The 70863-nt window shown below is 48.2% G+C and overlaps 2 protein-coding genes across 4 annotated transcripts; both read left to right on the plus strand.

Moving 5' to 3' along the window:
• Positions 1-18329: 18329 nt before the first annotated feature.
• Bag3 (BAG cochaperone 3) lies at positions 18330-42864 on the plus strand. 2 transcript variants are annotated; one of them, XM_051145398.1, is made up of 4 exons: positions 18330-18809; positions 35755-36084; positions 37664-38065; positions 41963-42864. In XM_051145398.1, exons 1-4 carry the CDS (start codon positions 18624-18626, stop codon positions 42779-42781), a joined length of 1737 nt encoding a protein of 578 aa, XP_051001355.1. In that variant the 5' UTR covers positions 18330-18623; the 3' UTR covers positions 42782-42864. The 2 variants fall into 2 exon arrangements, with proteins under 2 accessions (XP_051001355.1, XP_051001354.1); XM_051145397.1 differs by having other exon boundaries at positions 18332-18809; positions 41960-42864.
• A 9364-nt stretch (positions 42865-52228) lies between these two features.
• On the plus strand, positions 52229-52567 carry LOC127189943 (60S acidic ribosomal protein P1-like). 2 transcript variants are annotated; one of them, XM_051147002.1, is made up of 2 exons: positions 52229-52288; positions 52370-52567. In XM_051147002.1, exons 1-2 carry the CDS (start codon positions 52229-52231, stop codon positions 52565-52567), a joined length of 258 nt encoding a protein of 85 aa, XP_051002959.1. The 2 variants fall into 2 exon arrangements, with proteins under 2 accessions (XP_051002959.1, XP_051002957.1); XM_051147000.1 differs by having other exon boundaries at positions 52229-52567.
• The last annotated feature ends 18296 nt before the right edge of the window (positions 52568-70863 follow it).

A 70863-nucleotide genomic window follows, 5' to 3' on the forward strand; every position in this document is an offset into this window, starting at 1 on the left:
ACAACGTCCCCAGCCCCTCAGATAGTTGTAGGCGGCTCTCCTGCCCTATTCCGTTTGCAATTGAAAAGCCAAGACTCAGTAACTGAGAGCACTTGTTGATCTTCCAGGGGACCCAGGTTGGAGTCCCAGCACCCACCTGTAACTACAGACCCTGTTTTAGTCTCTTAGGGCACTACATGTGTGTGGTGCACAGACTGTGCATGCAGACAGACCACCCATACATATAAAATAAAAATAAGGGTTAAAAAGATATTTTTAAAAAGAAGAAAAAAAACCACCAAGACTCAAAGAGTAACTTGTCTGAGGCAGCAGGCCCCCTATATGCTTGGCAAACATTTTTACAACCCTAAACATTTTTTAAAAAGTAACTAATTAGCTAATTTTATATGTATGAGCATTCGTCTTTATGTATGTATGTACAACACATGTGAGCCTGGTGTGGAGGCAGAAAGGATGTCTGTTCCTTTGGTACAAGAGTTATTGATGGCTGTGAGCTGCCGCGTGAGTGTTGAGAACAGAATCTGTGTCTTTTGCAGGAGCTGCAAATGCTCTAAGCTGCTGAGCCACCTCTCCAGCCACCACCACCCTAGGACACTTTTAAAAATCCCAGCATGCTGGCTGAGCAATCAGCCTGGTGCGTGGGGGTGGTCATTCTAATCCTGTGTATGGAGAGTTATTGCCTCCCCAGCAGATGCTCCCCAGGCAGCTGGGTACCGGCCCCTTCTGTTCCTAGTGTTTCTTCAGTGCATCACTCAGCTCCTCCCACGACAACAAAAATAAGAGATTCAAGCTAAAGGAATGACCAGCCCCCTGCTCCCCCTGTCTAGGCTCTCTCTGGGATTCTGTATCAACCTACAAATGCAGAGAGCCACTGGGAAAGAAGGATGTTTGGTGCCGAGTGATCAGTGCATGGAAGTATTTCTGGGCTCCCTGTAGCACCCCTCCCTGCGTGCTACAAACAGCAAGAGTCTTTCTGTCAATCAAGACTGTCACCAGATGGTGTCTGAAGCCAGAGCACCGCACACCCCTCTTGGCCCCTGCGCTCCGCTCTGTAAAACACCCCCCAAAGCCCTGCCTTCCGTTTGGATATGGTTGTGTGCTCTGTGATGGGTTAAAGAACTGTCTGAATGGTAACTTGGTTCTCACTCAACCCCCATCTTTAAGGTGTAATGGTATTGTAGGTTATTTTTAAACCACTATTGTATCCAAATAGAGTTTGCATCAGCAGAGACCACAGTTGTAGTCATCCTACTATCCCTGGTGGCTCCAAGTTGTGCTAAAAACTGCCTGGTGAGTCCTACCAGGAAGCAGCCAGACTATCTCGACCATCCCAGGGGCTTCTCAGCCAGAAGCCACTATCCCTCTATAACAGAAAGTAATAAATACAGTTTATAGTCTGGATCGTGTTGTTCGTGCTTGAGAACAAATTGTTTTCAAGAGCTCTGACTGTCATCTTTGGATGAGAACAAACTCTCCCATATCTTTACAAGAAAGCGCTGACATGCTCTCAGCCTTGACTTCTTCCACCACCTTTTTTGGAGACACTAGAGAGTTACGGTTAGAAATATGAGCATGGGGTCCTGGAGCATAGCTCAGCGGTAGAGCTAGTCTAGTCTGTACAGAGCTCTGGTTTCCAGCCCCAGCCCCCCTCCCTTTCCTGCCCCCAACACAAAGGCCCCACCAGGGCTTAATGAACATTTCAAGCTTCTATTACTTTCATGTCTTCATCACATGGAGATCGTCACTGTTCTTAGTTTCTTTTCTTTCCTTCTTCTTCTTCTTCTTCTTCTTCTTCTTCTTCTTCTTCTTCTTCTTCTTCTTCTTCTCCTTCTTTTTGTTTTTGTTTTTCAAGACAGGGTTTCTTTGTGTAGCCCTGGCTATCCTGGAACTCCCTGTGTAGACCAGGCTAGCCACAAACTCACAGAGATCCTCCTGCCTCTGCTTCCTGAGTGCTGGTGCTATCCTTCATCTATGAACCAACTGTCTCTTCAGCTCCACCTTTTCCATTTTATACAGCCCAGAATGCCGTGCTCAGGGAATAGTCTCATACTACACTAAGGTGAGTCTTCCCACATCAGTTCACATAACCAGAGTAATCTCTCATGGGCATGTCCAGAGGCCGTTTCCCAAGTGATTGCAGACTCTGTGGACAGGTGATGTAAGAGGCACAGTCACTGACATAAGCTGACGCACCTTAGTGTTGACCAGGAGTCCATCCTTGTTCCAAGTGTGGTTCACAAACCTCTCATGACAGCTCCATGGTAACTCCCGAAGTGATACCGTTTGGTGTTTTAACCAGACACTATCACAATCTACACTTTTAATATCCTGAAACTGAGTCATGTAGACACCCAGTTACTTTGACACTCACTTAGAGTGAGTGAAAGAGTCGGGATCCAAATCCAGGAGACTGACTTTTAGGGCCTGAACACCAAGCATCCTGGTTTTCCTCCTAAGGTTGTTATAAGAACACAGTAAGACTCATTAATAAATATTTACCCAAGGCCAAATGTCACAAATTGTGCTAAGCACAGCTCTGGGCAGATACTGCATGCTAGCTGGGAGGGTTATCCCCTTAGACTTTTAGTACAAGTCTCAAGACAAGGCCTCTGTCCTGATGGGGAGCTTTGGACTTTTCTGCGTAGTAGTCTAGGTGTGTGTGTGCAAGTTTGAACGCTCCCACAAGATTATCAGTTTCCTGAAGGCAAGATTAATCTCTGTTCCCATTTTATGTCTTCTAACTCCTGACACACAGTAGAAATTGAATTAATACTAATTGAATAAATGAAGTTTTTGTTGTTATAGATAAGTGCTTGCACTGCAAAATGTGCTTTAGCCATTGTGCTGGTTTGAAAGAAAATGGCTTCCAAAGACACATAGGCGGTGGCACTATTAGGAGGTGTGGTCTTGTTGGAGGGACCGTGCCATGGGGAGGACAGACTGAGATTCTACTGCCAATAATAATTGGCTGAGAATCATTTTGCTCTATTTGGATGGCAATGGCACACAGGGACCTTTATGTAAACAAGCAACAACCAAATGGTTGCTATCTACTCCCACATTGACTCGATCGCCCTGCCTGCCATTTAAAGCAAATAGTTAGTTGCCACTCACTAGCAAGTGACCAGGAGCATGCATAGACTTGCCCTTGGGGGCCAGAAAGCCTCTTTTAGAGGGCATAATTGTCACATGGGTTACAGACAAGGCAGATAGCCTTCCTCTAATGTGAGTAGGGCTTGGCATCCTACAACCTAAAATCAAGACAAGACCGTGGATAGGAAATGTGAGGGTCTTGAATATAATTAGTCAGAAAACTTAAGGAAATCCTAGCGGGTTTTCCTTGGTGGAGGGTAAACTCCAGGCATGAACACAACAGATTAATTCTACAGAATTCCAAGAAATGCACTGGGGTGTGGAGTTTGGTCCCAGAGCACTGCCCCGGCACACCCAAAGCCCTGGATTTCAACCCCAGCACCCAATAAACAAACAAACAAACAAAAGGGAAGAAACTTATTGGATGAAGGTGGACACGGCGGCATATGCCTGTAATCCTGGCACTGAAGGAGCTGCATCAAGAAGAGGGAGTTCAAGGCCATCTTATGCTATTTGTCAAGTTCTAGACAAGTCTTGGACTACACATTGAAACCCAGTACCAAAAAACAAAAGCAAACGTTCAGATGTGGGCTGTGAGATGGCTTGGTGGGTAAAGGTGTTTGCTATCAAACCTGACCACCCACCTTCCACCGCCCTGATCCACACAGCGGAGAGAGCTGGTTCATGCAGAGTTGTCCCCATGTCAGCCACACTTATGCATATCACATAAAGCATAATAAAAGTTTAAACTCTAAAATGAGAGAGAGAGAGAGACGCACCTGAAGTGGTTTCTTCATACAGTTGTTCAAATTTTAAAATGTATTTTCAAATAATGAGAGCTTATCTGCACTGTTTCTGCTCTCAGGATTATTAACATAAAACATTAAGAGAGGAAGTAGTGCACAGTACTGTGGTTCCTTCTTACTTGCTGAAAACAACACTGCTTTTTAATCACTGAAAGGAGAGCACACTAAACCAGTTTGGCCTGTCACGGTGAATAGCTGCTCCCCAGCAGAAGAATGTGATCTTGAGAAACAAACAACAAACAAAAACCCCTCATTAAGGGAAGCTCGGATTTTTTGACAGACCTAAATAAAGCCACGAAAACAAACTCTCCAGAGGCCACGTCCTTGAAAACAGGGAATGGCTTTGGAGAAATGTTCTGAGACATTTTTGTTTGTTTGTTTGATTGTTTGCTTTTGACACAATTTGGGGGAAGAAACTGTGTTTTTAGGCTTAACACAAGAGTATGTGTCCAACAGGCAAGAGATGGCTCAGGAAGAGCAGAGCCCTTAAAAGCTTAGATACTAGAAAATTCTTCCATTCCTGGGGACACCTCAGAGGGCAGTCCTACCCTATGCTGTCTGCCTGTTTGTGTTTAGACTGTCCACACTGACTAATGCACATGGCTGCTTAGTGGATGAGAGGATGCTGGTTCAGGAGCAAGGAAGATGATCATAATAACCAGACGGCGATCAAGGACCCCACTTTACAGCCGGAAGAGATTTACTCTTGTTTCCTTCACCTCTCGTCTCTGGAGAATGCAACCACCAGCGTCTGTTTTGTAGTCTTATGTAATGTCTGTCTGGATTGTTTACAAGTGTGTATTTTGGAATATAACGTTCTCAGGACAAATCGGTACTCACGGCCATCATTGCCAGAGCCCTGACACTTGTGGAACAGAGTAAGCGACTGATCCTGCTTCCCTGGTTGGAAGGTCTCTTCTATTGGCATCCTTCATCCGGACACTGTCAGATACTGCCTTGAAACAGGCACCCACAAACTGTTTTTGAAAGGTATTGATTCCTCACTCCGGCCTGCAACACAACTAAATGCAAGATTAAAAAAAAAAAAAAAAAAAAAAAAAGTGGTATTTTGAGGGCTGGGAGGGGGCTCAGTGGTTAAGAGCAGTGACTGGTCTTGCAGAGGAACCAGGTTCAACTCCCAGCATCCACACAGATGCTCATAAACGTCTATAGCTCCAGGCCTGGGGAATCCCATGCCCTCCCCTGGCTTCCCTAGGCATCAGGCATTCACATACACAAAACAAAAATAGTTAAAAACAATCAAAAAAAAAAAAGAAAAAAAAAGCTTGGTGTCTGTGTACCCCCTGCTCCTCCCTGTAGACCAGCATTTTAATCACTCAAGGAGAGCCTGTCTAACTCGTTTCATTTTTCTTCAAGGCTGAAGGTACAAGATAATTCATTATCCTGAAGCCTCAGCCCCCTAGGTTCCAGAAAGAACAAATTCCACAGGCCAGAGCCTCTCTTCCCCTAGACGAGGGAGGGTATAGATCTACAATGGTGAGGCTGCACCGTGGAGCAGACTGAGCACTACTGAGAAGCACACTGCCCCTCAAGTCCTTCAAGGCGTGACACGATGCTCAACCAGGATCGCCTCCCACTCCCACTTCCACCCACTCTTCCTCTATTTAAGCCCAAACTTATTGTCGATACCCAGAAGATGAATTCCAGATCACTGGGCCCTGGTCAGGCGCTCCTCCTCCCGACACCGTCACTCTAAATCCGTCTCCTTTCTCTGCTTTTCACGATTACGTGTGTCCAAAACTGATGTGTTGGGCGGGGCAGCAGATCCCAGCTCTTTGTTTATTTGTTTGTTTGTTTGTTTTCTTCTTCTGTATAGCCTTGGCTATCCTGGACTCATGTTGTAGACCAGAACCGCCTGGAACTCACAGAGGTCTGCCTACCTCTGCCATCCTGAGTGCGGGATTAGAGGCGTGCACCACTGCGCCTGGCAAGATCCTAGCTCTTTTGGAGCTGTGCGGGTCCACGCTTTTCCCCTAAAAAATCCAGTTACAACCTCCGATGATCACACAAGTCGTTTCTAAGTAGTCAGGGTTTCCTAGGAAAGGGGGAGGGAGAGGGGGCGGGAGAGAGAGATTTTTATGGAATTCGAAGTGTAGGCCAGTGGGCTGAAGAACCAGGGAAGCATCCCAAGACCATGTGCTGGCCAGGTCCTTCCTGCTCAGGGAGGCCAGCCTGTATTCTCTTTAATGTGTTCAGGGAACTGAGCGGCACATACCTGCTCTGCTCTTTATCTGTGGACTTAGGTTCTGCGAAGGATTGAACCCCAAGCCTTGTCCATGCTGGGCGAGTATCACTGAGCTACATCATCAGCCCTAAGGCCTATGGGTTTAAATGATAACACCCTTCAAACTCCAACTGAGCAAGACATCTTCATGGAAACATCCAGAATGACATTTGCCCAAATACCTGAGCACTGGTGATACAACCAAGTTGAGATATAAAATTAACCAGCAATAAATAAATAAAAATAAAAATAAAATGAGCCAGCTAGAGTATATCATCTTGAAAGGCACAGAACAGCTTTTGTGTGTCCTGGTGTAGCTCAGGGATTACTGAAGTATTGGGTAAACCCTTGGAGAATAGAAAACCAGAACACTGAGGAATCAACTGTACCCACCTTCTGCAAACAACAGAAGAGGAGGAGGCACCTAGACCTGTTTGAATCCCACTTTGCTCAACAGAGAGGCCAACAGCACAACCCTGATGCTTTTCCCATCCTGAAAACAACCTAAGGACAGACTCAGACAGAAAATGTCTGTCCCTGTGGGTTTAAACTTGGCCCATTCCTAAGTAGGGGAGCAAAGAGGAAAGAAAAACACAGAGGAAGGCTGTGGCCCAGGGAGACACCCTTGGCTCTGGTCTCTGACCTGCCCCTTATGACCCATGTGCCTCTTTTTGTCTTCAGCTTTCTCCCAAGCCCCTGTATAACACATCTGACCACCCTCCCTTCTCTCTCCCGCCAGGGTGACATCAGCCCTCCGGAGATAAACCAGGCTGGGAGAAGACGCTGGTTTCTCAGACAATTCAATTCCAAGCTTGAATTTGCAATTCTAAAGGCAGAATTTAATTTCCAGGCTTTTCCCCTGGTTCTAGAGCTGGCTGCTGATTGGGCAGGAGGGGGAAAGAAAGCCCAGGCAACTGGACCAGGGGTGGACCGCCCTGGGCTGTTTTCACCGACAGGATGTCCCCAATTCGCGTGCTCCATAGCTGTCTGGTGGCTTTACTCTCTTCCCTATCTTGCATCTGTATCCTGCATCTGTAGGCATCCCTTTCATTCCTCCTCAAGCCTAAAATAAAAACAGGCAAAGACTAGGGACAGATTGTTCACAGTAGAGGAATCCAAATGTGCAAACCGCGCCCCCTCCCCCGCCCCCAATCCCAATAGCACTCGGCAGAGCGTCAATGCAAATGAAGGCTCAGCCAAGATCAGACCCTCAGCTAGCAGTGTCCAGCAAAACCCTGAGACACAGGGACTCAGCTCTGTCCACACAAGGCTGGCCTTCCCCGGCCTCCCTAAGAGGAATTTAGCAAAATATCTAAAATGTTAAAATGCACTGGCCAGATAGCAAAGCGCTTGCACTTGCAGGTATTGGTTGATCTGGTCTGCACATCCATGCAAAAAATGCCATTCATAGGACTATGCATTGCAGATGACTTGAAGTGTCTCTGTCAAATGACAGGTTCATAAACAGAGCGTACTCTGCGAGCACCTTAGCAAGTGAGGAAGGTATGTGCGGCAAATGTAGACCGGTTCACAGGGAAAAATTAAGCAGAGGCCAGGGCAATTGGCTGCACAGGCGTGAGAGGCAATCCCAGGCCTGCTGTAAAAGGCCCAGAGTGCCAGCGTGGTGCCTGTAATCTCAGTGCTGAGGGCATGGAGACAGGAGGAGCTCTGGTACCTGCTGGGCAGTCAGTCCAGCCAATAGGGAGAGAGGCCTTGTCTCAAAAATGAGGTGAAGGTCAAGACTCCTGATGACAACCTCTGGCCTGCACATGCATATACAAACATGTAAACATGTGCGTGTGTGTGTACGTGTGTGCATGTGTGTGTGTGTGTGCATGTGTGTGTGTGTGTGTGTGTGTGTGTGTGTGTTTGATGCCAGAGTACATGGCATGTTTTCATTTAAGTAGAAAGAACAAGCACATGGATGTTGGTAAGAGTGCCCTAAGGCGCTGACACATTAGGAAACATCAAACGAAGGAAGGTTTACCCTTCCCTGAGTGCCTGTTATGGGCAAGCCATCTTCCAAATTCATATGTTGAACTCCTAACCTCCATCCCTTTCAGTGTGCCCGTACTTGGACATCAGGTTATTGTAGACAGAATTAATGGAAAGACATACTGGTGAAGGTTGGTTCTATGCCCACCCCAGCTCCCGAATAATGACACAGAAACTTATTATTGCTTATTAAGAGCTTCAAGCGCTATATCTAGGCAGATAATCAGTTACTTTAACACAACACTTCCGGCCTGGCCTACTTCGCAGCCAGGTGGCCCATTACCTACCATCTTAGTCTTGCCCTGGCACCTCTGTCTACATCAGTGTCTCAACAGAGACTCCCTCTCCTCAGGTCCCCACCTGAGACCCTCTTACTGGAATTGGAACTTCCGCCTTAATTCTCCAGCCCAGCTATTGGCTGTTCCTCTTTGTTCTCCATCGCCTTCTTATTGGTCAAATAATGCTTACAGCATACCAGGACAGGAGATCCTTCATAGAAACGACAATTCCAAAGTCCAGATTGCAACCAGATCTCTGGGTACAGAAATCAGCACTTGAATACAATCTCCAACACTATGGAAAGAGACTCAGACTCAGAAGGGAGAAGAGCAAGGCAATGGTGGCACAGGCACGCCTTTAATCCCAGCACTTGGGAGACACCTAAACAAGCCCAAAACAAGACGCGGGCTTTTTTGGTCTTGGCTGTTTATCACCCCAATTCAAGATGCTCCTAGAGAGAACTGCTCCAGCGAACGCTTCGAGGCTCTGGGTTCTAGCTGCTGCTCCAGGCTCCAGCGGTTGTGGTTACAGTCACCTTCTCTGAATTGCTGGTTTGCTGTTGAACTAGTCTATTGGAATCCTGCTGACTACGCCAGTGGAATCACTCGAAGGAACTAAGTCTAAAAAAAAGTCTGCTTCTGTTCCTACTAATCTCTTTTCTCTCCTATCTAGGGTAAGTGGGTTGGAAGGGAGTTATAAGCATTAAAGAACCCCATGTCTTACTCACTGTTGTATTGTTGTGAAGAGACACCATGACCAAGGCAGAGTCCATACTAGGATGTTTATAAGCTGGCAAGAAACCATGCCCCCACAAGAGGGGCCCCTCTTCCAGTGGACAAACATCACCTGTTCTCTCACAAGTCTGTTTTCAGCAGGAGAAACACCACACACCCTTACACAAGTCTGTTTCACGTCCCACACTTGGGATCAGAACAAAAACATGTTCACATCCACTACAGCAGTTCCTTGATGCGACCAACCTGCCTGAACTTTGACCCGCCCCCCCTCCCAACCAGGGTCTCACTATGTAGCTAGTTATCTTAAAATCCACTACATAGACCAGACTGGCCTCAAACTCACAGAAACCCACCTGCTTGTACCTTCTGAGTGCTGGGATTAAAGGCATGTGCAACCACTCCCAATTTGAATTTTTTAAACTGTGGAAAAATGAATTATTCTTTTAAAATCAGTTAATGCAGTGAAATATCCCTGCAACAGTCTCCTTAATCAGGTAGTTTTTCAAAGACTGACACAGAGAAACTGATTTATTATTAAGCTGTAAGCACCATGCTGGGCAGATTCTGAGCTGCTCTAATCCTAGTTTCTCTAAACCCCACATAAAAGCCAATCACTTGCCAATCTGATGACTCCCAGGCAACTTCTTTTCCATCAGTCTGTCCTCACAGCCACATACCCACAGTCCATCTTGCCTCATGGAGACTCTTTTCCCTTCCTTTCTTCCTCCTACCTCTTCTGTTCCTCTCTCTTCTCCTTCCTCTCCTGACTCCGAGCCCAGGCACCTAAAACTCCACCTCCCTCTCTTTCACATGGTTGCTGGAGATAGTTCACCATTCATAACAATACCCATGACAGGGCAGTAACTAGATCTCAAACAAGGCATTGAAATCAGCATTTGAAAACACAGTTGGACCTTCCTCCAACAACAAAAAATCCTTTAAAAAATTATTTATTTTTATGCATACAAATTTTTGCCTGCACATACATATGTGCACCGTGTGCATGCATGGTGCTCACAAAGTTCAGAAGAAGGCATCAGATTGCCTGGAGCTGGAATTACAGATGGTTGTGAGTCCACGTGTGTGTGCTGGAAATCCAAGCCCAGTCCTCTGCAAGAGTAGTCAGTGCTCTTAATTTCTGAGCCATCCCTGGAGCCCACTACTTTGAATTTCTTGGTCTTTGTCTTTTGTCCCCCAGAGCTGTGGGGACAGTGCATGTCTCTGGTTCGTAGCTGTCAGCTTGTGATGTTCCGTTCGTTATAGCAGACTTTGAAAGTGAGCACAGGTCCGGGTCTGATTCACAGTCCAGTCATCTTTAGAGTCACAAAGGCAGGCCTCCAAAGCCTGCTGAGTGGCTGTACTCTTTCCACTCACCTTCTATGGAGTGATAGCCCTCTCACTAATGACTGGGCTTTGGGGAGAAGGGGTGAACATGTCAATTCATTTATGTTTAGGTAGGGCTTATAACACTTGAAAACTGACCTAAGGTTTGAGTCCCTTAAGAGGTGGGAGAAAACAAACCATTCTCAATTACATTAAAGTGTTGCTTTTCTGAAGAGATACCTCAAAAGAGGCTCAGGAGAGCTGGTCTTCAGTCTACTTTTGCCTGGGAGATAAGGAATGAAGATACATATGGCCAAGGCAACACATTCCACAGGCGTACTGTTAAGTGACAAGATGTGACACAGTGGAGGCAGGGAGAAGGCTCAGTGGGTGAGGGACTTGTGCACGCATAGGGACCTGGCTTTGCATTCCCAGAAGCCTCATAAAAAACCAGGAGTGTCGGTGGGGTGCCTGCAGCCTCAGTGCTGGGCACAATCATCCTGGAAGGAGTTCCATGCCTGATAAAGAACAGTGTGTGGCTGTGCTTAAAATGGACTCCTCTGAAACTGGGCATGGTAGCGCATGCTTGTAATGCCAGCACTTGGGAGGCATGAGGCAAGTGGATCTCTGTGAGTTCAAAGCCAGCCTGGTTTACAAAGCGAGCCCAGGACAGCCAAGATAACACACAAAGAAACTCTGTCTCGAAAAACTAAAAAAAACAAAAAACAAACAACAACAACAACAAACCAATGGACTCCTCTTGATGACAGAAGTGACAGTGCTTAGTGTCACTCTGAAGTCGGGCAATAAAGATTCATGGTGTGGTTGCTGTCTGCTGTCTTTGATTTCTAGGGTCACCCTAATGAATGAATGACAAGTCGACCTCACAGTGCAGGGGGGCCAGAAATCTAAAAGTGATGAGTCAGCAAGGCTGTGCTCGCTAGCTCCCCCCACCCCCCACCCTCAACCACATCCCCTACTCTCCTGCTTGCTTCCTGTGTCACTGATGGTTGCTGGCTGTTCTTGGAGCACCCGACTTGTCAGTGCACCATCATTCTGGTAATCTGGTATGATGTGGTGCTCTTCCCATGGGTCTCTCTGTCTCTGTGTCCACATTTCTTTCTTTTTATAAGGATGCCAGGCACTGGATTAGGGTTCACTCTAACTCGGCGTGTCCTCATCTTCACATGGTCACATTTACAGGTGGGCATGAATTTGGGTGGGGAGATACAACCCAAGCCAGTAAGGCTTAGGAAGGAGAAGCAAAGCCATGGGTGCTGTACATGGACCGGCCATGGAATCAGACAGATCTGCTTTCAAATTCTGACCCTTCATGCATGTACGCCTGAGTGAGTTACTCGGTGGCTCCCTCAGTAGTTCTACAACCGCTCCTCCTTCCTCCAATGGGCAGTCACGTGTCCTCGAGCTGCTGGGCAGATAAAGGCGTTGGGCCCAAGCAATCTTAGCATAGTGTCTGAAAGGGTGAATGGTCCACTGGATGCAGAGTCACCGTTCAAGCACACCTCTGGGTATGTCTATGAGGGTGTCTCCAGAGAGGATTGACTGAGAAAGAAAGGCCCACTCTGTGCATACGCAGCACCATGGGCAGGGTCCTGGACTGAACAGAAAACAAACAAACAAACAAACAAAAAAACCGAACAAGTACTAGCAGTCTTCCTCTGCTCCTGGCTAAGGATGCAGTGACGTGCTGCCTCACACTCTGGCTGACATGCCTTCCTCATTCTGATAGACTGTGTTACCTCAAACTGCAATCCAGATAAAGCGTCCTTAGGTTTAAGCTGATTTTGTAAGGCATTCAAATCACAGCAATGAGAAAAGTAACTAACACAATGTTTAGTATGTTTCCTCCAAAAAAAAATTTTTTTTTTTGCTTCTTTTATTTTTTGAGACAGGGCTTTTTGTTTTGGTTGGTTAGTTGGTTGGTTGTGTGTGTGTGTGTGTGTGTGTGTGTGTGTGTGTGTGTGTGTGTGTAGCCTTGGCTGTCCTGGAATTCTCTCTGTAGACCAGGCTGGTCTCAAACTCTCAGATCTGCCTCCCTCTGTCTCCCAAGTGCTGGGATAAAAGGTATCTGACACCATCACCCAGCTTCCTCAAAATTTTTAAAGTTGGGAAATGGGAGTGAGAGGAACAGGTTGGGCTGTGTTGTGTGGAAGGCCCCAGGTGGAGGAGATATTTGTTCTTGCTTTTTTGTTTTGTTTTGTTTCTTTCTTTCTTTTCTTTTCTTTTCTTTTTTTTTTTTTTTTTATGCAGAGGTTGTATTTTGAAGTCAGGGTCTTTCTGGTTGCCTAGGATGGACATGAACTCTCTGTGCACGAGCACATCTGTGGAGGCTAGAAAAAGAGTATTGGAACCCTAGAGCTGAGGTCAACAGGAGATTGTGAGACCTCAGCGTTGGTGCTGAGAACCAAATTCAGGTCGTCTGGAAGAGCAGTCATCACTTTTCACCACCAACCCGTTTTCCAGCTCCACCAGCAGATTATTATTATTATTATTATTTTCCTTTTTGGTTTTTCCAGACAGACAGGGTTTCTCTGTGTAGCCTTGGCTGTCCTGGACTTGCTTTGTAGACCAGGCTAGCCTCGAACTCACAAAGATCAGCTTGCCTCTGCCTCCCAAGTGCTGGGATTAAAGACGAGCGCCACCACGCCCGGCTTCTTCCATCAGCAAACTTTAGGCATACAGCATTGCACTCAGCATTGTTGTGTTTTCTGCTAAAGCCAACTGGCCAGTCTTCCTCCTGCCCCGGAGCACCTGACCACACTTAAGATAAGCCTTAACCTCCCTGCCAACGCCAGTCACTCCACCATCCTGCTCCCACAGGCTTGGTCACTCCTCTTCTGCCAGCCCCAGCTTTGCCCAGATTTCATCCCGACGCCATGTGCCACCATGTGACTCCCGACCTTGTCCCCTCTAAACTCCGAGAGCTGCCCTTTTCCGGGGAGTGCCCTTATACCAGGACTGCTCACTACCTTCTTCCTTGTTCCCTTTTCAAAAAACAAACAGTGAGAAAGATGATTCTGTGGTTAAGAGTGATTTTTCAGAGGACCCAAATTCAGTTCCTGGCACCCACACCTTTTGGCTCCCAGCTGCCGTAGCTTCAGCTCCAGGGGTGTCTTTTCCTGGCCTCCATCATGATATATACACACGTTCACATAAAATAAAAATACATTTGTAGTCCCGCGTGATGGTGACCGGCTTTATTCTCAACACTCAGGAGGCCACGATGGCAAGTGGATCTCGGTAAGTGTAAGGCTAAGTCTGGTCTACATAGAGAGCTCCAGGCTAGCCAAGGCTACAAAGTGAGACCCGGTCTCAAACAAAACAAAATCCATACAAATAAACAAAACCAAAAAGGAAACGCATTGTTTACAGTCACAGCACCTAGTTCTCTGGTTCCTGACATTTTTTATTTTGTTTTATTTTATTTTATTTTTTTCCATTTTGGAAGAACGCAGAGAGTGAGACTAGTACAACGAAACCCTCTGCGATTAAAGGCCAGATTTTTGTTACAGAATATACCTGACACAGCGGGTCAGGCTTCAGCTTTTAATGACAAACAGACGCAACCTTAGAGCCTTAGAGCCGATAAGTCTAAGATGCTGCAGCTAACCGGATCGATTTTCACCCCTCCCCCTCCATCGGGTGCAGTTACAGGACTTATCATGGGTCTCCATAGCATAATCAGACCAGACAGCTCCACTTCCCCCTTCTTAACTCACAGCTCCTGCCAATATCACTGCTCTCCCAAGCCGTGTCTCCCACCTTCAGATGCCCCCTGCCTTCCTCCCATAAACTGCCCACAGCGGGGTGGGGTGGGGTGGGTGGAGGGGGAAAGGGCACCGGGGAGGGAGTGGCTGGAGAAGGTGTGCCTGGCTTGCACGCACTCACTCATCTCTGACAGCATCTCAAAGGCAAACAGATATGATTTGCGATGATCAATGTTCTGCCTAGATCTGAGAGAACCGGCTGTTCTCAGTGCCAGCTCATGTTCCGTTAGGAATGTATTCAATCATCCAGGCACTGAAATCTTTTGGGTGACATTTTCATTTAAAAAAACCATAGCTGGGCTTGAGCCCAGCTTGTCTGTGACCTGAAGTATGAATCAGGCCAGCAGGGACCCATGACTGAGAGGCTGAGTTAGACTCTTCCATGGAGCTGCCTACTGTTCGTGGTCTTGGCATTGAGAAAAATTGTGTACACAAAGCCATGCTTCTTGACTATAGCTTTTTACATTTTTCCCCCCTAGGTGACTAGTGGGACTGTGCCATGGACTCATTACCTTATGTAGTGTGGCCTCAAGGTAACGGCTGAAATTCAGACCCCACCTCCACCAGGCAAAGCTCCACACACACACATCTCTAAAGGGAAATTGAGCGCTCCCTCGCCTTGGAGCTACTGGGAATGCTGTCGAGTTTGTGTCCCTCTGTAACCCTGGTTGGCCCTGAGCTTTTTGATCCTCCTGTCTTAGCCTCCTACGTATCTGGGGTCGAGGGTCTCCGGTGCCAGGTCGGGCCTGACTTGGGCTCCTTCAGAAGGGCTCTGTGGTCGGTCAAGAACCATCGTAAGAGCATCACAGAGACAGGCTGAGCTGTGGTGCAGTTCTGAAGGAAACAGCAGCCAGATCTAGAAGGTGGAGGAGCTGGGATGGTCCTGGGGTTACATCCAGGGGCTGGACAGACAGAATGGCCCTCGGTGGATCAGTTCATTGGCTGTGCAGGCTGTCTCAGGTGAAAGGTTGGCATCGGGCAAGGCGGGTTTCCTCACTTCGGCTACTCCCCAAAGACAAGGTCGGTCTACAGAATGGTAAACACATTTCTAAACATTTCAACGCCTATTTCCTCATTCACATGGGTTTTAATAAAAGTTCCTCTCTTACTGGGCCTGGTGGTGTACGCCTTTAATCCTGTCACTCTGTAGGCAGGGGCAGTCTTACCTCAGCAGGTTTGAGGCCAGCCTGGTTCCAGGATAGACAGGGCTACATAGAGAGACCCTATCTCAAAGCAAGCAAACAAACAAACAAGCTTGTGGTCTTTTGGCGCTGTTGGCGGAGAAATGGGACAGGCCTTGAGCTTTTCTTACAGCATATCATAGCTTCCACCACAAAGATCAAATGTGATAGTCCATGTATAGTCATGAACATGGGACCTGACCTGCAGTGATTGCCCAGTAAGTGGTAGCCATTATAACTGCTGTTGCTTTAATAATTATTATTTACCACACACTGTGCCTGAGGATGGGAACACAGTGGTGATCAGGACCTTGCTCCTGCTCGCAAAAAATTCAGCCCATTAAGTAAATCAAACAAACAAGCATTTTCGATGTAAAGCAATTGGTAGGGTGGGACAGGTGGAAGGTGATAGGTCTGAGGTGTGTGGGGGTGGGGGGTGGGGGGTGGGGTGAAGGAGAGTGGTGCCAAAGGCAATATTGGGAAAAACCAAGTCAGGCAAGTGACTGGAGGGGACGATGGTGTGGATTGTAAGGGCTACCCTGGTGGAGAAAAGCAGTGCTCAGCAGGGTCAGCTGCAGTATGCACCAGGAAAGTGAGGAAGACACCCTTGTGCACCAGACCAAAGAGATGGGCTTTGTGGTTCCGTGAAAAGGCCTCTTTGGTTGCTATATGGGCAAAAGGCTTAGAGACAAGATCAGAGGCTGGAGAGCCCATTAGGAAACTGTGCGAGGATGCAGATGAGAGGGTGAGATGGCCTGGAGAGGCTGGTGGGACCAAAGAAAGACACGAGTCACAGAGCCGAGAAGCATTTAGGAGGTTACGTTTGGATGGTAGGAATGAAAGGGCAGTTCAAGGACAAAGTGTGTGTGGGGGGAGCGGGTGTTCAAGAGATGACTGACTAGGAAAAGCACAAGTGCTGCTCTTATAGAGGACCAGGTTCGGTTCCCATAAAGAAATTCGAAAAACATCTGGAACTATAGTTTCAGGGGGGACCCAATACTTTCTTCGGGTCTCCGCAGGTACTGCACACACATAATGTACATACATGCAAGCAGGCTCATACATGTAGAATAATTAAATAATTCTTTAGAAAAAAGAATATAGGTAGGCATGGTGGTGCACACCTTTCATCTCAGCACATGGGAAGCAGAAGCAGGTAGATCTCTGTGAGCCTGAGGCCAGTTTGGTCTGATACTGAGTTAAATGGCAGCCAAGGCTACATAGATAGACCATGTCTTTATAAAAGAAAGAAAGAAAGAAAGAAAGAAAGAAAGAAAGAAAGAGAAAAGAAAATCACATCTGGAGGTGGTGGCTCGTGTCTTTGATTCCAGCTCAGACATGTGGCGGACAGGTGAATCTCTGTGAGTTCAAGGTCAGCCTGGTCTACAATAGCTAGTTCTAGGACAGCCAGAGCAATGCAAAAAAAAAAAAAAAAAAAAAAAAAAAAAAACCCTGTCTCGAAAACCAAAACAACAATAAATCACTTTGTATTTAGTCTTCAACAAACATCAATCTTTAATTCTTTATTGAAGATGGACTCGAGACCCAGCCATGTACCAGTGAATCTAAGAGTCCAGACCTTACAAGGTGATCACCATATGATTAGTTAACACACCCACATTTGGGCTTACACATTAGTCCCAGGTATATTTGGTGACAGGAGTCAGTCCCTGAAGACTAGGTATGTTAGTACTTATACTGAGGCTTTGGAACTTCAAAAGTGGGAAGGACTTTGGGGGAGGGGCAAATCGGCTCATTGGAAATGCCTGGCAGCACCCTCTAGTATTTGCTACAGAATAAAAATTGGGGGGGGGGGGTGGGATGGGGGATGGAGGAGGCCAGAGTGGTATTTTTGAAGGTTCCAGAACATTCTCTGAATCTGAGTTGGGAAGTTGGGCTCAGTATTAGTTTGTGTTTCTGTTTTATTGTTTTTTGTTTTTTCTTGAGACAGGGTCTCTTTGTGTAGCCTTGGCTGTCCTGGACTTGCTTTGTAGACCAGGCTGGCCTCGAACTCACAGTGAATTGTCTGCCTCCGCCTCCAGAGTGCTGGGATTAAAGGCGAGTGCCACCTCGCCCGGCTTAGTTCACTTGGTTTGTGTTTCTGGGATGAGTCTGCATGCCTAAGAACCTGAGTTGGATCCCAGGAGCATTCTCTCTGGAGTGCACTGGGAACGAGGAGGGCAACGGGTTAGGAGTCTGTTGCCATTTAAGCAAACAAAACTGTAGGGTTTGTCTTGATCCTTATTTTCCAAATCAGAGTCCACCTTTACCATTAAAAACAAAAACAAGCAAACAACAACAAACCCACTCCAAATCCTAGAGAATATAAACTTTAAGGCTAGTCGGTGTGAAAGTGTCTATATTAGTTAAGGCCATCACTTTATTCCTTTGCTCTTCAGTTTTCCAAAGCAGGCAGGTGAGTTTCCACAGCACTGTTGTTGTTGTTTTGAAGTCAAGTCAGCATTCCAGAACTCCCCGAGAGAATCCTAAAGCTCTTGAGAGAAAGTTATTAAAACGTCACTATAGGACGCCAGTGTCCCTCAGCCTACTTGGGCGTTGGGGCGAAAGAGACTTTCCGAGTTTAAAGATGATTTAATCCTCACACAGAGGCTGGGCCACAAGCACCCGGCCCTCGGACTGCCAGCCCCGGGACACTCCGCGAGGCACGAAGGAGTTACCGGGAGTCCGGAGACCGAAACCAGCCTGGGCGCACCAGGACGCCTATGCGCTTCCAGCCAACGCGGGACGCACAGGCCCCGGGACACACATAGGACAGCTGCAGGGAGGGACAGCGGGAAAAGACAAGGAGGAGAAGGGGCGGGTGACAAATCCCCGCCTCCGATCCCGCCTATGGTCCCGCCCTGCCGCGATTATAGCCGATGACTCAGGGCGGAGCTCCGTATCCAACCCACGGCGGCCGCCAAGTTCTCTGGATGGGACCAGAAGTTTCTAGCCGGCCAGTTGCTGCCTTCCCTTTATCTCCTCCTTCCCCTTTGGCAGCGAGGAGGCTATTTCCAGACACTTCCACCCCTCTTCGGCCACGTCACCCAGTCCTTTAATTCATAAAGGTGCCCGGCGCCGGTTTCCCGGACACATCGACTACGCAGAGGTGCCCGCACTCCACGACCTCGTGACCCGCGCCCTAGCTCCGCGCCCCGGGCGGACCCCAACCCAGCATGAGCGCCGCCACCCAGTCACCCGTGATGCAGATGGCGTCCGGCAATGGAGCCAGTGACCGAGACCCCCTGCCCCCGGGCTGGGAGATCAAAATCGACCCGCAGACCGGCTGGCCCTTCTTCGTGGACCACAACAGCCGCACCACGACGTGGAACGACCCGCGTGTGCCGCCTGCGGGCCCCAAGGTGAGTCGGGCTAGCCGTCCCACCTCGACGGTGAAGGGCCTGGGCTGTGCGAGCCACCCCACCCTGCGCCCTGCTGCGCCAGAACAGTCCCTTCCCGTCTCCGCCCTGGACAGGCGTCGGGCCCCGGGGAACTTCGGGAGGGGTGGCCTTGGAGGGGAGCTCGCGGGGTGCGACCTGCGCGGTGACATCGGGTGGTTTTCAACAGCTTCTGGCGAAGGGCGGGCGGCCAGAGCAGCGGCGTGCCGGGTGCCGGGAGGGGCGACCGGCTTGGTGAGCCGCCGAGGCCCAGGCCAGGCCAGGCCAGGCCGGGCCACCACCTCTCTGTCCCGCGTCTTACGTGCTGAGACCCTGCGCTCCGTCCAGTGCTGGTGGCGCATGGCCAGGGCTGCAGGGCTCCATACTGAGTGGAATCCTTTTGGCGATTTCACCTTCTAGTTTCGAACTTAGTTGAGGGTAATCTTGACTTTGCTGAATCTTAGGGGTGGAGTGACTCAGGAAGCTTAAGTAAATAAGTTATCCCTCACCCACGTATTTAAAACTAAACTTGTATTATTGATTGAAATTGCTTTCAGTTGGAGGGTATTCTGATGTTACTTTTTTTTTAAAGACACTCTTTATGACAGTTTCAGAACTGTCTCGCATACTTACTTAGCCATTGCCTTAAGACATTACCTCACACTGGAGAAAAAGAGAATATATATATATATATATATATATATATATATATATATATATATATATATATATATATATATATATTAACTGCGTAATTCTTCCTTGTTATTGTTGTGTTAAAAGACTGGAAGTTTATTGCCAGAAATAGCTGAGGAGTCTTGTGAACACAGCAGGTGTACGCCTCGTTCACGTATATGCTGGCACGCGTGCTTTAATGTCAAGAGCAAGAAAAATTGAAAATACAATTTGGAATGAAGCCTGGTGTGGTTCAGGCCTGTCAACCCAGCACCCAGGAGCCTGAGGTGGGAGGATTTTGAGTTCAAAGCTAGCATGGACTAATAACCAGAGTCTGCCCCAAAAACTACAAAGTAATTAAATTTGGAATGAAGGCAGCCTGTATTGCAAAATAAGACCCTATCTTTTAAAAAACCAAACCAAACCAAACCAAAAACCAAGCAATTAAATTTTGAACGAAGAGCTTAAAATTTAAGTAGGATCTTCCCCTCCCTCTCCCTTGGTTTTTTGAGACGGGGTCCCTCTGTGTAGCCTTGGCTGTCCTGGACTCACTTTGTAGACCAGGCTGGCCTCGAACTCAAAGAAATACTACTGTCCTGCCTCCCCAATACTGGGATTAAAGGCATTCCCCACCACTGCCTGGCTAGGTAGGATCTTTTAAAATAAAATTAACAAAAGTCATACTTAGCATACTGATCAGTAATAATTTATGTATGTTTGATCTTTTCAAAATTAAAAATTTAGTAAAATAAGTACACATTAAAAAAGATTCACCTAGACCTGGCATGGTGGTACATAGACCTTTAATCCCAGCACTGGGAGGCAGAGGCAGGCAGATCTCTGAGTTAAAGGCCAGCCTCGTCTACAGAGAAACCTTGCCTCAAACAAACAACAAACAAACAAATGAAGAAGAAGAACAACTCTAACTTACTGCTGTCTGGAAAAAATAAAAATGAAAACATTAAAATGCTGGTCTGTTATTTGGAATTTTCAAAAGCCCACCAAATTGGGCTGGAGAGATGGCTCAGTGGTTAAGAGCACTGTCTGCTCTTCGAAAGGACCCGGGTTCAATTCCCAGCACCCACATGGCAACTCACAACTGTCTGTAACTCCAAGATCTGACACCCTCACACCAATGCACATAAATTAAAATTAAATTAAAAATATTTTTAAAAAAAAACCCACCAAATTAAAAATATTTTATAAATCATTATTGTAGAAAATTCTACTTTTTTTATGCATACGGTGCTGGAGATTGAACCCAGGGCCTTGAAAATGCCAGACAAACTCTTCCTTACAATTTTTGCCACATCTCGTACCCAGCAGTGAGCCAGTGCTCACTGGGTATACACCTTTACAAGGAATTAATTGTATATTTATTCCTGGAAATTATTAGGACAAGAGGCTGTAATTTGGGGTGGGCATAATTGTGTGTGTGTCTGTCCCATGCATTATAGGGGACTGTGGGAAGTAGAAGCCCTACTGTGTGGTATACAACTGTAGTTTGAGACTTCCTTCCGGCAGCTATAGGCCCAATCTCAGGCTGTTGGCACCCTCGTTGGGAGTGAAGATCTTCCTCTAGCCACTAGATAGATGCGTTAGACTGGGATTTTGTAAATCTGTATGAGGCTTTAAAAAAGAAAGAAAGAAAGAAAGAAACAAAAACAAAAAGAGTCAACATTGTTCTTACCGAACAGAGAGTGCAAAATACTAAATCAGATGTCTTGGGGCTTGGGGAAAAAAAATTGAGCATTTCACCATTATAATTTTAAACTTGAAAGTCCCTAACAGTGTCGTTCCCTTTGGTTTAAGGGAATGTGGAGAATTCACGTGTGTTTCTGAAGGTCACCCACCTTGTACCAGCAGCAGTGGGAGGGCCAAGGGGGGCTGCGAGTTAGAAGAGGCCGTGTGTGTGTGTGTGTGTGTGTGTGTGTGTGTGTGTGTGTGTGTGTGCAGGCTTTGGAAGTGGCTCGAGTCTCCATGAAACGGAAGCACATTGACCTCTGTGCTGCACTTAGCCTGGATTTTGGTGGTGGGTTGTGACTAACCCAGGAGACGGGTTTCCTTTACCAGAGTAAGTGCTTGAGGTAGACTTGCCAGCATGGTACCAAAGCACAAGGAGAAAAATGAGCATTCAGCGGTGGAGCCAAACCCTCAGGCTGTGCTTGCCTTGAGCCTGAGCGTGGGTTAGATTTCTTTATTTTTTATGTATATATGTATGCCCAGATGTACGGGTGCCCTTAGGGACCAAAAGGATGTTGCATTCCCTGGAGCTGAAGTTCTGGGTGATTGTGAGCCACCTTATGAATGTTGGGGATGGAACTCAGGAGGTCATTTTGGAGAACAGAGAGCATCGTTAGCTGGGGAGCCATCTCTCTAGCCCCTGAAATGGTTTTTTTTTTTTTTTTTTTAAGTGTAAGGAGAAAGAGGAAGGCCTGTGTGGGAGGAGCGAAAAGACCGCTCCCACCTTGGCTAGAAGGTGCTGTCAGTCAATAAAGATCCCTTCACCCAGCCGGAGATGTGAGAGGGCATCTGGGTGCTAACAGTCAGAGCTGGTAAAGATTAAGTCCTTCAAAATAAATAAATAAATAAATTTTAAAAAAAGATTAAGTCCTTCGTAGAAAGAACCGACCCACTGCCCTTTGTGTTGCATTCTGTCCTAAACGTTGTCTTCTTGGGGTTGACTTTTCTTTTCTCTGAAGTGGTTATAGCAACTCCTACCCATGTTTTCACAATGAACAAGGGACCCTCGGTGTCCCTTGGCCTGTTGCAGTGGGAGGTGACAATGTCCTCATGCAAGACACCTTCGTGAGCCGCCACACTAGGCCTCCATCTTGTTTTTTTTCTGCACGCACGGCCTGTCCACCAAACAGGGAGGGCCCTTCTGTAGAGAGGTTAGTGTCCCCTTTGGAGACTGGAGGTGCATGATTCCTTGGCACCCCTCCCCAGCAGCATCTCTCCCTGATGACTAAACAGAAGCCAGGTCGCCTAGAATGCTGGTTCCTTACTTGGCCGGCTAAGCCATTCGCCTCTGTGGGTGTGGGGATCATCCTGGCAGTCTCCAGAGTTTTGGTTTGGTTTTGTAAATTCAGTTTAATTTTGTGTTTGTGCAGCACACACGTCATGGTGTATAGGCAGGAACGACCTTGGTAGGGATGCCTACCACGTGGATTTTTGGATGGAACTAGGGCTTCAGGCTTGGCAAAAGATGGTGCCTTTACCCAGTAAGCCATCTCGAATGCCCTTCAGGACAGCGTTTTAGAACATACACCGAGCGGCTGGAGAGGTGGCTCAGCAGTGAGTTGCACTTGCTGCTCTTGCAGAGGGCCTGGGCTTGTTTCCCAGCACCCACATCAGGCGCTTGTGCTCCAGTTCCAGGGAATCTGGTGCACAGATAGATATAGAGAGACACTCCCACATAAAATAACAATAATAAACTAGAAAAAAACCACACATTGTAGTTACTTGACCCAGCCTACTCCCACCCCATGTTGAATCAAATTGCCCAGAAGGGGACTCAGGAATAAGTAAGTTCAGAGGGCTTCCTGGCGATTTTGAGTCTGCCAAGTTGGTTTTGAAAGCCACAGTGGGGGGGGGGTTGGGGGGGCCGGGGGTGGCAGGAGATGGGTGGGGGGAGAAAGCCACTGGCCCCTGATTCCATTTGGCACCAGGGGCGCTACCTGCTTTACACCTGGCCTGCCAACACTCTCCCAGTGCTTGACTGCTAGGGGGTAACTTATGGGTGTGGTGTGCCTACAGAGCCTGGCTACCCTTGTGCACAGTGGCAGGGTGACAGTGTTGAGGAGACTACCCTCCACCCCAGGCCCCCGAGCCTTGCTCCCCTTCTGTCTGTCTTCCAGCATCGCACAGCCACTTAGGCAGATTGTACTTAGTTCTGTGAGAGAGAGAAACGTCCTTTCACAGGAAATTGGAACCGGTTTGGAGTTATGATTGAAGTGGAAAGACCCATTTGCTCTGCTTCAGGCTCGGTAGAGCCTCCTGTTCGTTCTCTTAAAGATGAGGTCATTTTGCCCTTCCCCGATTGATCGATCGCTGGCCACTGCACCTCTTAGCAGAGTCAGGAAATGAGCGTCTCTTCCCCTCACCCTGGCCTTTCCAGCAAGCCGCAGTCAGGGCTGGAAAGCGGTTTGGTGGGAGTGGATCGGGAGCACAGCCACGTGCCTCAGAAGGGTGTTCACCCAAGACCCTCTTTTTCTTTTCCCTCTAAAGAGCAGCCTGTGTGTTTGGCTTGCACCCCGCCCGGGCCACAATTTGTCCCTCGTTTTGTGGACTAGATAGAGAACGTACACAGGAGAACTGTGGTAGCATTTGACGTTAGCCAGGCTGGAGAGAGCTTCAACTGTTGGATGCCGTTGGGGCTGGTGGTGAGTCAGAAAGGCTCATACCACCCGTGAGGTTTGATTAGCACCGTCCCTGTTTCTGGAACAGCACACGGTTTCCTTATATAAACCATGCCACGTGTTTATTACTGTTTGTCAACATTTAACATTTTTGTTCTGGTATCTTCCACCCAAATTAGGAAAACTGTATGTAATCCAGATCTGTTTTTTTTTTTTTTTTTTTTTTTTTTTTTTTTCTCCTTTGGGCTTTAGTGTGGTCTAAAATATATAAGAGGCCTTGTGTGGCAAAGCTGAGAGAGCTGAACACAGGGCTTGCTTCTCAGGAGCCTTGGAGGCTCTTTAGCATGGACAGGCCCTGATGAGACCCCTCCTTAGCCCTGGCTATGCTGTTCTCCAGCCCCATCTCCTTGCCTCACACGTAAATCAACTGCTGCCTTACACCTCAGGGACTCCTAGCCAGCCATCAGATCTCCTCACTTTGCACATACAGAAGCTGAACTCTGTCTGTCATCTGGCACACACGTGTGTGTGTGTGTGTGTGTGTGTGTGTGTGTGTGTGTGTGTGTGTGTGTGCGCGCGCCAGATATGGATATGTGCTTTTTTAAAAAAAAAACCTTGTCTCTTTAAATACTCCAGCCAGCTCTCTGAGGTGGAAACTATTCATGACGCAGAGGGTTGTACCTGCCTATGGCTCCAAGAAAGGCTGGCCTGACATTCCTGCCCCTGGTCCTGTAGAAGTGTCAGGCATATTTACCTGCCTCACCTCTCAGACCGGAAGCGGGCTGCCCTGGCCCTAGATAGACTCCACACTGCTCTCCTCTGCATCTCTTTTCTAAGTGGTGGGCTCCTTGCTTGGCCTTTTTGGCTCACAACCCCATTGAGAGTTCCAGGCAGAGTCTGTTTCTTCTCAGCCTCTCCTTGCCTAGCAGAATCTGTAGGCGCAGGACAATGCCTCAATGGAGTATAAACACAAAGTGCGTCTTAAGAAACTCTTTGGCATGGGCTGGAGAGATGGCTCAGTGGTTAAGAGCACTGACTGCTCTTCCAAAGGACCAGGGTTCAATTCCCAGCACCCACATGGCAGCTCACAACTGTCTATAACTCCAAGATCTGACACCCTCACACAGACATATATGCAGGCAAAACACCAACGCACATAAAATAAAAAGTAAAAAAAAAAAGAAAGAAAGAAAGAAACCCTTTGGCAGTCCCTCAGCACAGTCGTGTCATTGCTGGGTTCCCAGATGTCCCTCAGAAGCTTGTCCCTTTAGTCACTTTCTAAATGGCCCTTTCTGTTCAGAGACCGGTGCTGACTCCCTGAGTCAGTCCATCCTTAACTGCTTGGGAGAAGCTGTTTTGTTCCCATCACTGACGCAGCATCTGCATCAGGTCTTGTAGGGAGGGGCTGGGAGCCCACAGGAGCTGCAGATCCGGAGCTGTGCCCACAGCAGTGGTGGCTTGGCAAAGGAGTCTAATTATCTTTTTCTTGTGGCTGGCAGTAAGATCAGACACCATATATAGAATATAGATTCTTCACTGTCTATCCAGAATCACCTAGAACTACAGATTGCTACCTGTCTGCCTCCAAGGAAGCCTGTAAACTCATCTGTTTTCCTGAGTTCCCTGCACAGAGCTGTGCCCTTCGATCTGAGACTTCCTATGGAAAATTCCTTAGCATTTCTTAGGAAACAGGTCTTCCCTTTCCAAAGGAACTCCTTCAGTATCCACCAAAGTAGTAAACGTAGGGGCCTTTCTCTCAGTTATTCACAATTTTTTTTTCTTGGATCATGAATGAATAAGGAAGGAATGCATAGTTAAAAGCCAAATGGTGGAAGAATTGGAAAACAGCTGAGTGCGTGGAAGGAAAGGCCTTGGTGGATGGTTTAGTCTTCCAGGTTAGGTCACCAGGCTGTTTGCATCCAAGCAAGACCCCCTCATCTGTGAGGTGCAGCTGGGGTGTCTCCCTCCATAGCACCCCCATGCCTGGTGATGGTGAAGTCTTTGAGCCAGGGTGACTCAGAATGAAGCCAAGAAGTCTTTGCTTGCTGGTCCTGCCTTGGCTGGGCCGGTGACTCAGCACAGGGCTGTCGCTCTCTGCCTGACTTGGAGAACACCCAAACTGTTTCAGGTCTGAGCCTCGCCTGGGAGAAAAGAGATGCTTTTCCTCTTGTGGTTTTTTTTTTTTTTTTTTTTTTTTTTGGTCTAGGGAAGGTGAAGGGTTTGGAGAGAGGTCACACAAATGTCAACACACAGCATCCAGGAGTGGCAGGCAAGTGACAGGGAAAGAGTTATGGGTCCTGCCTTATCACCAGACAAAAGTGGGTTCTGGAGACCTTAAGCAAATTGCACACCCTCCATTAGGCCTGTTTTTTTGTTTGCTTGTTTGTTTGTTTTTTGTTTTTTAAAGTGGGCACAGCAAGCAGAATTCAAGAAGAATTCAAACAGAATTCAAGGAGACAGTGCCTGGAGGGTGCTTTGTTCAAAGCTTGAAACAAAGCCCATGTATCTGTTCTGGAAATGTGTGCCATGAAGTGGGGAGGTCTTGGTAGACAGGCGTCCAGCTGACCCTCCCCATAGCAGTGTCTTTCATACGACAACAGATAGGCCTAAAGTCTTGTTCCTCACAAGCTTGCCCCAGATTTTGCTGATTCTCCCTTGGCTGGTGTCCGGATGGCCTCGGAACCCTGACCAGGGCTTCCTGGGCCCCAGGAGGGTTGTGTTCACATACTCAGTAACTTGGAAACACGGTGGGGTGGGGGTGGGGGTCAGATGAAGGTGCTGGACTTTCTGGAGCCTCCATCAGGCCCCTTTGCTCTAGAGAGAGACTTGTTGGTTTACACCAGGGCCAGCAAGGGGAGGGGACACTACATTGTGCTGCGTGGAACTGTTCATCACTTAGCACTCACTGCTTGAGAAGAGGTTGTCCCTCAGTTGTCTCAGCAGTCCTGAGAACAATGCCAGGCAGAACCTGGAGCCCGGTTGATGGCAGCGGGGAGGGGAGGGGGCGGAGTTGGGAAGGTGAAGGGGGGAGTGGGGGCACCATACCATCGTGTTTACCTTTTGTCTGGAATAAGACCTTGGGAGGACTGTGGAAATGCCCCGGTCAAAAAGGAGCCCCCACCTCCACCCCATTTCTGATCAGTTTTGCTGCCCAGAGTGGAGATTTAGGTACTTTTCCATCTGCGTTGATTAAAGCAAGCAGCCTTTCTTTTCGCTAAGAGGAAGCAGGTACTTGATTTTCTCCCCCCCTGAAGTTGTGAGGTTAAGAGCCCAGTGTTTCTTGGCTGGGCTTCTCCACGTATGTGTGCGCCAGCTTCCCTGTGACCTGAGGTCCATCCCAATGTATCAGTCAGGCTGAATACCAGAGGAGGGGGCCGGGGCATGGGAAAGCTGGGAGGCTGGGTGGAGGGTGGGGAAGGATGGGGGTTGTGGGTGGTGGTGATGGGTCCCCAGCACTCCCTCTAGCCTGGGAAATACCCAGCAGCTGCTGCTGGTTATTTGTCCCAGACTGTGTGTGGGCTCCTCTGAGGGATGCGGTGAGGATGTTAAGGCGATGCCAGCAGATGCTCTTTGCCTACCCTGGCCTGGCTTTCCTCCGCCTCCATCTCTGGATGTGTGAGGGAGCTTCATTCCATGCATTTACGTGCTCAGGCTTTTAGGGCACTAATTTGGTCCTATTTACTTCCAGGTTAGTTCGCGGTATAGACAGTGGCATTCTTGCTAACTAGTCTTTTAATGTTATGATTAAAAATGAGATGGCACATGGCCAGTATAAATATGGAGAGATTTATTTAGAGGAGAGGGGAGAGGGGAAGGGATGCCCCAGGAGGAGAGGCAGAGAGAGAGAGAGAGAGAGAGAGAGAGAGAGAGAGAGAGAGAGAGAGAGAGAGAGAGAGAGAGAGAACACTCAACAAGGTGGTTTTGTCCTTTTATATCCTGTGCCCCTGGTGGTGGCAGCAGGTGATGACATCAGAGGGCGCCAAGCAGCCTGGAGGCAGGTTTGTGAAAGCTGTTTGTATGCCAACACTTAAGACTGAGAGGAAAGGAAGGGCTTCTAACTCTAACAGACTCCTTACCAGTCTGGTAAGAGCCACCAGGGAACTGTGTTTTGCAATGATAGGCCCAGCCTCTTGGTCCATCAGCCACTGGGATGAAGGCACATGTCTGTGTAGGGCTGGGAGTAGCTCGGTGTTCACAAAGACTTTCTCATGCCCTGTTTCACTTAACGTCTTTCAAAACAGTGGAAGTGGCACATGCCTGTAATCTTTATGCTTGGGAGATAAGAGACAGGAGGATCAGGAGTTCAAGACCATCGTCAAGTACACAGCAAGTTCAAAGCCAAACTGAACTATGTGAGAACCTATTTAAAACAAAACAACAACAAAACTGGTGAGGCCCCCCAACCCACCAACCCATCCCCCATCCCCCCCCCCCCCACCCCCCGTGGCAGGAAAGGGAATTTTTATGCCTGGGAAGCTGAGACCGTGGTAGCAAGTTCTGTCCGAGGTTGATGATGAGCCGCAGGGAAAGGGTGAAAGCCAGGATGGCAGCTTACAAGCCAGGGCTCCTGCCCACTGGTTCCTGTTTATTTGGACACAGCTACAAAGACTAGCACCACAATAGTCCTAGAATAAAGTGTTTCTGTTTGAATAACTGGCATAGTAAAGCAGGCCTGTGATCACTTGTGACTCATGGTGAACTGTGACTCAGTTTTGTGGCCAACACAGACCTGTCTTTTTGTTTTCTTTTTTAAAGATTTATTCATATTTTTTAAACTACCTATGTGTTGCTTGCATAGGTTTGTGCATATGAGTGCAGTCTCTTGCAGGGGCCACAGGAAGACTTTGGATCCCTTGGAGCTGGAGTTACAGGCTATTGTGAGACACACGATGTCGGTGCTGTCACTCTAAGCCCTGAGCCATCCGTCTCTTCAGAAGGGACTTGAGTGGCATGTGGGTCTGGCTTCTTAAACTGAATTTGCCCAGAATCTCTCAAGCCTTCCAGAAACAGTAGCAACTCAGGGGGGACAAAGAATTTTGAGCCTGGCTGTGGGCATGCGTGACTGCTTATGTATAACATTGATAATAAGTAATTCAGGCGACCTTTTGGACCAAACAAAAGGCTGTGTGATGTGTCATTGAAGCTCAGGTGTCAGCAGAGGTGAAAGTTTTGTCGCATGTCCCCTGCCTGATAGAGGCGAGCCAAGCTGCCTCATTTCTGCCCGGGTCCCGGCTGTACCGGGAGTTCCACAGTCTCTCTTTCAAGCCTCTGCCTTTCTTGTTGGTATTAGATGTTTTGAAGTATTAGTGAAACCCAACAGCTGACCTGGGTGAGAGCTCTTCTGGCCTAAAAACCCAGTTAATAGAATTGGTGTTCTACTTAAAACTCCAGGGCTCGAGTTGGGAGCATTTGTTGCCGCCATTGCTGCTGTCACCACAGTAATGGGAACTGTGGTCTGTAGGCATCAAGCCCACTTTATTAAGAGTCAGGGTTGGGGCCCATTTCTAGGGTCCCAGGGCTACCTACTCAGTGTATAGGGAACTGACTCTTCATGTTGTCCTGTGGGAATGAGAATGCCAGCAAATGGTCTGCTAGGCATGTACCCAAGAGCTCTTCTCCCTGTTTCCAAGATATGAGGCTGGGGGTAGGCCTCGGCCTTGTCTTAATTTGGGATATAAAACTTTGGGGTACTATGAGTTCTGGTGCATAACCTGAGGTGTCCTTGCTTCGTCATGCCAACTCCCTAGGCCTCTTGCCCTAGTTGAATAAGGCTTGTTTGGGATGGACATAAAGCCTTCATCATGTTTACACACACACACACACACACACATATGTATACGTATGTACATACGTGTGTGTGTGTGTGTGTGTGTGTGTGTGTGTGTGTGTGTTCCTCATGGGTGCTCCATTGTTTCCTACAGTCTGAGAACTAATACTTTGTAGAATATTGGGCCACCTCTGAATTTTATAGCTAAGAAAAACCAGGGTCTAAGGAGGGTGTGTGGGCTGCCCATGTACCACATGGGTGGGGCGGGGGTGGGCAGGCCAAGTGCAGTCTGCTTATCAGTCATTTTTCACTTACTGCAGACGTGTAGAGAAACCCAACACTCCTCTAGCTCAGCCTGTCTTCCGGCTTTCTCTAATAATAAAGTCTTGTGCCCAAAAGGGCACATTTTGGCTCACTTAGTATTTTTTTTTTTCTTTCCCTGATTTGTATTCCAGCCATCTCATGGAGTTGTTTGGTGCCCTCAGATAGCCTCAGGATTTTAATGTGATATGCAAACACCAGTAAAATTAGCACATTTGTTTATAAGCTAATGTAGTCAGATAAGAAGTGGAAGTCAGACCCTGAGGCCCTCATTCTGTAATTAGGTTTTGTATTTCTGTCTTCAGCCAAAGATAAGGCTAACTCCCTGGGCTACAGGGAGGTGACCAGGAGCAGGGGGCCTGGAACCGGGGGCTCACAGGCTTCTGCTTGGTGACTGGCTTGTGCCTGGTCCTTGTCGTGTGATGACACAGCACCAACTCCCCCAACCCAGGTGGAGAAGATTCCTGGGTCCCCATTGCAGGCAGGATGGTAGACGTGGTGAGGCTCACCTGAAAGGTGCTCTGCTGTGACCAAGAGGCCACTTTTGCACGTGAGCGGAACTTGAGAATACCTCTGCGCCAACTAAAGAGAAAAGTTTAAATAGTACTCAAGAGAAATTACAAGTCTTAGACTTTTTTTTTTTTTGGTCATTCACGCACATGTGAGCACGAGCGAGAGTGCACGCACGCGCGCGCGCGCACGCGCACACACACACACACACATACACACACACACACACACAAAGGCCAAGGAAGGCACTCCAGTGCAGACCTTGCTATGTATGGCTCAAATTACTGTTGAAGTGAATGTGTTACTGACCTATTCTGTGAAGTCAGTTGGCTTTTGAAAATATTTCTTCCCAAACGAAACCCAACAGAGATAAAGAGGAGCCGAGAACTTCTTGGGCTCCGCGCACCCTTGGTGATGATGGGTTTCTGTCAGATGGCCTATGTCAATGACTAATTCACACAGATCCAAGAAATTCAGGACCAGACAGAAAAGCAGCCCCAGGCCATGCTTGCCTAAATGGCATCAGCTGGGGCCAGCCAGCAGCGCCATTTTTTTTTTTTTTTTTTTTTTTTGACTCCAAGCTCAAGACTAGAGTCTTGGTGGAGGCTCCCACTTTTCCTCATGTCTTTTCAGCCATGGAGGGCTTCCTACCTCTGTTCATTTCTCTTCCCCATCATGGCCTCCTCCCATGTCTGCCCTGCGTGCTCTTACTCCTCACCCATTTCTGACTTCTTCCTGCAAGTCTTGCTGTGCCTTGGTTTCTCTTTTTCTTCCATACCGTCACGTCTCCTTTTTTGGTTCCTCCTATCTTGTTGGAGTATCTGCTCAGAGCCCGCTACCTACAGTCTCCTCTTCCACAACTTAGCATCTGTTTGTGGTTATCACCATGGTTACCACGTGCCTTCCTCCCTGGACCTAGACCTAACCCTTCTGGAAAGACACAAGTCATGTGCTGCCTCTCCTGTCCAGGTCCCTGGGTGAGCTGGAAAGGGCTTCCTCCTCTCCCTTTGCTTTTTCAGCTGAGGTGCAAACCACAGGCGAGCTGCCTAAGATGCAAGGTCTTTGTGCCTTTGATATAAGGGCTGCCTCTAGGAAAAGCCCCCACAAGCAGGCCTGACTAGGAGGAGCATAGGGCTGGTGGGATGGGTGAACTGTGACAGGCGGGGGCCAGTAAGGGGGCTGCAGAAAAGTGTAGCGTTTGGTTGGGTATGTATACATCCCCAGATATATACACCACTTAGATACACAGACTATTTTCATTAACTCAAGGCTCCTTCCAGAACCTTCCAAGCCACTTTCATAGGTGACCGTGCAGATTTCTGTCACCATAAGTTAGCTTTGTTCTTCACTCTGGCTTCCTTTGTTGCTTTGGAGTCTCTTGTGTCTCTTCAGGGAGGGAACTCTGATTTGTTCCGGCCTTCTGCAAATCCATCTTAAGTGTGTCTTACGATACAGTCACCTCAAGGGCTGCAGAGACTGCTCATCAGTTAGGACTATAGGCTGCTTTTTCTTCAGAGGACCCACATTCAGTTCCCGGCACCTATGGAGGGCAGCTTACAACAACTGCCTGTAACTGCAGCTCCAGGGGATCCGATGCTCTCTACAGGCCTCCCACATATTCAACCCTGTCTCCAGAAAGCAAAAAACCAAAACCTCAGGCCTGAAGAGATGGCTGCTCTTCCAGAGGCTAGTGACTGACTTCCCGCACGCACATGGCAGCCCACTACTATTTGTATCTTCGGTCCCTGGGATCCAGAGCTCTCCTCTGGCCTCTGAGGGTACTGAGTACACACGGTACACATTCACGCAAGGAAAACAAACACTAAAACATATTTTAAATTAATAATAATAATAATCAGAAAGCCAGGCCTGGAGTCACACCCAGGCCTGGAGTCACACCCAGGCCTGGAGTCACACCCAAGCCTGGAGTCACACCCAGGCCTGGAGTCACACCCAAGCCTGGAGTCACACCCAGGCCTGGAGTCACACCTGTAATCCTTGTACTCTGGTGGCTCCATCAAGAGGATCAGAAGTTTGAGGCTAGCCTGGGCTACATGTGAGGCCCTGACACAAACAATCTCACCATAGTTCTGTAGGGTACTTGTTGGCCCATTTTCTTTTATAGAAAGGGAAATGAAGATGTACAGGGGTAAGGGAATTACTTAACTAATGGTGGTAAAAATGAGCTCGGATCCTAGCTAGGCTAGCCTCCACTGTGGCAAAGCCTCGCATTCCCCTTATACCTCAGCCACCTCTGCTTTTCAGGTAAAAGTGTTTCCTGTTTCTTTCATGCATTAACTTGTCTGGTTTTTGAACCAGGGTCTTATGCAGCCCAGGCTGACCTCAAATCCAATGTGTTGATGGAGATAACCTTGAACTTGTGACCCTCCTGCCTCTACCTCCCAAGTGCTGGGGTTATAGACGTGCACCCCAAACCTGGTTGCCAAGCATCTCCTTGCATGCTGGCCCAGCAGCCTTCCAAATTAGCTACACCCCCCCCCCCCCAAGCCTTTAACTTGTCTTATAAACTCCTTGTTTATATCTTGTTGGTTTGATGACCAACAAGACCCCTGAGGGCCTGAGTGCTGCCTTGATGTTCACTGGAAGTTGTAGATGAGGCTAGCTCAGGCTAGTTCAGGCTTGCTAGGTGCCTAGATCCAAGGTAAGCCCCAGGAAGTCACCCCAAAAAACACATGGCAGGACTATACAAAAATCTGATTTCAACTGGAAAGAAGGCTGCCTGATCCCCGAGAGTAGACAGACGCTTTGCCTGGAAAAATATGTTATAACAGGATTCCTTGTCCCTTGCCAGTTCCCTATGGTGTGTGCCTCCTGGCAAGAGTTAGGCTCTCTCTGTGAGGCCTGGATCTCCTCCCAGCTCTTGGGTGACCCGAGAGTTAAGCAGGCTAAACTAATGCTGATGTCCTGAGCACGTGGGTATTCTAATCTGAGAGTACCAAGTGCCTGTCTGCCCCTCTCCCCAAGGACACAGTGACACCCTTGCCTTTTCTGCATTGTGGAGGCCCTCCCGGGGCAAGGTCTCAGCAGGAGGGAAGGCGGCGCGTGAGCCTAACCCGTGCCACCTTCCAGGGCCAGCCACCTGGCATCCAGACCTGTATATAAATATAAAGCGTTGCAGAATTAACCATCTTTTCACTGAAAAATGCAGGGCAACCCTCAGCATGTGTCTTTAGCATTTGCCTAGTTCTGCCGCTGTAGAAATTGCACCCCGAGCTCACAGATTTCCCAGCTTTTGACATTTGCTTGCCATTTGGAGTCCTACCTCGCTGAGGAAGGCGTACCCTCCTAAAGACTGACCTATTTGGATATGTCCAAGTGACACAGCACACTTGACCTCATCTGTGGGAGGACTCTCCTGCTCAGGAGACAGTTGGGGAAGGAGTTGCACAGCTTCTAGTTAGAGAGAGATGTCATCGCCCAGTGAGTGGCTCGCCGGCCTCAGTGTCTGAAATAAGATCTTCCCTGAGGTACATCTGGAACTTGGCCTTCTCAAGGGTCCCAAAAATAGCCAGGCCTTTAAAGGAGTAACTTTGTGAGAGGACACTAGAAGGACCCCCAACCGCTCTCGGCCGAAACAGGGTTTACTGTTTTTTAATAATTAATATATATAAGGCAGTAAGATAAGATAATGTAATTAGAGATACCAGGCAGCAGATATTATGTTATATGAGGTTTATTAAGTGAACATGGGGGGAGAAGGAAACGGGGAAAGGAGTACCCCAGAGAGAGAGTGAGACAGAGACAGAGAGTGAGACAGGAAGAGGGGGGAGAGAGGAAGAGCAAGAAGGGGGTGCAAGGGCAGGATCACAATCCCACGGCAGGTAAGCAATGACATCACAGGTAGGCAGACCGAAGCAGAATTCTAACAGCTGTATTGAAGGGGCAAATGTTCCATGGAACTTCCTTAAAAGAGCATGGCACGGAAAAGTTTATAGGGAATGCTGAGATAGACCGTGCTATTGCTGTGGGGAGAGACGAGCTCAGCTCCCTGTTGGGCACAGACAAAGCACAGGGTGAGACTTGTGGATAGCAGAGTCCTCAAAGGAGACAGCTGATCAAAGGCCACAGGGATTCCGACCAAACTGACCTAACAGGATGCTTACAGCCGAGGGTGACTGACATCTGCTAGGGAGGACTGGAGGTGGGGTAGAGCTGGGAACTGGCTCAGGGATCCCATGGGGTAGAGCTGGGAACTAGCTCAGGGATCCCGTGATGGGCTAAGAAGGAGGGGCTTCTGGTTGACACGGCTTAGCTGTTCTTTCTGCAGTAACTGGATTTTACATGGAAATGCAGAGATGGGCCTAGGAGAAAGCCCAGTAGCCTTGCTATAAAGTTTAGCCAGGCAGAGATGCCTGTGAGTTGGCCTTGTAAGCCTCCCCGGGTTTTCTTCTCTTCTTGTTCCACTTCTGCATTCCCGTGTTTCACCCTTTCTTGCAGCTTGTTCTAAAAATATGTCCAAGAAGCTAGCTCCTTAAACACACAGTGCGCATGCGCACGCACACACACATACACACATAACACAACACACACACATAATACAATACACACAACACACACACACACACACACACACACACACACACACACACACACACACACACACACACACACACACACACCCTTCTCCAGAAAGATTTTCAAGTTCTGTCTTTGGATCAGATACAAACTGGGTGATGGGAGATGTGCGCGCTTGACCGGAAACTGAGAAGTTTGCTGCTATTCAGTGGTTGGAGCTGAGTCTCCTGGGGTCACCTGACTTTGGTCTGTGAGGATGTGCAGGGTCAGCTCGCTGCTATCTGCTGCCCTTACCGCTTGTCACCCAGAAGGAAACCTGTCTCACCACTGTGGGAAACCCAGACCTTTCTTATGCTTCAGATGGATAATTTGACTTCCAGCTGCACCTCTTTTTTTTTTTTCCTCTTGAGACAGGTTTTTATTATATAACCCTGGCCAGCCTGGAACTCATGTGGTAGACCAGGATGGCCTCAAAGTCACAGAGATCTGCCACCTTCTGCCTCTTAAGTCCTGAGAGTAAAGGCATGCGCCACCCTTCCCAGGACCCATAAGTCTTTGGACTGTTGATGACACCGTAGATTCTGAGCATCTGGAGAAAGCAGAGGCAGGAAAGTGGTCTGGCCCCCTGTGCTCAGCTCATCTGGCTGAACTGTGATGCCCAAGTCCCTCCTGAAGATCAGAGCCCCGCAGCACCACCCTCCCTTAGGGGCCTCTCTGTCCTGTTTCTAACCAATCTTTGTTCCTCCTTACTTTATTTTAGGAAACTGCATCCTCTGCCAATGGCCCTGCCCGTGAAGGCCCCAGGCTGCTGCCCGCTAGGGAAGGCCACCCCATATACCCCCAGCTCCGACCAGGCTACATTCCCATCCCTGTACTCCACGAAGGCTCCGAAAACCGACAGCCACACCTTTTCCACGCCTACTCCCAGCCTGGGGTGCAGCGGTTTCGAACCGAGGCCGCGACGACTGCTCCGCAGAGGTCTCAGTCTCCTCTGCGTGGCGGCATGACAGAAGCCACCCAGCCAGATAAACAGTGTGGACAGGTGCCGGCAGCCGGAGCAGCTCAGCCCCCAGCTGCCCATGGACCTGAGGTAAGAAGAGGCCTGGTTCGGGCTGGGCCACATCCCTACCAGGCAGTCTACAGGGCTCAGGGCCCGGCCTGCAGCATCAGTGGTTGCAGAGGCAGTTTGGCAGCCTCCAGTTGCCTCCTGAATCTTACGCCTGTGTTTTTTCAGGTTGCCGGGCTTGCTTTTGTAGTGAAAGACTTGGCGCCAAGACGGTAGCTCCATGGTGGAAACACATAGAGGTAGACTGAGGCAGTACAGCTGGGAGCCTCCTAGCCTCCCAGCCTCCTAGCTCAGTGTCCCCGGGCTCTGGGTTCTTCTCCCTATGCCTTTCAGATACACATTCAACCATTTGGGCCTGTGCTGGGGATGGAAGTCAGGACGGCATCTCTGTCTTCAGAGTGTGTGGGGGGGGGGGGGGCGGATTCCAGCGCCAAGTCAGAAGGGCAAGCGGCTTTAGACGTGAGCCTTGAAGCTCCGCGCTGCGAGGTTTATTACTGGTGAACGCTCACTTGCTTCTGAGCTGAGACTGCGGCTGGTAGACCTGGTAGGGTTCCTAAGTAGCTCAACCTGTCCTTCTGCCGCTAATTGGGAGGGGGGGGGGTGTCCAGTGGCGATGTTCTTGAGCGTCAACCCTCATTTCCTACTTGCGTGGGAGTCCTGATTGTTTCTGAAGTCCTGTATCCGTTCATCTTCACCAGCCTGGGGTGAAAAAACCATATTCTGATGAGGGACACTGGAGGTTTCTCTCCTTCCTGGGAGATGTGTTTCCTACTACACCTGTGGTGCTTTTGCAGCACGCATCAAAATGACGCATCGGTCAGAGAGCTCAGAAAATTTAAGCTAACAAGGCCTTTAGTAGTGAGGCTCCTGGAGAGCCATCTTCTTCACCTTCAGATGACCAACCAGAAGGTAGATGAGAAGAGAAAGGGAGCCGGGCGGTGGTGGCGCACGCCTTTAATCTCAGCACTTGGGAGGCAGAGGCAGGTGGATCTCTGTGAGTTCGAGGCCAGCCTGGTCTACAGTGTGAGTCCAGGACAGTCAAGGCTACACAGAGAAACCCTGTCTCGAGAAGAAGAGAGAGAGGGGAGGGGAGGCGGGAGGCAGCTCCCAGATACTCTACCTAACTCTCCAATAAGATGTTAAGAGGAAATAAGGAGACATTCAGTAACAACAAACACAGCGGACCACACCCTTCCTGTGCACGCAGCTGCCTGCCAGGGCATGTGGCAGGCATTCAGTTCATCCTCAAAGCAACCCTGTGAGGTGGGCAGGCAGGCTAGCCTTTTTCCATATTTCAGGCAAGGCGCAGAGAGAACTGTTGAGCTTCGAAGTGTTTGAGCCTTTTTATTTCAGAGCTCTGGGAGCCTTATGCATGCTAGGCAGGTGAACCACATCCTGGGCAGCACACACTGGACTCTCGCTCGCTCCCTCACAGAGGGCCGCACAGCCCTTACCCTCACTTCGGAAATGGAAATGTTTATTGCTGGAGTGCTTTGGGAAATGAGCTGTGCTTGGCCGAGAGTGCCTGGTGGAAATTTGGAGCACGCTGCCAGGACGGGAGGGTCATTCATGGCACCACGCCCTTGCCCTTTGTCTCTTGCAGCGGTCTCAGTCTCCAGCTGCCTCTGACTGCTCATCCTCATCCTCCTCGGCTAGCCTGCCCTCCTCTGGCAGGAGTGGTCTGGGTAGCCACCAGCTTCCCCGGGGCTACATACCCATCCCCGTGATCCATGAGCAAACCATCACCCGCCCGGCAGCCCAGCCCTCCTTCCACCAAGCCCAGAAGACCCACTACCCAGCTCAACAGGGTGAATACCAGACCCACCAGCCTGTTTACCACAAGATCCAGGGGGATGACTGGGAGCCCCGGCCACTTCGGGCAGCGTCTCCATTCAGGTCACCAGTCAGAGGAGCATCCAGCCGGGAAGGCTCTCCAGCCAGAAGCGGCACACCAGTTCACTCCCCGTCACCCATCCGTGTGCACACCGTGGTTGACAGACCTCAGGTATGGAGTTGGCCGACAGAAATAGAGACTGGCTGACGCAGGCCGAGGAGTTCTACAGGTGCCCTGTGATTTCTCCCTCACAGCCCTGTCCAGTCAGCAAAGGCACAACTGAGACAAAGCAGAATTCTAGAACTTGCTGGTCCCTGATGAGAATGCGGGACAGGGGCTGGTTGCTTCCCATTGCAGCCACTCTAGGGGGAGAGGAGAGAGTTTGGTAATGCTGTCACTCAGTGTTATCATCCCCTGTGGCCGTGTCCCTTGGTGCTCACCACCCCTTTCCTGGTCTCCCTGTGACCCCACTCACGCTCCAACCACAGTGTGGTCTCCAGTTTAAGAGGTAATTTCCCCTCTCTCGCCTACAAGCTATTCTCTTAATCCTCTGGGTGTTTCCACAGCCTAGACCTGTTTTATAAAATACCAGTACAGTCTCTTATCCCCCAGCCCTCCAAGGGCTTGGCTCAGCTAGTCTCTTCCCTGAAAGCAGCTCATTTCTCTCCACGCCTTCCATGAGTTCCTTAGGGTTCGGTGACTTATTATCATGTGCAAACCAAATGGCCCTCTTATCTCTTAAAGCTCTGAGCCTGACAGTCAGGAACCACGTCTGAGACAGTCCCCTCCCTTTACAGTGGGGAAATGTGGTCCTTGTGCGTTGGTGGACAGTAGTGGAAAGCCATCCTAGTGGAAGCTGGGGAGAGATGTCATTGAGACTGAACAGCCTGCAGCTTAGAGACAGGACACTCAGTGTCCTTGGACTCCTGGCTGTAACACGAGCAGCTCAATTATTCCTTATGGCAGTTTTGAAAATGAAGTCTCTCTATGAACAAGCATGAAATGTCTTTCACCTCCAAACAGTGAGGTATCTAAGTCCCTGAAACAGACAACCCTCATCTTTTTGTTTGTGTTCGCATGTGTGTGGTGTGCATGCATGCATGTATGTAATACATATTTTGTGTATGTATGTGCACATCCTTGTGAAGGCTTATGGTTGACTTGAGCCTTCCTTTTATATTGAGGCAAGGTCGCTCACTTGAGCCCAGAGCTTGCCAATGCAACTAGTCAGCTAGCTAGCTTGTTTTGGGGATATCTTTTATTTTCTTCCCCAAGACAGGGTTTCTCTGTATAGCCTTGGCTGTCCTGGACTCTCTTTGTAGACCAGGGTGGCCTCGAACCCACAGTGATCTGCCTGCCTCTGCCTCCAGAGTGCTGGGATTAAAGGCATGCGCCACCACGCCCGGCTTTTAGGGATATCTTATATCTACTTCCTGAGTGCTGGGATTACAGGTGGGCCACCACACCCATCCAGATGTTATGTGGGCCCTGGGGGGTCCAAACGCTGGTCCTCACATGCTTGCAGCAGGTGTTTGGCTTGCTGGGTCTTCTCCCATGCACTGTCTTTAGCTTTTTTTTTTAATGTATATATGAGTGCCCTGTCTTCATGCCTTACAGATGGTTGTTAGCCGCCATGTAGTTACTGGGACTTGAACTTAGGACCTCTGGAAGAGTAGCCAGTACTCTTAACTACTGAGCCATCTCTCCAGCTCAGTAGTTTATTTGGAAACAATTTCAACCTTTCTGAAGAGCTGTAAGACTCATACAAACAAGTCACGTGTGCCTTTCGCCCGTGTTCGCTGTTTGGCTTTGCTGCTTTGCTGAGACAGTCTCTCACTTGCTGTGTCTCTGAGGATGTCCGCTGTGTATTTGAACTTCTGATCCTCCTGCTTCTGTGTCCTTAGTGCCGTCGTCCCAGGATGTGCTACGGTGTTGGGTTCCTGTGATACTAGTATCAAACCCAAGGCTTTTTACACACTAGGCAACCACTACCAACTGAGTTACTTCTTTCCCAGTGCTCGCACCCCCCCCCCCCCCCGTTAATGCTTGCTGGTCTCGTTTTCTGTCTCCCTCCTCTCCGTATCACCTACTTATTTTAACTGCATGAGAATTACTTGCAAATACCATGCCCTTTTGCTCCTGAATACTTCAGCAAAGATTTTCCTAAGAATCGCAACCACAGCAGAATGGCCGGATTCCGGAAACGTAATGTTCTTCCAATAGCATTGGCCAGGATACCATCCACTTTCAGATTTTCCTTCCCAGCACTGTCCCAATTTGGGGATCTGATCCAGGATTGCCAACACTTCTCTTTAGTCTCTGGCACTGTTCCCCGGCCTCTCGATGCTTCTGTCCGTGACCTTGACATTTCTGAAGAGTACGCGACACCCTTTCCTGACTGGTTAATCCTTATACAACCTTCTACTGCTTTCCAAACCCACAGTGGAATGGCTGCATGGAGGCGTGGCGGGCGGGGGGGGGGCGCTGGTGGTGGGCACAAGGCATGTGGTGGGAAAGGAGCTCGCCAGGGAGAGACAGCCATGCCAGGCAGGATCCATATTTGGATTTAGTAATCCCAGGGGAGAGCGCCCATTTCTAGTGAGGATTTTCTTCAGGCCTTGCCCCATGTTTTCCGTAGTCAGTGAGGGAGCATTCAATCCTGGTGTGACCTCTGTGAACCTTAATCTTGGTCAGCCTCTCGTTTATATCTTGTTCAAAGAGCTGTTTTTAGGGTTTTCAAGGACTTAACTTATCTGAACTTTCAAAGTATAATTAATATTTTTACTTGGGATGAGAATGTGCAACAAGCCGGGTGGCGGCGGCGCACGCCTTCTATCCCAGCACTGGGGAGGCAGAGGCAGGGGGATCGCTGAGAGAGAGAGAGAGAGAGAGAGAGAGAGAGAGAGAGAGAGAGAGAGAGAGAGAGAGAGAGAGAGAGAGAGAGAGAGAGAGAGAGAGAGAATATTGTGTAACAGTTCCTCCCATTGTTGGAACTGAGGCATGCAAGGGTTTTAGAGTCCAGGAATTTGTGTAGATGCTACAAGAGCCCTACTTGGTTTCCATGTGGAGCACAGTCCATATTTTAAAATATTATCATGACCTTTAGTCCCCAGAAGGGCTGCGCAGCCAGACACCAGTGTAAGCGTATCACAGCAGAGCATCAATATGCCGGGGCCAAGTGGTCCAGGGTTAACTGTTTTGAGCATCTTCCTTATTTAAACAAACAAACTAGCACGACAAAACAAGCAAACATAAAACTGGTCTGAGCAGAAGCCACTAGGCTTTTGTAAGTCACCCTGAAAAGTCACCTGTGAGCTAAGACTTTGGAACAGCAGGACCTGAGGCAGTGTCTCTGACTAAGGGCTGAGTTGGAGTCACTCAAAGAGTGCCCTGAGCAAACCCCACTGAGCAGACAGCACGCTGTTTCACTTGCTTTTCCTTGCCCACAAGACTATCATCTCGAGGAAACAGCCAGTTATTGGAGACTTCGCAAATAATTTAGTCACATACATGATCAGCACCCAGTTTGTATTTCAGCTGTTGGCTAACCTGAAAAAGGTCTTGTAATGGACATTGAGAGATGGCTTAGTTCTTAAGAACACTTGATTAAGTTTGGTTCCCAGCACCTGTGTGGGGTGTCTCTTCTCCACCTCCCCACCCCCACCCCCCCACTGCCTGTAACTCCAGGTCTGGGAGATTTGACTCCCTTTTCAGACCTTCAAGGACACATGACATGCATACAGATCACATATACAGAAATAAAAATACATTTAAAAAAATCTTTTATGGGCGGGTGGGCAAAAAGAAGAAGAAACAAATCTTTAACGAATGCTGTTTACTAGGCTCGGTGTGAATAAATAACTTGCTTTGTCTGAGTTCAGTTCCTGGAGCCCATGGAAAGGTGGAAGGCTAGAAAGTGGTCCTCTGAGACCCGCCTGCACACCTCAGCACAAGTGCCTGCACACAGCCAATAAAAAAGTTATTTCCAGTTTTCTTACTGTTTACTATTAGCTATAAAGTAATGCTTTTGACAGCTATTTAAACGTCAGTGTCCTCTTTTCTCAGCAGCCCATGACCCATCGAGAGCCTCCACCTGTCACCCAACCTGAAAACAAACCAGAAAGTAAGGCAGGCCCAGCTGGACCGGATCTCCCTGCTGGACACATCCCTATTCAAGTCATCCGCAAAGAGGCCGACGCAAAGCCCGTTTCCCAGAAGCCACCTCCTCCTGCTGAGAAAGTAGAAGTGAAGGTCACCTCTGCCCCAATTCCTTGTTCTTCCCCGAGCCCTGCCCCTTCACCTGTCCCTTCTTCCCCCAAGAATGTAGCTGCGGCTTCGGAACAGAAGGCTGCCCCGAGCCCTGCCCCTGCAGACGCTGCACCCCCCAAGTCAGGGGAAGCCGAAGCCCCACCGAAACATCCAGGTGTGCTGAAAGTGGAAGCCATCCTGGAGAAGGTGAAAGGGCTGGAGCAGGCTGTGGACAACTTTGAAGGCAAGAAGACTGATAAAAAGTACCTGATGATCGAAGAGTATTTGACCAAAGAGCTACTGGCCCTGGATTCCGTAGACCCGGAGGGACGAGCTGATGTGCGTCAGGCCAGGAGAGACGGCGTCAGGAAGGTTCAGACCATCTTGGAAAAACTCGAGCAGAAAGCAATTGACGTCCCGGGTCAAGTGCAAGTCTATGAACTGCAGCCCAGCAACCTAGAGTCGGAGCAGCCGCTGCAGGAAATCATGAGCATGGGAGCTGTGGCAGCAGACAAGGGTGAGAAAGATCCCGAGAACAAAGACCCACAAACTGAAAGCCAACAGCTAGAAGCCAAAGCAGCCGCACCCCCAAATCCCAGCAGCACGGCAGACCCAGCTGGCAACACGGTGGCTCCATAGGGCCCTCCACTCGGAGCCTTGGGACTGACAGTGTGCCGTAGAGACGTTTTAAATTGCATGCACTGTGGGACTTGCAGTCAGTTGGTTCTCATTTGTAGCCGCTTGGTATGCAGTAACTTGGGGCGGAGGTCAGGCACTAACAAAGGGGGCTTTTCTTCGGTATTCTTAAATCTGTATAAATAAAGAGGTTGCCTGTTTCTGAAGTCTAACCCCTCTGCTTGTTTGGGGGCCCTTTCTGTGCGTGGGTACGGTGAGTCAGCCACTTCCGGTAGCTCTGGACTGAAGGGGTTTTGGGTTTGGGGGATAGGCAGAGGGTTACAGGAATATGAAACCTGTTTTTGAGACACATTGCTATGCTGATGGGATAAGCTTCATCTCCTTACTGAAATATCTTTCTAGAATGAGTTGTGCAAGGAGTCATAGGACTATTACATGCTGGAATGGCTTTGATGGTACATTTGGGGTGGGGAAAGGAAAATAAAGTGATTATATAACCCTCAAGATGTTTTTTCTGTGGTTTCTAAAAATTTGAAGAGTGGCCAGATAGGATGAAGGTTTTTCCAGGGCTAGAAATGTAGCAGTGGGTGAAGTGAGGGCCCCACATATAAAAAGTTGGGCACAGGTAGCCCCACAGGCCTGGCATCCCAGTGCCAGGGAGACAGAGACCAGGATGCCTACGACTCACTAGTCAGCCAGTCTCGCTGAACCAGTGAGCTCCTGTCTCAAAAAAATGAGGTAGAGAGCAATTGAGGGTGACCCCTGTGTTGACCCCTTGGCTTCTTCACACAGTATGCACGCGCGCACGCACACACACACACACAAATGATAGTCAAATGTTGGGTGCGTTTATATGGCAGTGCTTATGTGGAACATGGGAGGCCTTGGCCGTGGGCTTAGGTAGTGGAATATGCTTGCTGTGCTGTGCCCCTTCAGGTCACCCTGTCAACAGCCAAATGCATTTCTACTCAGCTGGTCTCAGGCATCACCATGGTGCTGAGGTGGTTTATAAGAGCGTGAAGAAGCCTATTCCCACTGCTGCCAAAGTGCTGTGTGGAGTCCTGGAGTCCGGGTCACTGGGCATTGGAAATGTGCTCTGACGGTCTTGGGTCATCTTTATCTGATGCTTCTGAGTCACCAAGATGAGTGGAACCAGGTTCCCCTCAGATTGGGTTCCTAGAAACCTCTAGGGTTCGGGGTCAAGGGTACTCAAAGGACACTGAGTACATTATTATTTCTGTGCCAGTGAATTTAACCCTCTGGAGGGACCATAGAGATGGCTCAGTGTGTAAAGGCACTGAGTTCCACCCCTACGACCCAGGTTAAAAGAGAAAACCGATTTTTACAGGTTGTCCTCTTGTATGCATGCACACATACACATGCACACACAATGCCATAAAATTAGGTGGGCATGGCGGTGCATGACTTTAATCTCAACATTCAGGAGGCAGAAGTAAGTGGATGATCTTTGTGAGTTTTGGGCCAGCCTGGTCTAGGACTGCCAAGGCTATCTAAGAGACTCCCAAAACATAGAGCCTATTGCTGTTTCCCTTAGTTGCCCTCCAGAGGTAAGGTAGAAGGGAAGGCTCTGTTGCTGAATACATCATGCCCTTCAGAAACAGGGCACAGAAGCCCATAAGCTGGAACTGATCTGAATGCCCCTTCCCAGAGAACTGGCTTTCATGGAAACAGAAGGCACCGTGCAAACCTCCAAAGGAGGGAGGAGCCAATAGCCCTACCCAGCTATGACGCGTAAGGACCACATCAACAGTATGGGCATGGCACAATAACGGTACACATATCTTGATGGTAACCAACAGCTCTCTAGTCGAATTTAAGACCTGCTCAATGGGCCGGGCGTGGTGGCGCACGCCTTTAGTCGCAGCACTCGGGAGGCAGAGGCAGGCAGATCGCTGTGAGTTCGAGGCCAGCCGGGTCTACAGAGTGAGTCCAGGATGGCCAAGGCTACACAGAGAAACCCTGTCTCGAAACCCACCCCCCCCCCAAAAAAAAAGACCTGCTCAACAAGAAACAAACCATGTCTGGTCCTGAAAATCTAGCCAACTGCTCAGTGCTAATGAAGTCACGGTTATTTAAGGAGAATTTACAACAACTGCTTTATTAAACCAGCACAACCCCTACCCGTATTCTAAATATTTGTCCTTACACCCACGGATAAGTGTCGTCTTTACCCTTCATTAAGGAAACTTTGCAATGATAGACAGCTACAGAAAACCTCAACTGATCAAAATGCAGAGTTATGGGGCCCAGGCCCAATGGATACCATCTACAAAACACTCCCCTAAGGCTCAAGGAGACTTGCAGAGGGGCAGAAAGATTGTGAGACAGAGGCTCAGGACATTTCCTGTGTGATTGTGTCTCTTATTTATGTGAGAAGCTACACCCATAAAGTCTCACCAACATGGCTGCCTAGACATGAGCTGAACACAGGCAACACTAATAAACATGGCAGAGTGGACAGGGAAAAGCCCACGAGGCCTCAACCCTACACTAAGATCTACAGGCAACGAAGGAATGCTGGGAGTGGCAGGCAAGAGCAGGTGAATTGGTTAATGATATGCAGACTAAGCAGGTTGTATTTAGGAATGTATGTGCATATACATTTGCCTGCAGTAACAATGAGAAAGTAGGTCATGGATTTGAAAGAGCAAAGGGGCATGTGTGGGGGGGGTTGGAGAAATTGAAGGTATAGCTGGATTTGCTACTTTTATGGCCTCTTCTTTTTCACACCTTTATTCCCCTGGTTTCATCCCATATCATTAAGAGAGAAAGGACAGGGGGTGAGAAAGAGATAGAGACCCCTGAATCTAATACTGCAACTAACCTCCTTGAATCACCACCCACCCACACCTATCTGGGCTCTAGCTTTTATACACCCTCTGAAAAGTTCCCAGAATTCTAACTGTCACACAATCACAGAAACTATCTGCAGCTGACAAAACTCTACGTGCTAGAGCACAAGGCAAATCATAGCTGCCCTGGACAGTCCAAAGCAGCCCTATATCCCCACACCTGGATTAAAATGAAAACATATTCTTATAATATTTCTGTCGGGCTTGTTTTGGGTTTGTGTGTGTGTGTGTTTGTGTGTGTGTGTGTGTGTGTGTGTGTGTGTGTGTGTGTGTGTGTGTTTGATACAAGGTTTCTCTGTGTAGCCTTGGCTGTCCTAGACTCACTTTGTAGACCAGGCCGGCCTCAAATTCACAGAGATCTACCTCCCTCTGCCTCCCAGAGTGCTGGGATTACGGGCATGTGACCTCGCCCAGCTTATTTCTCTCAGTGTGTGTGTGTGTGTGTGTGTGTGTGTGTGTGTGTGTGTGTGTGTTTTAAGAAACCAAAATGCCATAATTCTCACTACAGAAAAGAAAGGGAGAAATGCTGTAATTATAATTCCCAAAAGAAAAAAGTAAAATTAAAGCTTGGGAAAAGACCATAGTCACTCTAACCCTCACCCACTGTGTGGAGAGTTGCTCAATTTTCTTCCTTTCTTCCTTAATTTCTTTCTTTTTTCTTTTTTCTTTTTCTTTCAGCTTTTAGGAATGCTGTTTTCTTTCCACCTTTCCCCCTTTGCTCAGGTGTCTGGAGAGGCCCTCAGGACCACTCAGTGGTGGCTCCAACCCCCTTGGTGGCCTGCGCTGTGGGAGCTGTTGACCAGTTCTCAGTGGCTGGCTGGCGCTCCTGTCTTCAGCTGGGAACTGCTGGATGGGTACAGAGGGCACCTGCATGCCCTCAGACCCGTCGGCCACCTCTGGCTGAGCAGTGGTGAACTCAGGAGTTGGTGCAGTCAATTCACCCTTGTAATAGAAGTTTTAGTTTCTTTGTAAACTCAGTTGTGCTTTGTAAATATGTTTTTGTTCTAATCCCAAGTGTGAGGTTTTAGTGGGAGATTTAGCTTGTCCACACCTGTTAATTGTCTCACGAGGGGCATGTCTTTTGCCAGCTGGGAAGGCCTTCCTTGTAAGGCAAGGAGAGGGGCGTGGTCTAGGGCTCCGAGGATATAAATAAGAGCCCAGAGAGATCGTGGGGTGGCATGTGCTAGTGGCCTGTGGTGTGTAGCAGTTTGAAGAGACCAGAAACCAGAGACGGATAGTTTCAGGTTTGGAGCAGACAGATGGAGAGAAACCCTTCAGGGCTGAGCGGCTTGGAGGAGACTGCTGGCTGTGTCGGCTGTTGACAGAGACGGGTATAGCCCAAAAGAACCCAATTGACCCTAAACAGCTGGGAGAAGTAAAGGGGCCCCCTCTCCCCTCTAACCTTCTCTCTCCTACATAGGGTTGGGAGGTTGGGAGGGAGGTTAAGGCCTAAACACCCCAAATAAAGACGAGTTTAAAAGAAAGACCACTACACACCCTGCAAGTCCTCCTTGGTCACAGCCTTCTCAGCAGCAGCGGATGTGCTCAATTTTCTACCTCCTTTCTTCAGGAACCCCCTCTCATCAAATGAGGATGAAAAGGAAGAGAGGGACCTGAGACATTGAAGCACGCGGGTGTGCTGCCTTAAGAGCCCCAAGCTCAGCTCCTCATGACTATGCTGAGTTTAATATTGGTACCTGACGAAGCGACACAAAAATACGCACCGCTGTACTTGCCGCTCTTAGCTCGCTGAGAAAGGCTGAAGTCATTCCGATGGGATTCTGCCAACATCATTCCTGAGTGAACTCACTCGGGGAGGATGAGCCAACATGCTGCCTGGGACTCTAGAAACTCAAATGTAAACAGAGACGCCTGCTGGGTGTTGTGTTCCCGCCCCCCCACCCCCAGCTCCCAGGACTGGGGATCAAACCAGGAGCCTCATACACGCTCCTTCCACTGAGCGTGAGTCTGACCAGGCTGTAAATGAACTAAAGACAGAGAAGGATATCTGCTTAGTTCAGACACTCAGACACTATATGGTCCCTTGAGTTTTTACTGACTTGAGTCATGGCTGATCTCAAACACAGTTGACTGCTCTGGCCCTTCCAAGCAAGATATAACGTGGGCATTACGGCGAGACCTTTTCAGTCCTGGATCTTGCAGGAGACCAAGCATGCAGCCGACTGCAGAAAAATACAGCTGTCTTGGCCTCGCAGGAGTTGGGGGGAGGCAGGCAGTAGCATTGCTGAGTATCTGGTGTCAGGGGACCTTGCCTCATTTACCCTAAACCCCGGTCCCAGCTAGAGAGTGTTGTAGTTAAGAGCACAGTCTTGCGTCATTCCCACCTCAAATCGCAGCTTTACAGCTCCTACAAAGCTTGGAGACAGTGACCCGTTATGGAGGAGTCTTTCCCTCCCCAGGTTCCTCACGTACAAAATAGGGCAATGGTTGCTTGAATTCAGACAAGCGAATTCTGCAAGTGGTGCCTGGCAGATGACAAGGTCAATTGTAGTTAACGTCCTCCTTCGATACAAGGGACAAGTGCCAGCCATTCAGGGCAGGAGCAGGCAGGGTTTGGATGGAGGTCCACGCCATTGCAGCTCATAGTCTGGTGCCAAGTGGGACTGGTGGCGGATGGGTTAAAGTACCAGACACAAGCAACTTAAGAGAGGAGGAAAGGGCTTGTTTTAGCTCACACAGTCAAGATCCAGCGCTTCTCGGTGGAGAAAGCATGGTGGCAGAGTCCTGAGGTGGCTGATCCCTTTGTGGCCATCACTAGGAAGCAGAAAAAATCATGAACAATGGCACTCAGGGCAGTTTTGTGTTTCCCATCCCAGACCCCATCCCAGAGAATGTGCCACCCAATTTCAGAGGAGGCCTTCCTATAAAGAATCTAGAAACTCTCACAGGCATGCTCAGAGGTATGTTTCCATGGTGACACTAATCCCACCAGGCTGACAAGACTGATCAGCACAGTGATCCAGGAGCAAAGGCCTGTTGAGGGGACACAGAATTCTGAGACTCGCTTAACCTCTTCCAAACTCAGAGCATCTGTTTTTGTTTTTTGTTTTTTGTTTTTTCAAAACATCATTTCAATATCCTATGGGATTCCTTCCTGTCTCCCAGGTGCAGCAAATAACCTGGGCTACAGACCAGACCCTGGGTACCACGGTCTGAGTCAGTGTAGGAATGCAGGATGCACTGAGTAAAAGCTATATTTCAAATATTGAACTCGGATCTTTTCCTGGCTTGGTGATATGTGATGCAAATTTGGTGTGTGATGCTGGCAGCTGCAGCCAGCCACAGCTCCGGGCAGGCCGCTCTATCACAGGAAGAAAATCACCAGCCCTGCAGTGCTCTGCATTATTGCTAAGCAAGTATGTTCAGAAGGTTAGATGAAGCAAATACATTTTCTTTTTAAATGTTTATCTGGAGGCTGGAGAGATGGCTTAGAGGTTAAGAGCACTGGCTGCCCTTCCAGAGGACCTGGCTTTGATTCTCGGCACCTGCGTGCACAACCATCTGTCACTCCAATCCCGGGGAATCCAATGCAATGCAGTTGAGGGCACCAGGCACACAAGTGTTATACACACGTGCATGCAGGCAAACACCCATATACATCAAATAAAAATTTAGCCGGGCATGGTGGCTCATGCCTTTATAATCCCAGCACTCAGGGAGGCAGAGGCAGGTGGATTTCTATGAATTCGAGGCCAGCCTGGTCTACAAAGTGGGTCCAGGACAGCCAAGGCTACACAGCGAAACCCTGTCTCAAAAAACCAAAGACATTAAATAAATAAAATTAAACGACAACAAAAAATATCTTAGCCCTCCACACCCTGTCACTACACACACACACACACACACAGTGTGAGCTGCCAGATGTGGGTTTTCTTAATCACTGAGCCATTTCTGCAACCGCTGCATTTCATTTTTGACCTAGCATCCGATGGGTTTCTTGGGATATAACTGGTAAGCATCTTTTAGTGATGGCATCTACACTGAGAGCCACAGGCAGCCTGGATGTGAGCACTCTGCACCTGTGACTAGGGTTCTATACTTTGTTGTACCCCTTTTTCCTTTCACCTCTTTGCTCCCGCTTCCTCCCTCAGCCATCTCTAGCCTGTACCCCATATTCTTTTGTCCCCTCTGAGGCCCAGTTCAGTATGAATCCCTCCTCATGTGGACCTTATGTTCCCTTTCCTGCTTTCTCCACCTCCTCTTGTCCTTCGGCCTAAACTTCGGCCTAATTGCCATCACCTGGTCGTTTACACGTCTCTACTCATAAATCCCTAAAGGAAGGCGGGTTCCATCTCAACACTTCCTGATTCCAAGTGTTGTCTCAGCCTGACACAGACACACTCGATGGCCACAGGGCTCTGAGAACCTGCTTAGCATGTGCAAGGCTGTAGGCAACTCTACACACACACACACACACACACACACACACACACACACACACACACACACACGCACACACACGCACACACACTCCCTTTGACTTAGAGCTTATGGTTCCAAGGTAAAATGGATATTTCTTCAGAAGGAAATTGTGTATTTGTGAGTTTTTTAAAAAAATTAATTGTGTGTGTGTGTGTATATGTGTGTGTGTGTGTGTTTGTGCATGCATATACTTGTGTATAACACACATGTTGAGGTTAGAAGATAACTTGAAGGAGTCCAAGCTCCTTCCACCAAGTGGGCTCAGGAATGAAATTCAGGTCATCGGGCCTAATTTTGAGCTTCTGTGCCCACTGAGCCATGTCACTACCAACCCCCTTTAACCTCACATGTAGTATGGCTGGCCTCAGACTTAGGGTGATCTTCGTGACGTTAGCCTTGCAAGAACCAGGTCTGCAGGCCTGGGCAGCCACAGCTGGGGCATCAGCTTGCTCTCGCAATCTCCAGATGTGTCTCTTCTCACTGAACCTTTTCACCACTCTCTGTGAAAAGTGGGAACCTGGAACCAGCAAGACAGCTCAGCAGGCAAGAGTGCTTACTACCAGGCCTGATAATTTGAGTTCAAGTCCCTGGTGGACCTACATGGTATAAGGAGAAAGCTGAGTCCTGAGCATGTATGCACACACACACACACACACATACATACTTTTAAGTGAGCATTTGCCTTGGTATAATGGGTAGGGCACTCTTGTTACTGCTGTGGTGTTTGCCTATAGCAGTTGCCCTTTTGCTCCAGCCTGGAAGCTGAGCTGGGAACCCCACTGCAGGCAGAGCATTCCTACAAGGCCCCGTGAGTGCAACCCACCTGCCTGCTTCTCTGCCTCATCATATAAAGGTAATCACAGGCCAGTGGCCAAGATCCAGGCCTGCAGTTTATTTTGGGACATGCAGGAGCCTGTGGGAAAGTGCTTAAACATGCCTTAGTCACTAAGGCAAACCCCTTTCTTCCCGAGCTCCAGCATGTTTTGAACTTTCTGAGAGCACAGAGAAGGCTCAGGCGGGCAGGCACACACTCCCTTAGTGGCACGTCCTTCCTGCTTTGCTCTGCCCGTGGCTGGGCCTGGGCCTCCTGCCACGTCCTCCTTGCTCTGAAGCTGCTCTGATTCAGGGTGTGAGAGCAGGGCTGCATTTAGCTCTGGGAAGCCCTGAGCATGGGGGAAAAAAAAAAAAAGTGGGTCTCCCTCGATACATAATTCAAAATAAACACAACAGTAATAATAGCAATAGAAGTGTAAAGAAGTCTCAGTCTCCCAGGCTAAAGTGTGTTGACTTTAATTAGATTAAAAGGTCCCTCCAGGTATGTGGTGTGTGTGTGTGTGTGTGTGTGTGTGTGTGTGTGTGTGTGTGTGTACACGTGGGCACGTGCGCGTGATTGGGCATGTCCCTGTCTTCTGGGACTTCTGAGACTCATCAGCACCATAGGAACCAGCAGCAACCAAGGAGGACTGCCTCAGCCCCAGGGGACAATGCTGAAAGGGCAGGAAGATAGGATCCTGGGATAGATGGGCAGGTGGACACTATGGTGCCCACTCTGTACCAGTGACAGCTAAGACAGCCACAGGCACTAGGACCTGGCAGCCTGGAATCAGTGGGGTAGAGTCTCAGGTGCAAACGGAAGGCAGCCTAAGAGCTGTGCAGAGGCCAGGAAAGCATCTTCTCAACCGGCTTTGGGAGTTCATGTCTACAGTCCCAGCGCTTAGAAGGCGGAAGCTGGAGTTTGAAGCCAGACAAGACCTCAGAGAGTAAAGACCTATCTTAAAAAAAAAAAAAAAAAAGAAAGAAAAGAAAGAAAGGAAGGAAGGAAGGAAGGAAGGAAGGAAGAAAAGAAAAAGAGGGCTGGGGAGATGGCTCAGTGCTTAATAGCACTGTCTGCTCTTCCAAAGGACCTGGGTTCAATTCCCAGCACCCACTTGGCAGCTCAAAATTGTCTGTAATTCCAGTTCCAATGGATCTGACACCCTCACACCAGTGCATATAAAATAAATTATTTTTAAAAAGAAGGAAAGAAAAAGAGCTTTTCCTCAATTAGTGCCAAGGTGCCCGGGAAGCTAAGGCTGCGATGGGGTGAGGCCCTCACTTTGTCCAGGTGACTAGCACCGTGCTAGCAGTTCACAACATGGCCTCTGTCTCCAAGCTCACCTGCATCTACCCTGCCCTCATTCTTCATGAGGTGACAGTCACGGAGGATAAGATCAGTGCCCTCATTAAAGCAGCAGGTGTCAACATTGAACCTTTCTGGCCTGGCTTGTTTGCAAAGGTCCTGGCCAGTGTCAGCACTGGGAGCCTCATCTGCAGTGTGGGGGCTGGTGGGCCAGCTCCAGCAGCCGGAGCTGCAGCAGCAGAAGGTCCTGCGCCAGCCACCACTGCTGCCCCAGCTGAGGAGAAGGAAGTGGAAGCAAAGAAGGAAAAATCTGAGGAGTCTGATGATGACGTGGGCTTTGGTCTTTTTGACTAAACCTCTTGTTAACATGGCCAATAAAAAGTTGAACCTGAAAAGAAAAGAAAGAGAAGGAGGAGGAAGAGAAGAAGGAGGAGGAGGAGAAGGAGGAGGAAGAGGAGGAGCAGGAGGAGGAGGGAAAAGAGAAGGAGGAGAAGAAGGAAGACAAGGAGAAGAAGGAGGAGGAACAGGAGGAGGAGGGAGATGAGGAGGAGGGAGAGGAAGAGCAGGAGACAAGTAAAAGAGAAAGTATCCCCTTAGAAGTTTGTAGACCATTTCTTTGTTGTCCTTGACTGTTCCAACAACCTGTGCCAGCCCTGGTGAACTGGCAGCCTGCGTGGTGGGGGCTGCATTTTTTTCTTACAGACTCATTGCTAGGAAAAGCCTCCTTGTCTAGCCTCAAGAGAAACTCTATCCCTAATCCTTCTCTCCTTCTGCCTTGTCTCTCAACTTCCTCCTTCCTTTCCTTAGCTGACAGGAAGCACAACCTCAAAGGGAACAATCCCCAGTGCCCAGTTTAACCACCTCTATTAGCAAATATCTTGAAAGAGCAGCCTACACAAGTCCCCAGCTGTACTCCCAGGGCCCTGCGGGTAGTCTGCAATGGGCTCATTCCTCCTTCCCACTCCACTGAAACCTCTCCTCCTCCTGGGGCACCTCCTCTCAGTCGCTGCAGATCTTCCCTGGCTCTTCTCCCTGACTGGCCTCTGACTCACCATCCTCCCCGCCCTCTTAAACCTCTTAAAGCCGAAGTCTGCCTAGCACCCTTTCCTCTCCCCACAGGGCAAGGATGAGTTTCATGTCCGCTCAGCTAGGAGGTAGAGTCCATATTCAACCAAGCCCTAGCCGCTGCTGTGCCTAATGCGGTAAAGATAGGGGCTTTGGATGTAGCTCAGTGCATAAAGCGCTTGTGCAGAATATATGAAGCCCTAGGTTTGACTTTAGAATCACATAAAATTGGGTGTGGTGACATGTACCTGTGATCCCAGAAGTCAGGAGGTGCAGGAAGAGAAGGCAGAAGTACAAAGTCATCCTCAACTATACAGCAAGCCTTGGGCCAACCTGAGCTATGTGAGACCTTGTCACAAACACACCCATGTTTATTTCTCTAGAAAAAAAGTTGTGTCCAGACTCTGGTGCTCAGTCTTCTTTTCTCAGCCCTCAGCCACCTCTGGTCACTGTCTCTAATAGCTTGACTCAAGAGGGTGAGCATTTATTCGCATCCTTCTGGGGCCTAGAGTTCAAATCCAGGGGGCCCTTTTGAGGCCACACTAAGCCAGCTTTAGGCCAGCTGCCTTCCATGGGGCCAATCTGAAGGTGACAGAGGCCAGCCAGGTGGATGAGAGGCAGCGCCAGCTGCCATAGGTTAGAGTCGAAAGAGACGGTGCCCAGTTACTGCTGGGGTGAACATGGTCCAGTGCTGTGAGAGATTTCTAGTTTCCAAGAAAGACCAGAAATCTGTTCTGTGAGATTTCCTTCATTTAAAAATATTTTTAAATGTTTAAAAAGAATTAGTCAGACCCAACAAAATCTATTTGCAAGCCAGATTTGGCCCTGGGGCTGCCAGCAAACAAGCTCCAAGTTCCACTGTTCTGTAAATATTTAATAGTCTCCGTTCCCTGCTGTTCCCCTCACCACCACCACCACCACCCCCCGCCCCTCCTCCAGCTCTAAAAGTGTTGAGCAAAGACTATACCACGGACTTGGGGAGGGAGGAAGGTTAGAGAGAGGTGGCAGCCGGGGGGGGGGGGGGGAGCGTGCACTTGGGGCGCAATTGTTTTCTCCACCTTGCCAAACACCCCCCCCCCAGCAAACAAAGGTTCTGTAGCTACCCTCAAGATCGCGCAAACCGAACCTCTCTCAGCCCTGGCACACCCTCTTTACTGGCCCCCACCGCTCAGCGCTAGCTCTCAAAGGGAGGATGGCAGAGGGTTGGCACTCACAGGCAGGTGGGCGGGGCCCGAGTCCCAGCTTCCTCACTCAATAATCAGCCTTCTAGAGCCTTGGTGTTCCCCCTAGTTAATTTGGAATACATTTCCATGACTCTTCAGGAAGTCACATTTCATCCCGAGGACAACTTACCCAAGGTGGTCAACGATGCAGAGCAGAGCGTCATAGTGACCCTGCTGTCCCAGTGCCACCAACGAAGGAGAAGAGAACAAAAAAGAAAGGGGAAAAGCCCCCTTGTTGATTAAAGGCGTGCGCCACCACACCTGGCCATTTTTCTTTTTTTAATTATGTATTTTACAATTTATTTATTTAGTGTGTGTGCGTGTGTGCACGTGTGTGTGCGTGTGTGTGCGTGTGTGTGCGCGCGCATGTGTGTGTGTGTGTGTGTGTGTGTGTGTGTGTGTGTGTGTAAGCCAGACAGAGGACTACTTGTAGGAGTCAGTTCTCCTACCAGGAAGCAACCTCAGGTGGTTAGGCTTGGTGGCAAGTGCCTTTGTCCACTGAGCCATCTTGCTGGCCCCCACATGGTGGTCCTTCTGTTTTAACTCTCGACTACAAATCCAGGCAGGCTCTAGGCCAGGAGCAACTTCGCAGCGCTTGGTCTCTTCTCTTCCTGTCAGTACTACCAACCCTGCCCATGTGGCCTTCCCTCTCAGGTCAGGAAGATAACATTTTTTTTCTTTTTGAGACATCACAGGCTGGCCTCAAATGCCCTAGATAGCTAAGGATAGCCTTAAACATATAATCCCCCTTGTGCTCTGTTTGTCTACTGTTGTTGTGATACACATCATGATAAAAAAAAAGCAACTTGGAGAGAAAAGGTTTTATTTCATCTTCCAGGTTAAAGCTCATCCTGGAAGGAAGCCAAGGCAAGAACTGAAGTAACAGCGACAAAGGAGCTCTCCTTAGCAGCTTCTGCCTGAGTCGTGCAGACTTGCCTGCCTAGGAATGGTGCTGCCCACAGTGGGCTGAGCCCGCCCATAACAGTTAGCAATCAAGAAAATGTCCCACAGGTGTGATCACAGGCCAGTTTCTCAACTGAGACCTCCCTCTTCCCAGGTGTCAAGTTGATGACCAAGATTAGCCACCACACCAAGGCTCCACCTGCCAAATGTTAAGATGAGAATCCAACATGGTGGCGCACGCCTGTGATCCCAGCACTTGTGAGGCAGAGGCAGGTGGATCTCTGTGAGTTCAAGACCAGCTTGGTCTACAAAGCAAGTCCAGGACAGCCAAGGCTACACAGAGAAACCCTGTCTCAAAAAACAAAAATAACAACAACAACAACAACAAAAAGCTAATATTACAGGCATACGTCATCATGCTCAGTTTATGCAATGCTTAGGATTGAACCCAGGGCTTCATGCATGCTAGCCAAGCTACTCTACTGAGCTACAGTCTCCTCCCCACTCCGTGCATGGTGAGTGTGTGTGTGTGTGTGTGTGTGTGTGTGTTTGTATGTGTGTCTGTGTCTCTGTGTGTGTGTGTATATGTTTGTATGTGTGTGTCTGTGTGTGTCTGTATGTTTGTATGTGTGTGTCTGTGTGTGTGTGTGTGTGTGTGTGTGTGTGTGTGTGTGTGTGTGTGTATGTGTGTTTGATAAAGCAGAGTCTCCTGGAGTCCAGGCCAATTTCAAAGTTGCTATGTAGCCAACTGTGGTGGTTTGAATCGAAATGTTCCCCATTGGCTTCCCAGTGGAGTAGCACTACTTGACAAGGATTAGGAGGTGTGGCCTTGTTGGAGTAGGTGTGGCTTTGTTGGGGGAAGTGTGTCACTGGGGGTGGGCCTTGGGGTTTCAAATGCTCAGTGTCTCTCTCTTCCTGCTGCCTCTGAACCCCGATGTACTTTTCCATTCTCCATTGCCATGCCTGCCTGCATGCTGCCGCGCTTCCCACCACAATGACAACAGACCAAACTCCTGAAACTGTAAGCCCGCCCCAACTAAATGCAAGAATTGCCATACTCATGGTGTCTCTTTACAGTAATAGACCAGTGACCAAGACACGAGGAAGACCTTAAACTCCTAATTCTCCTGTTTTTGTCTTCCAAGTGCTGGGATTACAGGCGTGCATGCACTAGGCGTCTTTTCATCCCATGATCTAGGCAGAGATTTTTGTAGAAGCAAGAAACAGGGGAAATGAGCCCTCTTAAGGACCTAATTTTATTTTATTCATTTTGAAGGTCTCAGCTGTGGAGGCCAGGACTCAGGCAGCCCAAGCCTTAGGAGGAAAAAGAGATGTTGTCCCTGCCAACCCACCCCACCCCCCTACCCCGCTACCCCCTCTTCCCAGAAGCCATGCTTATTTCCCTGCCAGTTGTGAAGACAATCGACCCAGCGTGGGTGCGTGATGCCATCAGGGAGGAACTCAGGTTGGCACCACTGGCCGTTTCAGAAATGTGTCTTTCAGGAGAATGATCTCAGCAACAGGAGCCTGGGAGGTAGTGGCTTCCGGGATCTGGAACTCACCATTGGTAAACAGAGGACTATGGCAACAGGTGCTGAAAGAGCGCCAACCCTGACACTGTGGCCAGGTGAACCCTGAGCACGAGTCGCCTGTCCATGACATTAACGTACTAAAGGATGATGATTCAGGGTGTCTGTTCAATCCCGAAGCCACGGCGCAAGCACACCCCTCTTCACATTTCCAAATAAAATGTAAGTAAATTCCAAACTAAGTGGACAGTTGAACTCAAAGCAGAAGGTATGAGGGCCAGTTCCTACCCAAGGACCTTAAAAGCATACATATATATGTATGTGTGCATGTGGTGTGCATCCACACACATGCATGTACACACACACACACACACACACTCACACACACACTTAGTCTCAGAAGACCCCCATATGCTCTGCTGTCTTCCTGTCATTCTTCTGGTTTCACATCTTGGAGAACCGGAAGCAGAAAGGATGAGGCCATCAGGATCAGCCCCCCCAGAAAGCATCCGGAGCCCCCCCGGAAAGCATCCGGAGAGATCTCAGCTATGTCTACACCTTGTTCCTGTTTGAGCTACACATTCCAGGATCCACTTAGCTTCAAATGATGACAATGGGACTCGGGTGGACAGCACAGCTAGCTCTCGAGTACTGGGCTGTTGATGTTGGTTTGTTTTTAATTCTGGAGGACAAGTGTGTATTTCCTTGCATGAGGTAGAATGTTCTACAGAGCGTTAGAAGACTTCCAGAAATGCTGAGCAATCCAGAAATGCTGAGCAATCCCGTGTCCCTTCCCTCCTTCAGTCCTTGCATAGGCCCTCCCTGGCCACAGTGTTCTCCTTGCCTCAGCGCTGACAGCATCACCAGTTCCAGGCAAGTGTTCTGCCACTGGAGTTACACCCTAACCCCCATCTCTCTTTATAGAAAACCTTTTTACTTCCTCTCCCACTGTATTTGCATCAACTTTCCATTGTTTCGCTATTTAAGATTTCCTTTCATTCCTTTTCACAAGTTGTAGGCTTAGCTGGGTGGGGGGAGGGGTCTTGCCACAAGGGCGCTGCTTCTTTTATTCTCTTTTGGGTCAGGCCTTCCTTCAATTATTTTATCTCCTTGAGCTCAGGACTTGGCTTCATCATTATACCTCCTGGTCCTCTTTTATTTATTTATTTGTTTTTCTCCTCAAACTGTACATTTTGTATTTCTCCTTACCCTACTTATTCCTTTTCATGGTAGATCTATCTGCGTAAGGGTGCTCACTAATCACCATGTGACGTGGTCAATACTAGGCTGTCTTGAAATCTTCTCCGCCAATGACATCAATCCAAAACCTTTCAACAGGGCAGCCACATTCTTTGCCAAAATACCACAAGAATGATCTCTTCCACTTGGAACCTTCTTGAGCCAGGCCCCCACAGACCACATCACCCCCAGCACCAGTGTCTTCCCTGCTCCTACTAGGATGGCCCACTAAGCCCTGCTTCAAGCATCCAATCACTCTCCTAGAACAAAGTCCCAAAGGGTTCCATGTTTCTCCAAACAAAAGTGTGGCCAGGTCTATCACACCAATACCCCACATCTGGTACCAACTTCTTAGTCTTAGTTACTGATCCGTTGCTGTGAAGAGGCACCGTGACCAAGGAAATGCTTAGAAAGGGAGGAATGTAAGTGGGGGCTGGTTTTCAGTTTCCCAGGTTCATCCATTATCATCAATGTGGCTAGCAGGCATGGTGCTGGAGAAGGGGCTTAGAGGTTTACATCCTGTTCTATAGGTGGGAGAGAGAGAGAGGGGGAGAGAGAGAGACAGAAAGACAGAGAGAGACAGAGACGGAGAGAGAGAGAGAGAGAGAGAGAGTGCCTGTTGTGGGCTTTTGAAGTCTCAAAGCCCATCCCCACAAACACACTTTCTCTATCAAGGCCACACCTCCTCCAAGAAGGCCACACCTCCTAATCCTTCTCAAATAGTTCCACTCCCTGGTGACCTTCAGACATATGAGCCTATGGTGACCATTCTCCTTTAAATCACAACACCCAGTGTGACAGCATGGTCTGGTGCTTTGTATTTGATTGCTAATTATTTTAGCCCCCCCACCCCCCCCCCCACCCCAGGTCTGCTCACATACTCCAAAATGATGTTTGTCATCCTTGCCTCCAAGTTATCCCTGATTGGCTGAATAAATGTCTACAAATCTGGGCAGGACGGAGCGAGAAGGTGTGGCCAAAGTTCCAGGGCTTCTGGGAAAGGAGGAGGACGCAGGATTACCATGCGACAGGAAAATACCACGTGGGCCAAGGAAAGAAGCAGTCTGGATGAACAACGGAAGCAAGTATTTTGGGATTGTGGATGGGAAATAGCCCAGATAGAAAAGATTAAAGCAGATGGCCAGGGACAGGGTCTGGGAGATAATGAGAGGAGTTTAGGGGGTTAGTAACTGCCCAGCCCCAGGTAAAATGAGACTATTCTAAAATACAACATCTGACTGTGTCTTTTATTGAATATGATAGCAGGTTAGATAATACCTCTATAATAATTATAGATATTTAATAATAAACATTATTAGCATATATTTATAGTTTTACTACAGAGTAACGGCAAACAAATGTGGGGCTTGAATCTAAGTTTATGGCCTGAGAAGTCCTGGGTAAAAGGCAGTTTCTTTGCCAAAAAGCAAGGAACCAAAGCCAAAGGCAAAGGTCTCTTAAGAGAAGCTGCTGTTGCCGGGTGTGGTGGCGCATGCCTTTAATCCCAGCACTCGGGAGGCAGAGGCAGGCGGATCGCTGTGAGGTCGAGACCAGCCTGGTCTACAAAGCGAGTCCAGGACAGCCAAGGCTACATAGAGAAACCCTGTCTTGAAAAACCAAAAAAAAAAAAAAAAAAAAAAAAAAAAGAGAAGCTGCTGCCTTCCAACAAAGCTGACAGAAGGTAGCATGGAGGCTGCTATGGCCTCTCTTGGACCACAGCCTGTAGCACTTTAAAAAAAAAAAAAACCTCTGTTTGGGGTGTTTAGGCCTAAATCTCCCTTCCAACCTCCCAACCCTATATAGGAGAGAGAAGGTTAGAGGGGAGAGGGGGCCCCTTTACTTCTCCCATCTGCTTAGGGTCAGTTGGGTTCTTTTGGGCTGTACCCGTCTCTGTCAACAGAAGATGCAGCCAGCAGTCTCCTCCAAGCCGCTACACCCCGAAGCGTTTCTCTCCATCTGTCTTATTCAAATTGCCACACCATCTGTCTCTGGTCTCTTCAAACTGCTACACACCACAGGCCGATGCCACACGCCACACCACGCTCTCTCTGGGCTCTTATTTACATCCTCGGAGCCCTAGACCACGCCCCTCTCCTTGCTACACAAGGAAGGCCTTACTAGCTGGCAAAAGACATGCCCCTCGTGAGACAATTAACAGGTGTGGACAAGCTAAATCTCCCACTAAAACCTCACACTTGGGATTAGAACAAAAACATATTTACACGGGCTGGAGAGATAGATATCTCAGCGGTTAAGAGCATTGACCGTTTTCCCAGAGGTCTTGAGCTCAAGTCCCAGCAACCACATGGTGGCTCATAACCATCTCTAATGAGGTCTAGTGCCCTCTTCTGGCCTGCCAGTGTATATGCAGACAGAGCACAGTATACATCAAAACAAAACAAAAAACATTTACACAACACAACTGAGTTTATAAAGAAACCAAAACTTCCATTACATATCCCCCTTTTTGTTTTTTTTTAAGTCTTTTTCTCTAACATTAATAAACTATATACAATAAGATCAACTATTAGAATTATCAGGTAAGAATTACATTTACAATGTCCAGTCTATTCATATTTGGCATCCGTAGAAAAAGTATTCCACTATCTATCCTATTCTGATGAGTCCTGACTTCTGTACCTAAGTCAGTTTCTTATATCTATCAACCTAAAAACATCTATCTAGGCCTTAAAACATCTTTTTAGACCTAAAACATTTTCTTAGTTGCTAAACAACTAAACTTAATTCTAGTAAGACGATAACTATCTACTCTTCAACCCCATCAGAGACTCTAGAAGGAAATAATACTACCAATACTACCAAAGTATGTAGGAAGCATAGAGCAAACAGCTTTCAGAACCATAGACATGACAGAGGCAGTTGGCTGCCTGAACAGTCACCAGAGGTTTCTCTCTGTCATCGGGGCATCCAATCTTCAGCCTACTGGCCCAGAATATCTAACAGGCTTTTCTGTGAAGCAGGAACTCTGAAGGACTGACCATTTAGTCTCTGTAAAGTTGGACAGTCAAGTTTCCAGTTTCCTGCCTGTTCACAGCTTGATCAGACAGCATGCTACGAGCAATTGAAGGACAGATTTTTGTGTTTGTGTTTGTTTTTTTCTCCAGCGGCTGCCTTGCCATATTTGTTTCTTTGATGCCCATCATCTTCTTTGAAGTAGATTACAGGTGCTGCCAGAGGAAGATGTGTCTCTCTGTCAGAAAGACCTTTTATTATTAAAATACTTTTTAGATTTATTTATTATGTATACAGTGCACATTAGATCACATTATAAATGGTTGTGAGCCACCATGTGGTTACTGGGAATTGAACTCAGGACCTTTGGAAGAGCAGCCAGTGCTCTTAACCTCTGAGTCATCTCTCCAGCCTCATAAACAAACTTTTAAAGGTAACATTACAGGTACAATTCTGCATCATGAGGACCAGGTAGCCAATAAGATTCATTTGTCATGCTAAGGCATTCATGTCTCAGCTAGTGGGAGGTCTTCCCTGGTCAATTCTAGTCTTTATAAGTTTTGTTGGTAACCATATTTTTTTGTTTGTTTGTTTGTTTGTTTTTCGAGACAGGGTCTCTCTGTGTAGCCTTGGCAGTCCTGGACTCACTTTGTAGAACAGGCTGGCCTCGAACTCACAGCGATCCGCCTGCCTCTGCCTCTCGAGTGCTGGGATTAAAGGCGTGCACCACCACACCCGGCTCCATATTCTTTAAAAATTCCCGATAGATATATAAACTTAGCCACCTCCCCATGTCAAAAGTACTGCAGGTTTCCATTCTGCTGTCAACACATCCTTAAAGTAAATGGTTTGATCTATTTCTATGGTTTTTTTTTTTTTTTTTTTTCTATAACCCAGTGTCTCTCAGCTGGCATTGTTCCTTTTTCACCAACATTAAGAAAACTTAGAGTTAACAAAGCATTATTTAGTCTGTCTCTGGGGGTCTTTTCTCTCCCTTTTTGCTTAATAATCATCTCTTTTAAAATACAATTAGCTCTTTCAACAACAGCATACACTGTAGGAGTATGTGGTATATACCAGTAATGTGCTCTGTTTTTTAATAGGCAAAGAATTGTTTCATCTTACTGGATACATATGCAGGAGCATTGTCAGTCTTAATTTGTGCATGTGTTCCCATGATTGCCATTATTTCCAATAAGTGTGTAATTACACAATCAGCAAATCTCTGTTGACTTCAAGGCCAGCCTGTTCTACAAAGTGAGTTCAAGATAGCCAAGACTACAGGGAAACCCTGCCTCAAAAAAAAAACAAAGAAGAAAGAAAGAAAGGGGAAAAATCCATTCCATAATACTCTTCCCTTTGCATAATGAGCCCAGTGGGAGAGTGAGTTGAAAGCAAAATGGCCAAAATACAGTCAAGTTTAGGATCAATTCTGTCCATATATGCATCTTGCGGTCTTCATTCTACCAGAATTAACTCTTTTTTTTTTTTTTTTTTTTGCTTCAGCTGTTAGATATCTTAGTGGTTTAAATATGAATCTCCTTGTAATGTTTGAAACAAAGTACATAACTCATAAATAACTTAATCCAATTGTAGGCTTCAGCCAGTTACTATCTCCCATTATTTTTTGAAAATCATTAAGAGTTTGCAATTGATCCCTACGGGTGAACCTGCCCGAGAGCTGCTTCCAACAACTCTGCCTTTATACCTGAATTTGACTTGAATTGGCTCATTTCATTTGCTGGGAGAATACCTATCAGAAGGGTCTGTAATAGACATAATATAGTTGTGTTGGCTCTGATTCCTGTTTGTTTTGTTTTGTTTTTCAAGACTCACTTTGTAGACCAGGCTGGCCTTGAACTCACAGTAATCCGCCTGACTCTGCCTCCCGAGTGCTGTCCATGGACCAAACTGGGAGGTACCCACTGAGACTGCTGCCACCGCCACTGCAAATCCTGAGACTTTGGGCTCTATGAGCAGGAACCTCCAATCTCCTTTCCGGTTTCCCAGTCTTCCTCTCTTCTCTCTCTCTCTCCCCTGCTTCCTCCTCTCAATCACCAGCCCCTGTCTTTTGTCTTGGGCTGATCCTTCCTCCCTCTCAGTCTATACTCAGGTCTTTATCAATTTGTGGAGACAAAATCCCAAGACTGTTTTCACCTTGGGCCCAAACTAAGGCAGGATTACATATTCTCTTAACAGAGTAGAGAGACTTTTTTTTTAAATTCTTATTTATATCCTCCCATTCCTCCCTCCCTCCCATTTTCCCCTTACTCCCCTCCCCTATGACTGTGACTGAGGGGGACCTCCTCCCCTTTTATATGCTCATAGGGTATCAAGTCTCTTCTTGGTAGCCTGCTATCCTTCCTCTGAGTGCCACCAGGTCTCCCCATCCAGGGGACGTGGTCAAATATGAGGCACCAGAGTACGTGTGAAAGTCAGTAGATAGACTCTTTTTCAAAGCTCATGGGACCTCTTTCATAAGAATGGCTTCTATAGACTGAGAAACAACGCTCAGGAATGTCAGATAAATAACAGTCTTGGGAGCCAGGTGGTGGCGGTGGCACAAACCTTTACTCCCAGCACTCAGAGAGGCAGAGGCAGGTGGATCTCTGTGACTTTGAGGACAATCTGGCCTACAGAGTGAGTCTAGGACAGCCAAGGCTATACAGAGAAACCCTGTCTCGAAAAAAACCAAAACCAAACCAAAAACACTGTGGAGGGATTTGGGTGAGGCCTGGCTCTACAAATAGCAAAAAACCAGCAAGTTATTAACCACGTCCAATACCAGCTTCCTGGACAGAAACAGATGTGAATCCCTTGAGGAGAAAAGCCTGCGGGTTTAGTGTTCCTGGTTCCCTAGTACTGGCTGTGAGTAGGGAGACCATGTGCCCTCCACTATTGCCCTAATATATACACAATGTAAAACCACCAAGAGCATTGTAACTCCTCTGTTTTCACTTTTGGCTCAGTGTGTTTAACCTTAATAATCAAGGTATCAGAAAAAAAGATATCAGAAAACAACTGTAACATAAATGAAGCTGGGTGTGGTGTGGTAGCTCCCTCCTGAGGAATGAGCAAGTGGATCCGGAATATGAAGCCAACCTAGGCTATGTAGTGAGACTTTGTCTCAAAATGGCAAAGTTGGGTAGAGTGGTGCACACTCAGCACTCAGGAAGCAGAGACAGGTGGATCTCTGTGAGTCTGAGGCTGGTGAGGTCTACAGAGCAAGTTCTAAGCCAGCTAGGACTACATGTGAGAAACACCATCTAATAAAAAAAAAAAAAAATCAAAACAAAGTGAAAATAAAATGTAGTATCTTTCCCATTTTATGCACACTTTTTAAGAAGCTGGAATGACAGAAGATGCTAACAAGGGCTGGAGAGGTGGCTCAGCTGTTAAAGGTGAGGCTCACAACCAAAAATATAAGATGCCAACAAGTACTTGGGTCCCTAACATTACATCAATTACAGGCTGGAGAGATAGATAGCTGAGCAGTTAAGAGCATGAACTGCTCTTTCAGAAGACCCAGGTCCAATTCTCAGCAGCCATATGGCAGCTCACAACTGTCTGTAACTACAGTTCCAGAGGTATCCAATACCCTCAAACATACTTACATACATACATACGTACATACAAACAAACATACACACATACATTCATTCATACATACATACATGTAGGCAAAACACAAATGCACATAAAAAAGTAATACATAAATAAATTATTTTAAAAATAGCATCAATTAGTATAAAACATAAATGGCTGCCTTTGGATAACCGTAATCTTTCTGTGATTCACTGGCACTAAAAAAGAAAAAAAAAAATTCAAATAGCTAAGGCTTTACCAAAGGTATTTGAAAGCTTGAAGTCTTCAGGTGGACTGATGTTGGAATATAGATTAAGACTCCTTGTGACCTTGATCGACCTTGACTGCTAAGCTAGGCCCTGGAATCCTGAGAGCCCTGTTGCCCATCCCCATCTATCTACAGGAGCTCACTGTGTGGTTTAACCAAAATGGCTTCCCCTCAAGTTCATGAAATCTCTTTGGTTCCCAATAAAGAGCCGCAGTCACCCAGCTTGGAGGCCAGCGGCTGCCACACACTGGCCAGTAGGGGGCGAGTCTGGCCTGCGCCTTCCCTTTTCACCTGCCCCCTGTGGTGGTGGGCTCTGTCACCAAACCTTTTTGTGTTTTTCACAACGGAGCAAGGACATGGGCTTTATTGGAACAGCAAGCCGAGGAAGCAAGCCAATCTATCGGCCTGCTGGAGCGCAGTCAGGCTCCGCTCATTCTTTCAATCCATGAATAAATGGGGTAACCATCCTTCCAGGAAAGGAGAGAGATGGACTTGTCTCTTCAGCTATCAGACGGGAACCGATACCTCCTGTCCCCAAGTAGATTTTCTCAGGAATCTCATGCTGGGGAAGGAAAAGGCTGAAACAAGTGGTGCCAGCCCGAGGCAGGCCTTGTCTTCTGGAAGGAAATGTCACACAGTACTGACAACGCGTCAGGCCACCTTGCAGGAGAGCCTGAAGCTGAGACAGTAGTGATGGTTGGTACCACACCTTGACCAGGACTGCCTAGCTACATCTACTGCTAGCTCTCAATTTAAAACCGTAACCTGATGTCAGAACTCCTAAAGGCAGACTCGGTAGGAGGTCACTGGACCTCTTTCTACTTTTACCGTGGTGGCCACATTGACTAAATCTCCTTTTTCTGCTGTTCACCATTAATGTGTTTCTGTAAGTGGCCAACTGAGGACTGGTGGCCAACCCTGGCTTATTAAGGCTTCTAGGACCCAGTAACAACTAGAGATAGTCATCTTCTAAAACTGGGGAGATGAATGGGTAATAAGAAATCAAATCCACAGGCTGATGAGGGTTACGTTAAAATAATAGGAACTGACCACACCCCCCTGAGACATGTGGTTCCACTACAGGGTTTCCAGCAAAGTAATCCAGACTTTGGGGGAGAGGAGAATGTTCTCAGCACTTTAGTTCCCCCCCCCCATTCTTTTCTAAGGAACAAAATCAAAAGAGGAAAAATATGACTCCTACGGGTCACCATAGTTTCCCCCTAGGAGCCGGGGAGGCAGAGGCAGAGGCAGAGGCAGAGGCAGGCAGATAACTGTGAGTTCAAGGCCAGCCTTGTCTACAAAGTGAATCCGGGACAGCCAAAGCTACACAGAGAAACCCTGTTTCGAAAAACCAAAAAGAAAAAGAAAAAAAAAAAATCCCCCGAGGATGAAAATGAAAACATTTAAGGATTGGATGAATTTCTTAGACAAGTAGACACACACACACACACACACACACACACACACACACACACACACACACCCCTACCTCAGAGCTCTGGTGCTGGCAGTAATGATAAGAAATGAAGGTGCCATCACCATTTCCCCTTCTGGGGACTAGTGACACCCTCTTTTCAGCAGAAGAGAGACAACTAAGCAGAGGAGAAATGCCACCAATATCATAGTATGCCCTGGAGACCGTATCTGAAAGACTAAAATACACTGAGATATAGCTCCTAAGAACAGATGGGCAGATCAACCCTTGATTAAAAAACAAAACAAAACAAAAAAGAACCCAAACCAACAAGTAGCTAGAGAAATTGAGGTTGGGAGCGTTTGCTGCTCTTGCAGCTGTGTTTGAAGGTGAACTCCCCAGCCTGTGAGGATGTGAGAACTAAGGTCTGGAGAGAGGGCTCAGCAGAGCTTTGTGAGTTGAGGCATCTGTCTCTCTGAAGAGACAGATGGAGAAGTTTCCAGGGTCTCAAGCTGTGGATTGCAACCCCCTTAGGGGTTGCATATCAGATCTCCAGCATATCAGATGTTTACATTATGAATCATAACAGCAGCAAAATTACAGTTATAAAGTAGCAACAAAAATAATTTTATGGTTGAGGGTCACCACAACACGAGGAACTGTGTTAAAGGGTATTCTGCCAGGACTTCTAACGGGCCTGTCAGAAAAGCAAGTGTGAAAACAGAAACCTCACCAACATAGCAGCCTGGGTTCCAATCAGCATAATTTTTGATGCAATTAAAACTAGGTTTTTGTGCCACCGACACTGACAATGACCTTATCAAAACACTGTTTTTCAGTAGATTGTCCTTTGCACTGAGGCTTAACAGCGTCCCTGACCTTTAGCCACCAGACGCCAGTTGCAAGTCCCCTTCCTTAAGCCAGTCTGACTCCAGACATTGCCAAATGTGTGTCCTTTGACAGGCAAAATGACCGTTTAAACTCAAAGCCATCTTTCCAGCTCTGTAGATCTCTTAAAGACTGAATCCTGGTATGTAGCCTAGGCCAGCCTTGACCTCTTATGGCCATCTGCCTTCGCCTCCCGAGCGCTAGGATTACAGGATGAGCCATGGGCCTGTCTTTCACACATTCCGTGTTTTGCTTCCTCCAACAACCATCCTGGCCACTTCATAAGATCTACCTGCACTTTGGGACAGGAGCTGCTTGCTTTGGCAAAGACTAGTCCACCAGGCAGAAAGGAGAGCCATACTAATTAACCTAGGAATCTCCAGCACAGCATTGTTCCTTCCCCTTTGCCAGGGAAGTGCAAACAGGGCCTCCAGCTTTGAGACTCCTGAGGCTTGAGGGCAGTTTCCAACACTGGAAGATAATACTTGCTTCCTAGAAGCAGTCCAATACAGAAGTGGAGACACTTTCAGCTGGATTACCCAGGTATCTTTGATGCCAACTATATGACAGGCATCACTCTAATTCTGCTAACAAATAGAAGATATAACCGTGGGAGGTAGCCGGGCAGTGGTGGCGCACGCCTTTGATCCCAGCATTTGGGAGGCAGAGGCAGGCGAATCGCTGTGAGTTCGAGGCCAGCCTGGTCTACAAAGTTGAGTCCAGGACAGTCAAGGCTACACAGAGAAACCCTGTCTCTAAAAAAAAAAAAAAAAAAAAAAGGACTGGGAGGTAGAGATGGACAAGACTTAGCCTTTGTAATCAGAACCTTCTCCCAGCGACGGTAAGGTGGGAAGATGTGTGTCCATAAAACAATAAACCAGTAGTTTCAAAGGCGGCACAGAAGCTTCAGCAGGACAGAACATGATTGGTTAATAAGAGGCAGATGTCACCGAGACTTTAGCAGCAGTTTGAAGGAGGGAGAGAAGGGAAGGAATGGAGAGCTGGGAGGACTAGGGGAATCTGGTTAAAGCCTTTAAAGTTGGGAAGGAACCTTCTGCCGAGCAGCCATATTGAGCAAAAAGCCTTCAGGTGAATGTCTGGCAGATTCTCATTAGAAGTTGCTATAGGGTTCCTACTCTGTTCTAGGCTCTGTACTTCAACTAGAAACAAATAAAACTCAGTTCTGGTCAGGCAAGGTAACGCATTACCTGGAATTCCAGAACTTGGAAGGCAGAGGCAGGAGGATCACGGCAAGTTGGAGGCTAACCTGGTCCCTATAGTGAGTTTCAGGCCAGCCAGAGCTACACAGGGAGATCCTGTGTCAAAAACCCAAAACCAAGGCTGAAGAGATGGCTCAGCAGTTAAGGGCACTGGCTGATCTTCCAGAGGACCCAGGTTCAATTCCCAGCACCCACAGGGCAGCCTACAACTGTCTATAACTCCAGTTCCAGGGGATCTGACACCTACACACAGACATGCATGCAAACAAAAACACCAATGCACATAAAAATAAATAAATCATTAAAACAAGGAGCTGGAAAGATGGCTCAGAGGTTAACAGCACTGACTGTTAGTCTAGAAGTCTTGAGTTCAATTCCTAGCAATCAGATGGTTCACAACCATCTGTAATGGGATCTGATTTTCTCTGGTGTGTGTAAAGACAGAGCCCTCATGTATTTTAAATAAACAGTTTTTAAAAAAATCATTAAACAAACAAACAACCCCTCAAAACCAAAAAACACATGAACTGAAATCATTAAACAAACAAACAAACAACCCCTCAAAACCAAAAAACACATGAACTGAGCTACCGTCCAGATGGGAGCTCCTCTGTGTTCTGTGTCCTCTTCCTGAAGGAACACCAAGATGGACCCCAGTTCTAACCCGACAGCTTGCAAAGTCCTGGAAGTCAGACTCAACATGAAGGAGGGGCAAGTTGAGACTGGGTCCTTTTGGCTCAGGAACAAACAGAAACAGAAGAAGCACAAGCCTTGCCCAACCAGCTAGCAGATGCTCACTGAACCAAAACACCACCCAAGAGTTCAGGAACCTCCCTACCGCGCTCAGCTGCCTGTGCCACCACCACTAGCGACTGCAACACAGGATGGGGAACCACCCAAGCGCTCAGTCCTCTCAGGACACCGGTGTCCAGGGTCCTCATGGGTCTGGAAGTACTGGGGAGGCACACATTCTCAACCTTGATATCTGGTTACTAAGGAGACAGCATGTCATAGGATTCCTAAATCCACAGTGAAGATGTCTTGCTTACCATGCAGGGCCAGGGCTGACCTCCTCATCTGTAGCTGCTTGGCTGAAGCTTCCTCTTTCCAAGAGGCCTCATGGGACAACCCAGGTTGGCCTTTAGCTCCCTGGGTAGCTCCCACACCCATTTTGGGTGTTTGTTTTTCTTTTATGGTTGTTTTGTTTCTGGCCTGGGATTTGGAGGCTCTGCCTCCTCCCAAGTACTGGTCTGCCTAACCAGTGTTGTGAGATTTTGGGTTGCTTTGTTTTGTTTGCTTATTTTCTGTGTGAGATTTTTTTTTTTTCATCTAGCATTCGTTTTATTTGGGTTTTTGGTTGGTTGGTTGGTTGGTTGGTTGGTTCATTGGCTGGTTTTTGTTTTGCCTTTTTTGAGGCTGTTCCATGCACCATCTTGCCCTAGAATTAGCTGCTTTTGTTTATTAATGTTTTTCAGCCTGCTTGTCAAGCAGGGTAAGTTGCAAACACGTAATTGCTTCCGGTGGGGAACATTCCATAGGGAGCTGCCAGGCGTAGCTGGAGCACAAAGCACTTAGGAAATAGTTGTGGGTGGGTGGGTGAGGGGGCATCCTACGGCTCCCATGCTCCTGTGGAACCTGGTCAATATGTCAGTCAGGGTTACATGAGGTCCACACTGGGCCCTAAAGCTCAAGGGGTGGCCTTTGGTCAGGTTCGATTGGTAGAAAGAGAGCATCTGAAAAGCTCTTTCACGCGGAAGTGTCACGTTACATAGGTAAACATGTTAAAAGAGAGACCCTGTCTCTGGGTGCTGGAGCGATGGCTCAGTGTCTCAGAGTCCTTGCTGCTCTTGCAGAAGGCTGACTTCCTTCCACAGCGAGGCTTACAACTGTCTGTAACTCTGGATCTAGGGGATCCACCGCCTTCTTCAGGCCTCTGCAGGCACCTATGGCCACATGTCCATACCCACACATAAAAACAAGGTCTTATATGACAAAACAAAAAGAGCCCTACCGTCCTCACTAAATTAGGGGTCAAGGAGGAGGGGGCATGTAAGGTCAGGAGAATGGACGCTGAACCCCGAGGTCACGCTGGGGGGCTGTGGAGGTCCCTTGTTAGCACCATGCCATCCTTCTTAGAACCCTACTGCTTGTGAAGCCCAGACAGGCAGAGGGCCTGGCAGAGGGCCCGGCTCAAGCTGCCACGCTGCTCAAGGGGACTACGTCTTAGCTTTTTTCCTCCTTGTCCGCTAGTGCTCTATTTTTTATTTTCTTTCTTTTTGTTTTTGTTTTTGTTTTTCGAGACAGGGTTTCTCTGTGTATCCTTAGCTGTCCTAGACTCACTTT

The sequence above is a fragment of the Acomys russatus genome, chromosome 5 (assembly GCF_903995435.1).
Source record: "Acomys russatus chromosome 5, mAcoRus1.1, whole genome shotgun sequence".
NCBI lineage: Eukaryota > Metazoa > Chordata > Mammalia > Rodentia > Muridae > Acomys > Acomys russatus.

Bases quoted from the DNA above. Each gene is read 5' to 3' on its own strand.
- Bag3 (XM_051145397.1), top strand. From the start codon at position 18,624: ATGAGCGCCGCCACCCAGTCACCCGTGATGCAGATGGCGTCCGGCAAT. The intron at 36,085-37,663 runs GTAAGAAGAGGC...TGTCTCTTGCAG, and splicing joins CAGCTGCCCATGGACCTGAG to CGGTCTCAGTCTCCAGCTGC. The intron at 38,066-41,959 runs GTATGGAGTTGG...CTCTTTTCTCAG, and splicing joins CCGTGGTTGACAGACCTCAG to CAGCCCATGACCCATCGAGA.
- LOC127189943 (XM_051147000.1), top strand. From the start codon at position 52,229: ATGGCCTCTGTCTCCAAGCTCACCTGCATCTACCCTGCCCTCATTCTT.